At 46.1% G+C, this 72089-nt stretch overlaps 3 protein-coding genes across 5 annotated transcripts; all 3 read left to right on the top strand.

Moving 5' to 3' along the window:
• Positions 1–19961: 19961 nt before the first annotated feature.
• On the top strand, positions 19962–69505 carry LOC119436910 (uncharacterized). Of its 3 annotated transcripts, none has more exons than XM_037703951.2 (3): positions 19962–20157; positions 68362–68826; positions 69306–69505. In XM_037703951.2, exons 1-2 carry the CDS (start codon positions 20152–20154, stop codon positions 68821–68823), a joined length of 468 nt encoding a protein of 155 aa, XP_037559879.1. In that variant the 5' UTR covers positions 19962–20151; the 3' UTR covers positions 68824–68826; positions 69306–69505. The 3 variants fall into 3 exon arrangements, with proteins under 3 accessions (XP_037559879.1, XP_049516056.1, XP_037559877.2); XM_049660099.1 differs by lacking the exon at positions 19962–20157 and adding an exon at positions 29552–29618; XM_037703949.2 differs by lacking the exon at positions 19962–20157 and adding an exon at positions 67308–67447.
• On the top strand, positions 30656–31707 carry LOC119436914 (uncharacterized). The gene is made up of 2 exons (XM_037703956.2): positions 30656–31042; positions 31497–31707. Exons 1-2 carry the CDS (start codon positions 30738–30740, stop codon positions 31534–31536), a joined length of 345 nt encoding a protein of 114 aa, XP_037559884.2. The 5' UTR covers positions 30656–30737; the 3' UTR covers positions 31537–31707.
• Positions 54093–56275, top strand: LOC125939686 (uncharacterized). The gene is made up of 3 exons (XM_037703952.2): positions 54093–54212; positions 55149–55595; positions 56073–56275. The coding sequence occupies exons 1-2, from the start codon at positions 54207–54209 to the stop codon at positions 55581–55583; spliced, it is 441 nt and encodes a 146-aa protein (XP_037559880.1). The 5' UTR covers positions 54093–54206; the 3' UTR covers positions 55584–55595; positions 56073–56275.
• Positions 69506–72089: the final 2584 nt, after the last annotated feature.

The raw sequence follows: 72089 nt of genomic DNA, 5'->3' as shown, positions 1-72089 counted from the left end.
CGGACACAGCACTTGTGTGGTTTGACAACCATGAGGACGCCCTCACGACCTGGGATCGGTTCGTGTCGGAAATGAAGGAGTGTTTTGGGTACTCAGTCACGAAGAGGAAGCCGGCTTAACAAACGCTGCTGCAAAGAGCCCGTGTACCAGGCGAGACGCGCACGACGTATATTGGCGCTATATTGAAGCTCTGCAAGACGGTCAACCCTCGCATGTCAGAGGAGGACAATGTCGGCCACCTCTAAAAAGGAATTGCCGAGGATGTATATCACTTCCTCATCGGCAAAGAGAACCTTGGTACAGTAGCTGACGTCATCGGCATTATCGTACATTCGGCGTATCACGCCTAAATTCGGTCGGTTACCGAATGTGACTACCGTAGCGAGCGTTGACGACTACACGTCGCTTGATCTCGCGACTACAATACGTGAGATAGTACGGGAAGAGCTCACCCGACACGTGCGCTCGACACCTTGTGATGCTGCCCCAATCCCAGCCCCCGCTCATCATGTTTCTATCGCTGCAACGGGCGTAGAGGACTACAACTACAGTTCTCGCTCGCCACCGAGGCCGCAGCGCAATCACTACCAAGAGTCGCGGTACGAACGCCGCTTCAGCTATCCTCGTCAGCCGGCCGATACACGCCAGGAGCCGCGTGAAGAGGCATTTGTCCCACAGCGTCGCGACAAAGCTTTTCGGGAGTACAGTGCATATTGCGAACCTCCTGTGTGTTATTGTTGTGGTGCTACCTGGCACATAGCTTGGTTCTGTCGTCGGCGCAGGGAAACATCACGATACGATCCACCATCAACGTTTCTTCACGCCGGCAATGGTCCCAACAACGATCCCTAATCTGCCTATCCCAGGAGCACCTCACGACAGGAGAATCGGCGCAATAGTTCTCCCGCTTCTGACCGTAGTTTGACACCTCCGTCCGCCCGACTGCGCCGTTCGCCTTCACCGCGACGGCGGCTATCACCACCGCCACCGCCGGGAAACTAGCCGGCGCGACCGATGGAAGTGAGGTCGCACAAAATGACTTACCTCAGATGCCTCCACCAGTTACGATGCTTAAGAACAAGACACAGGTGTTAATAGATGGAGTATGTACAACGGCTTTAGTTGATGCTGGTGCAACCATTTCTGTTATGAGTCGTTCCTGCAAAGATCGCATTGGCCGCAAAGTTTTGTTTTCTTGGCACGAATCTACAAGATTTCGTGGTGTCGGCGGAGAAATACTTCATCCTCTGGGAGTTTGCGTCGTTAACGTCTTGTTGGCCGGAAAGGTGTTCCCAACTGAGTTCCTGGTTCTGCAGCGGTGTACACACGAAGTTATTCTCGGTATTGACTTTCTCCAAGACTGTGGCGCTTTTGTCGACTGTGGAACCGGTGGACTTTCAGTCAGCAGAGAAGTTGTTCCTGCCCTCTGTGACGAGCTGCCACCCGCGGAAGACACACTGGCTGTTTCCGACGAACTGACAGTGCCACCATGGTCCATGCGGTCAGTTGCCATGTTCGCTTCCGTCTCTGCCGTACCTCCCTATGATGCCATCGTTCAACCTTTCACCCGTCAGTGTGTTAAAAAAGACATCTTAGTGCATCACTGTATTGTGTCGATTATCGAACGAGCCAGGTTTTTGTGGGCACTTAACTATTCGCCAGTGCCTGTTATACTTTCTCGAGGAATGAAGCTCGCCATCTTTGATGGTGCCAACGGTAATTCTATCGCTGCCATTGACGACGAAGAAGATCAAAAACGCTTAGCCGTTGGAGAATGCAGTTGCTCCTACGAGTCGCAGATTCTGAGCATGGTTAGTAAGAACCTACGGTCACACGAGCGACAAAGATTGGTTGAGCTATTCGAAAGACATGCTTGTGTGTTTGACTTCTGTGAAAAGGAGAAGTGACCATCTTTACCCTGTTCTCGATCTCAGCACAGGATCGATACAAGTTCTGCTCATCCGGTCCGGCAAAAACCTTACCGAATGTCGTCATCAGAGCGGAAAGTTATTGCCAAGCAAGTTCAGGATATGCTGCAGAAGGGCGTTATTGAAGAATCGTGCAGCCCTTGGGCAGCACCTGTCATTTTGGTTAAGAAGAAAGACGGCTCTTGGAGGTTTTGCATTGATTATAGACGATTAAATGCCCTCACCAAAAAATATGTATATCCACTACCTCGGATAGACGATGTCATCGACTTACTGCATTCCACTTCCTACTTTTATTCACTAGATCTACGATCAGGGTATTGGCAGATTCCTATGCACCCTGCTGACAAGGAGAATCCTGCATTCGTGACACCCGATGGACTATATCAATTTAATGTTATGCCGTTTGGGCTTTGCAACGCCCCCGCTACTTTCGAAAGATTTATGGACTCGATTCTGTGTGGTCTAAAATAGGAGGTATGTTTATGCTATCTAGATGACGTTGTCATTTTCGGACGTACTTTTGAAGAGCATAACGCCCGTTTAAACCTCGTTTTAGACTGCGTCGAAAAGGCCAGCATGGTTTTGAATTTTAAGAAGTGCCGGTTTGGCGAACGACAAGCATTAGTCCTTGGTCACCTGGTTGACAAAGATGGTGTCAGGCCAGACCCCCGGAAAATAGAAGTAGTCAGTGCCTTTAAGCCACCTCAGTCACTAAAAGAACTCCGCAGCTTCCTGGGATTATGCTCCTACTTTCGACGGTTCGTGCCCAAATTCGCGGATGTTGTTTATCCATTGACAAGTCTCTTGCGAAAAGACAGCCCGTACGAGTGGACACCTGAATAAGACGCGGCATTCTCTCCACTCAAGTTTTTCCTGACATTAGAACCCATTCTTCGTCACTTCGATCCGTCTGCACCGACTGAAGTGCAGAGTGACGCCAGCGGAATCGGCATCGGAGGAGTGCTTGTTCAGCGCCGTAATAATGAAGAGTATGTGGTGGCTGGCCTATGTGAGCCGTTCTCTCAGCAATGCTGAACTAAACTACACTGTGACAGAGCAAGAATGCTTAGTGGCTGTATTTGCTGTTCAGAAGTTTCGCTGCTACCTCTACGGGCGTCCATTTACAATGGTAACTGACCATCATTCCTTATGTTGGCTTGTTACCCTCCGTGATCCCTCCGGTCGTCTAGCACGCTGGGCTTTACGGCTCCAAGAATTTGACTTCATTGTTGCGTACAAAAGTGGAAGACTTCATGCCGACGCTGATTGCCTTTCTCGCCTTCCTCTGTCCACAACGGAGGATAACACGGACAGTCTTGACACCTGCTTTGCTGCTGTATCTCACTCGTTTCCTGACGCCAACGTCTTCCAGCGTGAACAGCGCAATGATTTATGTTTGGACCGCTTGTTCGCTGATGCCTGCAGTCCCAAGGCCAGTGGTCGCTTTTGTCTTCACGATGGACTGTTATACAAGACGAATTACTCAGCAAGTGGCGAGCGGTATTTACTGGTTGTTCCCGAAAGCCTGCAATGTGACGTTCTCCGTGTCATGCACAATGATCTGACGTCAGGCCATCTTGGATTCATTCGCACCTTACATCGAATACAGGAGCGGTTTTACTGTCCTAAAATGTAACATTCTACTAAGCAATACGTGTCGAGCTCCGACAAGTGCCATGCAGCGTCACAAGCGACCTACAAGCGCTCCACAAGGCCTTCTTCATCCTGTAGCGCCGCCTACTACACCTTTCGAGCAAGTTGCTATCGACCTGTTAGGACCGTTTCCACGGTCTTCGAACAACAACCGTAGGGTCATCGTCTGTGTCGATCACCTAACTAGATACGCGGAAACCGCTGCGTTATCTTCCTCCACAGCTACTTGCGTCACTGCCTTCTTGTTACGCTACGTATTTCTTCGCCACGGTCCACCTCACGTAATCATCGGCAACCGTGGTTGCCAATTCGTGCCGACGCCGTGGAAGAATTGCTTAAACTCTGCACTTCGCAGTTCCGCCACTCAACACCATATCATCCCCAGACGAATGGCCTTGTCGAACGTACCAACCGCACCCTGACCAACATGCTGGCTATGTATGTATCATCCAATCACAAGAACTGGGATGACATCTTACCATTTATTACCTATGCCTACAATACAGCAACGCACGAAACTACGGACTTCACACCTTTCTACCTACTCTATATGCTCGGGCACCGCGCAGCTGTCTCGATACCATTTCCCCCTTTACCCTCCATACAGAGGATTTAGTTGCCTAAACTTTGTGCCGTGCTGAGGAAGCCCGACAAATTGCTCGACTGCGTACACTGGCATCACAAGATCGCTCCAAGGAGCGGTATGACCGCCGCCACGACTCAGTTTCATTCGAAAATGGTGACTTGGTGTGGCTGTGGACCCCTCAGCGCCGACACGGGTTATGCCAAAAGTTCTTGGCTGAGTATACCTGTCCCTTCACCATCATTGGCCGCATTAGTGATTTAACATACGTGGTCGCCCGTTTAAGGTCACGAGGACGTCGCTCTAGCGCTACTCAACTTGCGCACGTTACGCGCCTTATGCGATATCACAATATCACTCAGCCCTAACTCCCGTGGTGGGCTTCGTCTGCGAAACGGGGAATTTAACGCCTTGGTTGAGGCGAAAGAAAGAAGAGGAGGACGACGGATCTTTTTGGGTGCGGAGCGCAGAACGAAACCGAGAAGAAACCGGCGGCGTTATCGACAACATCAAGTTGTTTTTGTTCAGACGCTGTTATCAAAACTTCATATTCGCCTACCGTGCCTGATTTCTCCAAAAACTGATTCGTTAAAGGTGAACTTGATTTTTGATGATATTTTTCCAAAACACGCAAACTTCTTCCATCACGCATATACTTGAAGGTATCCTTCAAGATCATCTTAATCAATTTCAGTCTCACTTGGTTATTTCTACGGACGCTACACAAAATGCAGAGAAGGCCGGAGTGAGCATCTTTTCAAATCAACTTAACTGGTCTTTCGCTCTTCGTCTAGCAGATTACACCACAATATTTCTTGCAGAATTTCTGGCCATCATTCTAGCCATTAGATAATTGGGTACCCAGACATCGAAAGTAATAATTGTTACCGATGCGCTGTCGGTTTGTACAAATTTAACTTCTACAAATCGGTCACACCTACTGAGCATATTTTTGACTCTTGTTCCGGACAATTTGTCTGAAGTCCGCTTTGTATGGGTCCCCGGTCATAGTGGAATTTCTTTAAATGAATCAGCTCACTCGCTCGCATCATTGTCACCAAATGGTCCTGTCTTAAATATCCTTCCTGATTTCGCTGTTATATGACAGGTGCTAGATTTAAACGCTTTTTGTTTCTAAATTGTAATAAATCATCCCTACTTTCCGCAGAGAATTTTCGACATCTAAATTTCCGGTGGAACACGAGCAAATGCCTTTCACGACAATGCGAGGTGACATTATCAAGCTTCCGTTGTAGAATTCCCCGCCTAAATTTTTACCTTCATAGATCTGGTTTGTCTATAACTAACCTTTGTTCTTTTTGTAATCAACCAGAAACTATGGACCATTTCTTTCTTTCTTGCCGCCGCTTCTCCTCCCTCCGCAGAATGTTCCTAGTATTTCCTACAAGTAAGCTGGGTTTAGCGCTTACTACACCAAACATTTTGTCCTTTGGTGCGTGTCAAATAGGCACAAGCCATGGGTTAATGATTTCTGCTATCCACAAGTTTATTGAAGCGTCAGGAAAGCTTCACTGCTAGGGTACCGACCGTGGGACACTTCACTTTATTTTTTTCCCCTAAATTTATGAATATGGCCTCTCAAATTTTCTGTTGGCAATGAGTTGAATATTTTTTTTTGTGTTAAATGTGCCTTTCTCCCATTTTGTTTTGTTAGACGCACATTTCAAACAATATAATGTGGCCAATCCCCCCTGTGGGTACGAGCCATGTTTTGAGGCAACAACAACAACAACAACAACAACCGAGAAGACGTTGCCTCTTATATGGTCGGACTTTCTCGGAGTTCTCGGACGCTTCGGAGCGCGTCCCTCGTTTCTCGTCCTCTCAGTGGGAAGAAGACAAGCAAGCATCTGGTGGTCACGTAAGCTCTGTGGGGTGCTCGGCTAAGTGTTGGGCGGTTTAAGCTGGATTTTTGGCAATAAGCTACAGAAGGCTGTACTGTTTTGGTTGAGACAGTCAGCCCGTCCTCATGACGAATAGCTCGCCTGGCCAGGGGCGCTGCCCCTGGTCAGCTTCTGTCCCTCCTCATCAAATGCCTCTAGAAGCCTTTTTTAGTAGTGGAGTGAGCAGCATTCCGGTGGCGCTGGTACCTTTGAATGGCGGCTCCATTCGAATCAATAACCCGCAAGCAATTCAGGCGGATCTTAAATCTGTGACGCATCACTACCTGCATATCACAGATGTTCGACAATTTGGACGAGGAGGCATCGTCTGCAGGTCGCCAGATGAGGCATGTGTAGCAGATCTACTAAAATGTTCCTCGTTTGAGTCCATTAAGGTGAACGCTTTCATTCCATCTCATCTGGCATGCACGAAGGGAATAGTGCGTGGTGTGGACTCTCGACTGAGTCCGTCAGAAACACTGGAAGAGCTCTCTGCGGCAGGTGTTATTGCCATTTATCGGTGCAACCGCGTGACTGATAACGTACGTGTACCGACAGAATCTGTGATTGCCACATTTGCAGGTACATCACGTCCTTCAGAATTAAAAATCTGGCCACTAATTTTTAAGTGTAGACCCTCTTGCATCGCGCCCGTTACAATGCCGTAGTTGTTGGCGTTTTGGACACAGTGCGGGTGGCTGCAAGTCTAGCCCTCGTTGCTGCGTCTGTGGTGAGGGACATCCGGGCAATGAGTGCGTAACTCAAGCGGAGAAGTGTTGCCTATGTGGTGGTGCGCATCAGGCTAATAATTCTGACTGCCCTTCTCGATCATAAGAAAATTCAAATTCTTGAAGTAATGGAAAAAAGGTGTTGCTCCCGCAGAGAGGCTACTGTAGCCGTAAAGGAAAGATCACATGGTTACGCTGGTGTTGTGGCTGCCGTGGATTTCAGAAGCGATTGCAACCGCGGTAGAAAAGTCAATGGCTAAGGTCATGGAACGCCTCGTTGAAAGTGTGTCTGACGGTATATCGCAAATTGTGTCCGCACAATTAACTCAACTGTTGCAGGCAACTTCTGTACCTCTTCCTAATGTGGTACCTGAGTTCAACATGTCCAATTTGCCAATCGTCAGTACGGACAAGGAATCAAATATGGCTGGTCCCAGTGACTTGGAGTCGGATGATGTATCGACTATGGATGTGGAGTCACGGGCCCCCAAACGTCGCGGGTCCCCCATTAACGTTGGCTCAAATTCACGCCCCCATTCTAAACCTAAGAAAAGCCCTAATGGCGCCGAGTTAACAGACTCTATTTTGGAGAGAGCAATTGCCCCTGCGGTGCTCTCGCCGCCCGAGGGCTGATGAGAGTGCTTCAGTGGAATTGTTCTATACTTGCTGCTTCAACAGATTTACTTCATCTCACACATCAGTTTTGTCCGGATATCATACTTTTACAAGAAACTTGGTTGTATACATGAAAAAATTTTTTATTGCGAAATTATCGATGTTTTCGTTTGGACCGTCCTACTAGAGGCGGAGGTATTGTAATATTTATTTCAACTAAATTTTGCCACATAACAAAGTTAGCATTCACGTTAATGGCCCCAGACAGCGAAATACTTGCGGTAGAAATAAATTTGCCCGGATGTACCCTTTCACAGTCGTAAATTCTTACTTTCCTGTTGGGGTCCAGAACAATAGTTCCTTAGATTCAATTATAGCAAATTGCGGAAAAGATATAATCTTAGCTGGTGATTTCAATTCGCGGCATGTATCATGGGGATACAAAACGGATCAGTGTGGTAAACGACTGTGGGAATGGGCAGTAGATAATGGGCTTTCCTGCATGAACACTGGAGCCGTTACGTTTCTCCGAGGACAGTCTCGCTCTGTTTTAGACCTGACGTTCTCTGGAACAAACATTGTTGCATCTTCATGGTCAACGATTGACTGCGCTACAAACAATGACCACCTGCCTTTTGTTTTTGAAGTGGTGGGCCCGCTAACCTCTCCGGAGCTTCATAAGAGAAGTTTTATTAATTATACTCGTTTTAATACTTGTTTGAAAACAGCGTTTAATTCAATGACACATATGAGTTGTATTCAAAAGGCTCATAGTTTATGTTCGATATTGGAGGATTCTAAAAACGATCTGAATTTGTAATTTGTTCGAGTAAAAGCAATAGCCCTAGTAAATGGTGGAATGACGACTGCACTAGAGAATTTAGGCGGAGGAAAGCTGCGTGGAAAAAGCTTCTATACAACCAGTGCCCAAAAAACTGGAATGATTACAAATACATAGCGGCCTCCTTTAAACGTACAGTTTCAAAAGCGAAAGAAGAGTATACCATCAGACATTTTGATTTAATTCTTGTCCCAAACACGCAACACAGGGGCAATGTTCCGCTTTCTACGATCACTGAAGATGATTCAACCATCAATCAATGCAGACTCACTTGTTCTTACACCGAATGAAATTACTGAGTTCTTGGAAAAAATTGGCAAATGGCTTGAGAGCCGCTTTTCATCTTGTCTCCCTTGTCGGCCTTTATTGCTTGGCTCTGTGGACAATTTCGAAGAGGTGTCATTACCGGAATTGGCCTCAGTGGTTGTAAGTTTGCCCGCTGCTGCCCCAGGTCCGGATGGAGTTACCACCGCAATGATAAAAAGTTTGTATAAGGAGTACCCTGATGTCTTATTGGCTCTAGTTAATCATTCTATTGAGAAGGCTTGGATACCATTGCGATGGAAACTCGCTAAAGTAATATTATTACTCAAAAATCAAGGTAGTGGATATACACTGGAGAACATTCGGCCTATTTCATTAACGTCAAACCTAATAATAAGCTAATCGAAAGAATAATAAATGTCCGAATCATGAAGTTCGTGAACACCAGAGAACTGCTCAGCCCTTTACAAATTGGTTTTAGACCAGGCATGTCCATCTGGTGTGCGCACGCAGACATAGAAAGTCGAATTCATATTGCACGGCGCCACGGGCGATGTGCTGCACTGGTCACGCTAGATATCGCCAAAGCTTATGATAGCGTCGAGCATGCAATATTATTGGATATAATGAGTGCACTAGATCTCCCACATTACTTTATAAGATGGACAGCCGAGTTTTTGAGGGGGAGAGAATTTTTCTGTGTTAGGAATGGCATTGCCTCTAAAAAGTTTACACAGACCAGGGGTGTACTCAAGGGGCCGTTTTGTCTCCCCTATTTTTCAATATATTACTAAGTGGTATACCTTGTCAGGCTGATGTAAACACATAAGTTTACGCAGATTATATTGCATTTTTTGCTTCTGCAGACGACATTCAGTCCCTTTACGGAAAATTGCAAGCTTATCTCAACACACTTGAAAAATGGCTGGAAGGAATTCGCCTATCTCTGAACGTTAACAAGAGTGCGGTGCTGGTCTTTCCGCTAAGTAGTCCAGTGTATTTAACTCTCTGTTATCAGAACAAAGTCATCCCCCAAGTTGAACAAACCAAGTACCTTGGGGTGATTTATGACAATAAACTCAATTGGCTACCGCATATTGAGTATATTGCTAAAAAATGGGGCCGTGCTCTCGGAATATTACGACGACTGAGCAACAATAGGTCTGGCATGCGAAGAGATACACTACTAATGATATACACCATTTATGTCAGGCCAGTATTAGAATTTGGGTGTGTTCTGTTCTCTGGAAGTGCCGCGTACAAAATTCGTCCCCTTGTTTTAATAGAACGGGGTGCGCTCCGACTCTGCCTTGGCCTCCCCAAATTCGTATCGAACGCTGTGCTTTACCTGGAAGCGCGAGTGTCATCGTTAATGGCTAGATTCAGACTACTAACAGTCCAAACCTTTCTGCGACTGCACGAATCACCTTTCAGAAGACACCAGACAGTGTTTGTAAGTCAGCCCACTTTATTTTTCAATGTCCACTGGCCCCGTTTTTACACGCCACAGGTGGTTTTTGTGCAGGCAATACTGGAGCCATTGAATGTTAAGCTCTATAATATAACTCCTGCAAAGTCTACTACCCTCTCTATAGAAATAATTTTTGATAAGATCTACCCAAATAATGCAAAACTTTTATCTTCACGAATGATCACTTGTGTCATATTCAGACCAATGCTATAATAGCTACAGATGCATCACAGAACCACGAAAAGGCAGGTGTAGGAATTTTTTCTCAATCGCTAGATTGGTCCTATTCGATTAGACTTCCAGATTTTACTCCTGTCTACACAGCGGAATTCTTAGCTGTGGTTTTAGCATTACGGAAGTTGAGCCCTTCTCATTTATCAGTTGCTATTATCACCGACTCACTCTCTCTATGTTCATCGCTTACAACGCGTAGTGACTCAAAAATTTGGCAAGAGTTGCATCTTTTAGCTCCGTCTCATTTGAGTTTGCTTCGCTTAATTTGGGTGCCCGGGCACAAAGGTTGCCTTTGAATGAGTGTGCAGATTTATTAGCAAAGGCTTCCCTAGGGGGTCTTTTAGTACCTGCCGTTCCCCCAACTTCCTATATCACTGCCGCTAGGTTTAGCAGATTAACAATGATGAATGAGATATATAATTCTAGTATGGCTTCCCATTCTGACTACCACCATCTACCACCCTTGGAATCGTAAATTCTGCCCAACACGAAAATTACAGATTACACTAACCACGATACGTTGCCGCATCCCAACACTACATTTCTATACACACAGGGCTGGTTTGGCGGCATCTCCTTTGTGTATACAGTGCGGCGAACCAGAAACTATTGATCACTTTCTCCTTGCTTGCCGACGATTCTCCTCAGTAAGGAAAAGGGTGCTTGAGGACCCTTTAAACAAATTTGGCCTCAGTATGAACGCTCCCGTCTTGCTTTCGTTTGGAGCTTCCACATTGGGGTACAGCCACCAGAATGTTTGCACTGCGATGCAAAACTTTATTTTTAATTCGAATTGACTGGCTTCCTAAAATAGTCAATTATAATAAGTAATTAGAACACCAAGCAGAATTCATCTTCCTTTTTTCTTTTATCTTTTTCTAATTTTTTTAAAATCCATTTTCTCCAAACCGCCCAATTCTTGGCCGATCCCCTACGGTGGGTATGTGTCATTTGTAATGTGGATCATCATCACCATCATCATCATCATCATCATCATCATCCTCATCATCATCATGGTCGTTCCTTCACTGTGCCCTGACTGTGACTGCCTCCGTAAACGACTGCTGCCCGTGCCCGTGCTGTTCAAGTCATGTTGCGGGCAATTGGTCAAGTATCGGGTGGTTTATTTTTATTTAGCTTTGTTTAGTACTTTCCTCCTATTGTGTAATTAATCTGACGGTGAGTTCCTAACGTCTCTTTCCTCTCCTGGCCAGAGGTCTTTCCTATGGACGGCTTCGCTTCCCACTAATGACATTCCTATAGAGGCTTTCTTGCGCAGTGGAATTCACAGCGTTCCAGTGGCCCTAGCGCCGACGAATGGGGGATTCATCCACGTGAAAAATCCAAAGGTGACTCAAGAAGAGCTGCGGAAAGAAACCCCGCACTTCCAAAGTATAACCGATGTTGGACAGTTTGGCAGAGGGGGCATTCTATGCTCTTCGCCGCACCAGACCTGTGTCTCCGACCTTCTGCAGTGTCAAATGTTCGCGAATCATCCGGTGAGGCCTTTTATTCCTCCTCATCTAGCTTGCGTTAAGGGGCTAGTTCGTGGAGTCGACGCGAGTCTGTTTGCTTCCGATGTCCTGCAGATGTTCTCCCCGGCAGGTGCCGTCTCAGTCTACCGATGTTCACGCGTTTCTGATAATCAAAGAGTCCCCACAGAGTCGGGTATTCTCATCTTTGCAGGCACAACTAGGCCGTCAGAGATCAAGGCGTGGCCCTTATTATACAGGGTGGAAGCACTTTCTCCCCGCCCAGTGCAATGCGTTCAGTGTTGGCGATATGGCCACAGTATTAAGGGATGTAGGTCTGATGTTCGGTGCCGCATTTGCGGAGAAGGCCACGATGGAAAAATGTGTTCCTCTCAGAGCGAACGATGCTGTTTGTGTGAAGGTTCCCACCCTGCGGACTGTACGAAATTTCCTGCGAGAGACCAAGAGCTTGAAATCATACAAACTATAGAAAGGAAACGGTGTTCGCGTAGTGAAGCTCGTGCCCTTGCATTAGAGAATTCATGTGGTTATGACGAGCTGCTGCTCGTCACTCCAAAGCTATGGATGCATCTCTTGGTGATGTTGTAGCTACAGCTGTAGAGAAGGCTATGGCAAAAGCCCTTGACAATTTATTTACGAACCTTTCAGAGACAATTGGGCGATTTTTCACTTCTCAGTTGTCGCAACTTTTGCATGTTACTGCGCGTCCAAGTGTTCCTTCTGGAATCACAGTTTCTGATGAAAATATAAAGAAACACCAATCGGCAGAGGCCTCCCCTCGCAGTACACATGACACCGCAGCTCCCGCAACTACTGTCGAACCTGAGGGCTTTAACAGCCACGAGACCGGTTCAGATATCACTGAGAACATGGATTTGGATGCTTGAACGTGTAAACGTCGAGCTTCTCCAAACTCCTCGAGAGCAACTACCCTCCATAAACTAAACGCTAAAAAGAGTCAAAATGACAGCTTAACAATGGATGATTTCCTAAAGGATAACATTCTACAGACGGCAGTAAATACTGCCGGAATATCGTCAACATAGGAAGCTTGAAAGTGCTGCAGTGGTCGTTCAATTTTTGCTGCTGCCACTGATCTGTTATATCTCTGTGAAGAACGTTCTCCTGATTTGATTATTTTGCAAGAAACTTTGTTATTCACAGAAAGGAGTTTTCATTGAAAGAATTATCGCAGTTTTCGTCTTGATCGCCCTTCTCGTAGAGGGGGATTAGCATTTTTCATATCAACAAAAATTTTTCATAGAGCTCAGAATAGCCACCAGTCATTCTCTGCTGAAAGTGAGATTCTAGCATTGGATTTAACGCTTCCTGGATGCGCCCCATTTTCGGTAGTCAATGTTTATTTTCCTACAGGAGTTATACAGGTTCTCTTGATGCCGTGCAGAAAGGATTTAATCATAGCTGGTGACTTCAATTCTCACAACGCATCATGGGGTTATCGGTCCGACTCTTGTGGTAATAGATTGTTGGATTGGGTTTCGTCAAATAATCCTGTGTAAATTCGAGAACCCCAACTTATGTATCCGGCAAATCGCGTTCGGTGTTAGACCTAACTTTTTCCAGTTCGGGTTGTGTAATTTTCTCCCGGTCAACTATCACCTCGGCCACAAATAGCGACCATCTTCCAATAATTTTTGAAGTCATACGACCAAATAATTTGGTCCGAAAGCATGTCCGCACCTATGTTAACTATAGTAAAATTCAAGATTCACTGCGATCAGCTTTAAATAAACAGGTTGACTTAAATGATGAAGTTAAGGCAGTTAATTTGTGTCAAGTGATAAGTGACAGTTACAAAAAATCCAGCTTCAGTATGCAGTCAACTAAACGGGGTACTTATTCACCATGGTGGAATCCGGACTGTGACCGCGAATATCGAAGAAGAAAGGCAGCCTGGAGAAAGTTACTGTATAATCAATGTCCACGTAATTGGAATGACTATAAATTTGTTGCAGCTACATTCAGGCAAACAGTTGACAAAGCGAAAGAAAATTATAACACTAAGCATTGCAGTTACCTATCGCAGTCTAGTAATAAAAAAGCCCTATTTAGGTTTCTACGGTCTAAAAAGATTGTTTCAGTCTCGATAAATGTAGAGTCTGTTAGCTTAACTTCCACTGAATTGGTATAGTCACTGGAGGAGATTGCAAAAGGCTTAGAGCGTCGATTAACATCACTCCGCCCTATCATATACCAGCGCCTGAAACAGCTAATGATTACATAGCAGTCACATTAGAAGAATTAACGAGAGTGGTAAAGATGCTGCCAGCTTCAGCCCCAGGTCCTGATGGCATAACTACAGCAATGATAAAACTATTATTCGAATTATTTCCCCAGGATTTGCTGAATTTTATAAATTTCTCGATTAAAAATGCATGGATTCATCCAGATTGGAAGGTTGCCAAAATAATTCGGCTACTCAAAAAGCCGGGTGATGAATATACAATTGACAACATTAGACCTATTTCTCTCACCTCAAATCTCGTAAAGTTAATCGAGAGAGCTCTGTATAATCACATCGATAGGTTGATAGGCGAGAACCAAATATTAAGTGATCCTCAAATAGGATTCAGGCCCTGCTGCTCAATTTGGTGTGCTCATGTTGACTTGGAGAGTCGAATTCAACTCGCTCGCCGCAACAACCAGTACGCGGCCTTAGTCACATTAAACATTGCGGAGATGTATGACAGCGTATCACAATACCTTAATCAACCGACTCGAAAGTGTGAGTCTTCCACAGTATATAATTGCACGGATTCAAAATTTTCTAAGCGGACGCACATTTTATTGCTATCAAAACGGTGTTTCTTCTCACAGTTACAAACAGACAAGGGGCGTTCCTCAAGGTGCAGTACTTTCCCCCGTATTATTTAATATTTTACTAAATCACACCCCGACACATCATGACGTACAGATATACGTATACGCTGATGATATCGCATTTTTCTCGGTATCAAATGACATACATAGCTTATATAAAACTTTGCCATCGTATTTGAATCAGATTGAAATTTGGCTAAAACGAATACAAATGTCGCTAAATGTCAGCAAAAGTGCAATCATTGTTTTTCCCTTAACTTTTCCTATCCGAATAACATTGTCATATGGCCAGGAGATTATTCCGCAGGTGCAATCTTTAAAATATCTGGGAATGATTTACACAGAAAAGCTTAATTGGAAGACACACATAGAATACATTGCATCTAAAGGAGCACGCGCTGTTGGTTTATTACGAAGAGTCAGCAGCAATCGTTCTGGAATGCGCAGGGAGACCTTTCTGATGATTTATTGTATGTATGCCCGCCCCATTCTAGAGTTTGGATGCGTGTTATTTTCTGGAGGTCCTACTTATAAATTACGCCCTCTGGTTCTTTTAGAACGCGAATCACTACGTCTATGTCTCGGCCTTCCAAAATATGTAGCGAATAATATTCTTTATCCTGAAACTCATGCCTTCTCTTCAAACTCGTTTTCGTATACTGACAGTCCAAACATTACTGAGCATATATGCTTCTCCCCAGAGACGCCAAAGTTTATTAGAGAACCGACTGCATTCTTTGAGAATCAATGGTCCGGACTGCATTGTCCCCGTTTCTGCACATTCTTTTGTGCAGAAACTATTAGAGCCATTACAAATATCAATCCGTGATGTGGATTTTCAAAATTTTCCTACTGCAACAGTAAGCGTTGAATTCGATTATATATTTCATAATAACGCTAAACTTTTGCCTATTCGATACCTAAAAAGTTTGTTAGATGACCAACTCGAGAACCTCCAAATAAATGTAGTAATAGCCACAGATGCTTCTGTCAGTGAAGAGAAGACAGGAGTGGGTATTTTTTCGGCATCATTAAATTGGTCTTTCTCCCTTCGACTATATGCCCGACTTTACGCCAATATTTTAGGTGGAGTTATTAGTGATCATCCTAGCTCTACGAAAACTTCCCACATCTATTACTTCAGCCGTAATCTTAAATGACACCTTGTCTGTTTGCTCCGCTTTATCAGTGCCCAATTCATCTATCATTCTCCGAGAATTTCATTCATCCATCCCCCAACATTTACGCTTTATCCATCTGGTATGGGTGCCGGGGCACGTGGGGCTCACTTTAAACGAATAAGCAAACGCACTAGCAGCGGCATCTCTTAAATGCCCGGTACTGAGGATCCTAAGACCTTCGGCGTACGTCACTTCTGCGAGATTTAAAATTTTTTCTGTCCAAGAAGAACATGCCAAATCATATGTACTCAATAAAACCGATTTTCAGCACCTTGGATTTTCTTGGCGCAGCAGATAGTGTTCAACAAGAAAATTTGAAGTTTCATTTACTAGAATGCGTTGCCGAATACCAAGACTTAATTTCTATTCCCATAGGTCTGGTTTGGCGCCTTCCCCTCAATGCTTTTATTGCAATGAACCCGAAACTATGGATCATTTCTTTATAGAGTATCGTAGGTTCACCATGCATAGAAAACGACTTCTTGAAGGTCCCCTCCGCCAACTTGGATTGACCATTACGCTACCTATCATTCTATCTCTGGAGACGTCGGCACTAGGACACTGTAATAGGAACGTATGTGATGCCGTATTTAATTTTGTAATGAAAACAAGGCGACTGCCATGCTAATTTTTTTTCACAAGACAACAAAAATATTTCCTTCAAATTTTAAGATGCTTTAGCATGGACTGAGCACCCCCAACGAAGCGGTTCACCGCGTTGCTCGAGGCCTCACTCACCGAGCATCATCGGAGGAAGAGCCCCCGCGGGGTACTGCAAACGTCTGGGCGTGTGAGGATCGTTTGACCAGGTTCCACGACATCACGACACACTACCAGTTACAGAGACGCGTATACCCACTCCCTCACGCTAGGTTAGACAGGGCGCAAGCAGTACGCTACAGGCAATTACAAACTGATTCTTACATAAACCCAAGACTCATGCACGCCATATATCCAGACATGTACCCTATCAAACAGATGCACATCCTGTGGCGAGGTTGCCACACTTAATCACATGTTATAGGAATGTCAGGACATAACAAACAATTCGGGCAGTGCCGACACCTCCGTCTATTCCGCCGCCCGCCTCCGCTCGCGTTGGAAGACCGCACTGCTCAGCTCGAACCTGACAGTACAACTCTGGGCCGTCCAGCGAGCCGAGGAAGCCGCTTCGAGACAAGGTCTCGGAACCGCGTCCACGGCGGGTGCCCAGACCCACTAAAAATACGCCGGACTCAAATCTTATCGATTTGATAATAAAGTTTACGTTCTTCTATAGCATGAAAATTAATATTAACGATTAGAATTCATTTATTATCTGATTATTAGGCAAGAAAATCCCATTTAAGTATCCATCATTTTTCTTCCCGCTGCAGCCCGATTCATGGCCAATCCCCCGTAGTGGGTTGTGCTATTTCTATAGGCACCAAACCAAACCAAAACCAAACTAAACAGGTGCTTGACTGTTTTCCTAGGCTGTCATCCATCACCTCTAAATAAACACGCCTCATCCGTAACAATATTGCTCTTTTCGTGTTATCCCTATCTCTCCTATTTATTAACTTTATTAGCGGCCCTTTATCGGTACCATGAATAAATAGGTATAAATAAATATATTGTCACGTGTCAACGCGAACAAGAGACAACACGTTGAACAAGACGGCGGAACAGCTTTAGAAACACCAGAACAAACGTCTTCTTCGTCTTTGAGTTCCCCCTGTCCCACTACACGGAGCACGTTAAAGCAGATATCGTCATCGTAGTCTAAATGTCTACATAGAGCATGCGTCAATATCCAACAACATGATCGGCTGACACGTGGTCTTTACAAATACTTCTAAACGAATAACTTTTTTTTGTTAATACGGCCCTTGATGCCCTTCCGCAAATCTATGAAATCTCCAAGTTGGAATGTGTCAATCAAAAGCCACCTAGTTTAGATATTCTAGCAGTTCAGATCCTCAAGCAATCCGGAATTCAAACCAACACAGCATCACTTCGACTCCGCACCTGGAGCAAAATAAGTTTACCGTAAACACAATGCGTCACCGTAAACACAATGCACTGCCGACTGAATATTATGACGTCTATATGTTACAAATGTTTCTTTCATTTTAAATTACCTAGTGAAAGTGGCAGGTACGAAAATGAAACTATAAGATTAATTTTACGCTTCTAAAATGCAACCACCGACCATATTTAAAAAAACGTTCTTCCAGTAGAATTGTAGGTAAGAGCAGACGTGCAGCCAATCGTTATGTTGTAGATGTCATTAGTGAATGCAGCTGACCAGCGGCAAAGAGAACTTTCGAAAACCTGAGTGCATTCGGCCCATGTTCATTTATCGAAAGCATGCTTTATATTCGCCACTGGCACATGGCTCACTTCCGTGTACTGGAATTACCGGAAGATGCAGACATTGCTTAAACGGAAAAAAATCAAATGCTTAGTTAGATAATGTTCGGCTGATTACATTCCCAAATATTCTATTCAGGGCGCATCTGGTGGTTGCAGGAACGAAACTTCCTAATTATTATGCCCGAGAAGAACAGGAATCTTGAGGCTAACTACTCCCAGATATCCATTCCAAAACTTCGCTAACCAACGCGCTCGCGTCCTGAATAGCTTGGACGCACAATGCGCAATGGATGCTTTTAGAAAACCAATAACTCGGTCAGCGTAAGCATCCGAATATTTTGGCAAGAATATATCGAATTAAGTGTTCGTTTAACGTTTTCCGATAACAACATATATGACTTCACCGCTGCCAGGTTTCATCACTTTCATAAACTAATCAATTGTGACGGGCGCGCTTAGGTAAATATTTAGAGGTGTCATTAGTAGAAATTTTACATGATCTTTGGAGTATCAATATCTAGGTCAGTGTAGTTCAACGATGCTACTTCCATGCTATTCATTTTCGCGCTTCTTCATTCCTTCGATCGGAGTTCTGCCCACGTTATCAACGAGATTGGCCGGCGGTGAACAGTATGGGATAAGAAAGGAATAGAATCAAGCGGAAGGAATCCTTGCACTGTGACGGCCGTGTAGCGCAAGTAGGGAAGACGTGTTCCATAATCCGCCTGAAGAAGACGAATTCCGCTTTGTTTTCAAGAAATATCTTCAAATTAAACGAACGAAGCGCAATAGCTAGCTATCCTTCTATGATGGAACTTATAACGGAGAGTTCAACAAACGCGGCGCGTCAGAGCAAGAGTAGCTGTGTCACAGTGACCTAATTTATGACCTTTTTTTTCTACTTCCAAGGCACACGTTAGCCTTGTCCGAGGAAACTAAATTTCGAGGCTGACAGAAAAAAAATTGTTTTTCGCACTTTCTTAGGACTTGTAGTAAAAGATAGGATCAAACTCTATTACACATTTTATTTCAGGATTTCTCCCGTCCGACGTGCACTTGATAACAAACAAAAATTTCTCTCACACTCATTCCACGTGCCTTTAGTTGTGGAGTGGCCAAGCATTGAACAATCAGAGGAAACAAAGAAAAAAAAAAGCAGAAGCTACGTCCTGAAGACTTTTTCTCTTTTTTCACCACCATTTAGTGTAACTAAGGTTTCTCCTTCTTAAAGCCTTTTTTTTCGCCTTATATTCCGGATTCTCGTTTTTCCCTTTTAGGCTTAGCTTCGCGCATACCGGTTCCTTCCCTGTAAATGAAAATGATCCAGTGCCGTGAACTCTACAACGGCATGTGCGGATTTCAAACAGTCATCACAGGACAATGCTTCACAACGTAGCACAAATTACGACCGAGAGGCCATCATCTTATAATCGTTTCATCTGTATTCCTCCCATGCTGTATGGTTTTGATGTGCGCTAGGAAAGGAGCACTCGAGATTACCACACCGTGAACGAGTGAATACAAGAGAGGGGGCGAGGAAGAAAGAGAAGAGAAAAGCAGGTAACGAGGAGTAAAGAAACAAAAGTTAACTAACGATCACTCGGACGCAACGAGTCAGAATAGGAAGGAGTACGGGGGAAGGTGAGCAACTTGGTTGGAGGCTGGGAGAGGATGGTAGCCGCCGTTTTCTAGACGATGCTCGTGCCTGTGTACGTGCCACCACGCGCTGCTGACAGTATTTGCAAGGCCAAACGAGCTCTGAACCTCCCCCCCCCCCCCCCCCCCCTTCCTACGCCGGTGAACGAATGGCTGAGAAAGTGGTGCCTTGTAGTTACGGGTCCATCTGTTTTTGTTGCGCGCCTTTTTCTCGCACGGCGACGTCATTCTCCGGGGCTGTATTCTCTGGGTTTATTGAATTTCCCTTTAGAAACTCTCACCACACAGTGTCCGCCTGCCTATAAAACCTTGGGCGCTCTGCAAAAACTTTAGATCAGCGCCGACAGATTGGGACAAACTATTTGGCTGATTGCAGACGACTGGCGCACTGCTTAAACATGAAGGTGAGACTTGCGGTTTACCTGTTTGTACCTTCCGTAACGACTTTCTCATTGAACGAAAGTGCTCGTGATATCGGTTTATCTCAGTGGACACGTGTCTTCGTAAGACAACAATTTGTTTTGAAATGACGATTGACGATGATGGTTTCTGATGGTATCCCCTTTGAAACGGAGTGGTGAAGAATAGTGACCTAGCCTGCTTCAGGTAATCAGGTTTTACTGCATCCATTGCACTTGAGCATTTTGTCTATCTCTACTTTATATTGCAATTTCTTATTGAAGTTATCATATTTATCTATTCACCGCAAGTGCCATTATATTTTATTCATTTGCCGTGGAGCTGTCGTTTATTGCACAGCAGCCAGTTGTACACGCAAAAGGGCTCAATGTGAAGTTACAGAAAGCTGAATAGAATGTTTCTGATTCCTATTTCTTTCGTTTCGAGATTCGCGAACACACACAAACGTTGAAGTTAGGTCGTGGTCGTAATTGTTCATTTAGACATTTCGTTTTCGCCCTCGTGCGCCACCTATTGCAATTGAGAGCCCCTGTCGACTAATGGTACTCTTAGTTGCGTTATCCGCCATTTATACTCTTTTCTTTTCAAGTTACCGCTACGTTATCAAGCTTTGTTCCTCTGGACTGACTTTATGTTCGTGTCGTCTTTCAACACGAGCAGGATCTAATTTTACCATGCTGCGACATCTACATTTGTAAAAGTGCACCCTCGAAGAGAAAAATGTATTAACAAATGCACAAATCATCAACAAGGCTCATTAAGCGATGAAAAAACGAACAATCTCACCATCCTATGAATGACTAGAATGGACGAAACATAGCTTGAGTTTACAGGGCCACTTTGATGAGTCAAATGAGGCACTTATATGAAGTCTTTTCCCACTGTCCACCCGCAGCTCCTGTGTCTTGCTGTGTTCGCCGGCGTAGCATGCCTTGCCCTCGCCGGTAAACTGCACGGTGGAAGCATCGGGGGCGGGTTTGCGCAAAGTGCCGGAGGCTCCCAGGGTAGCTTCAAGCAAGGAGCCGTCGGACACAACCAGGGCTCAGCAGGCTTCTCTGGAGGCACCTCGTCTAGTAATGTTCAGGGCTACAACAACAAGGAGGGGTATAGCTCCAGCTCAGGCTTCTCTAAGACCGATACGAAGAGCCACGGTAGCGGTTTTGGCCAGCAGTCGGCTGGCTTCGCAGGCGGCTCCGCGGGTCAAACGTCTAGCTTCGGAAGCCAGCACCACGGTCACGTTGGCGGAGGCTAGGAGAAGGTAAGGAAATCATCATTACCGGCATTGCCTACTTTTGTTTAGCTTCTGTCGGCGACAAACCGAAAATTTGCGCTAGGCATGCAAAGCACGAGCATGTGCTTTGTCAGCGTTATTGGTATAGGCGTGTTATCCAGCATTCTTATGCGTTCGTTCATTTTGAGCTTAGTTCTAAGTTGTGCGCTGGCTTAACCTAACATCTTACTATATTGAATTTCTTCCCGGATTGCTACAATGGGTAAAAACGTAGCCATCGGGGGACCTATTCATACCCTTGTTTACGTTTCGTTAAGGAAAAAGTAAACAATGCTTGTATCAGGAAGTAATTTGTTGTTATAACGTCAGAGCCTTCCATCGTATTGGGGAATCAGGTATCTTAGATATAGTGTAAGCAGTCTTCTGCTCTTTGTACTCATGTTATAGACAGAACATTCCAAGGCCTGTCTTGTACTGATTTGTATTTACCTTTCCAACTGTTTTCAGGTCTGTCGCATCACCTCTAGTCGTCCTTGAAACATCACCTCTACTTTCGCGCTATTCTATACTCCACCACAAAACAGAAGAAAACCATCAAAACAATCCAAAAATGAATATGTAACGCCATAGAACGCAAAACTGTTCTTTTTTTGCAAAAAGAGGGCGGATTTTGTAATAAAAGTATGCATTTGCATTATATTTTGCGTGGCTCAGTTTCCTTGCATAAATGCAGAATCGGCACGACGCTCATCGCAACATGGCTGAAGGAGTTCTTGTGAATTGCGTACCACGTACACCTACACTGATACTTCAGTGCCATAAAAGTATTTTCACCTAACAAAGACTTTTGGAAGTAAAGTCACGATATGAAGAATCAGTTTAACGTGAAGGTCATCAATTTAAGGCGAAGAAAAGAATCTGTAGTACCGGAATGCATCTATGGTGACCGTAAGGTACGCTGAAGAGTGGAATTTGCTGTTGCTTTTAATAAAAATTTTCGTGCTGCCTAAAGGAGCTGCGCACACGTGAGAAGTCGCTAAGAAGGCTAGTGAAATATGAAGAGCATTGCGATGTGATTCGTAGCACGAGGAGTAACTTTCAGAACATTGAGTCATCGTCCATGGGCTGTTTTGCTCGTTCGTTCTCGATAAACCTCGGTTTTGGGTTTCACTCAGAACGACCTGGTTTAGGCAAACGATGATCAGCGAAAACACGGCGCGGTCCTTTATAGAGTCTTTTGTGTCTTGGCTGAGACAGACCAATTACTGGCGCTACTTCCACTGTCGTAGCAAAAAGAAAGAGGTAAGTACGAACGCATAATATCGTACATGGAGTCCTTTAAGGCGAATACCACTTTTTGGGAGGCTCACCCAATTTTTATTATGCAGGTTTCGCACGTTTCCTTGAAATCTTTGAAAACCATCGAATTAGGAGGGAGGACTTCGAGCGCCCTTAAACCTACTTGAAAGTAAATGATCTTCCTCATTTCCTTGGGAACTGGGGTTGGAGTGGGGGGGGGGGGGGGGGTCTTCTGAACATTCAAAGTAGCAAACGCTGCATCCGCGCCATTCCATGGACATTCTTTAGTGGGAAATAGTAGATATATTCTGGTCTCGGAGTTTTTTGGAGCGATTGCAGTCTGGCATGTCCACGGACAATGACGACCGGCTTGTTTAAATTGCCATTGCCACTGCTGTACTCGACAAAGCCACATCAAGCGACCAATCCGTACCAACATTTTGTTTTGTTTGGTTATTTGGTTTACATTGCACCGTCATAGCTCATTATTGAGGCCTGGGCTTAGAAATGTCTGGAGGAGTACGTTTCAGCCATGTGGTCTTAACGTGACGAGTATCTTCGGGTGAATACGGACACTAGTAACACTCATCGAGCGAAGTGTGGGATGTGCCATAAGGCGATGGACATCGTTACAATGGAAAAGTCCAATTTGACACGTCACCTGACGTTCCTAAAGCCTGTGTGCAATTCAGTGGCTGCTTCGCTGTAAACAATTTCAGCTAAGGAGAAGGAGCGCTGAATATTTTTTTAAATTTATTAATCTGACTGAAGTTTGTTGCGACATCTTTATTATTTGGCCTTTAGCAACCTTCAAATCCTTCATTTGACCTTGAATATTGTGTCGGATGTTCTGTACGAACCCTGAGTATGTAAAGGATATTCTAGATACTTGCACGCCAATTTAACACACTGGAGAGGAATGAAACCCATTGTATGCATGTCCGATTATACACGCCGGATCATGGTGTAAAAAGGAAGGTCATCTGACGGCGGCGCGAGGCGCGGCCACTTAGTGTGACTCTACGCACGCCGCTGCCGCAAGGGATAGCACCTGTTCAGGGGGCCACTTTTTCGCTCGCTTTGCTGGCGCTTTTATGGGCACGCGCGGCAGAAGTGCTTTATTTCGATGAATATATGTCGTTCGCCTGCTTAAAACGACTCTATTTGATTGGAGGAACGTCCCTTTATATTTCTGCCGACATTCCGATTGACTCTGACGCCGCGAGCAGCGGTAAGCGCAGCGCGCCGTCTGCTCGCGAGCAGACGAAGCGTCTCTCTTGTGTTCGAAATGACGGTATTTTGACTGTAAGTGGCATGAAACCTTCTACCTGCTCAGGATTTGGTGTCTAAATAATGACAAATTGCATATCTTTGGGTATGGGGGTTTAAATGCTGACGGAGGTCGTAAATTATCCACTGTTGAGCCGCTTCTCCAAGGCCTCCTGAACACGTGCTGCCCCTAGCGGCGGCGCTCACTTCCGGTCACACGAAGTGGCCGCTCTCTCGCCCCAGGACGGGCGCGCCGTCGGAACACCTATCTTCTTACACCGTGCGCTGGATCTAATTTTAAGCTTTCGACTTCCACCATGATTTACCCGAAGAGATGGGAACCTTTTTTGTAGGCTATATGGTATCGCGTTTACTAATGCCTACGCGTTCCGCATAGGGATGGCCGACACCGCAGCATGTGGTGACGGCGGTGATGAGTAACCAATTGATCATGTTCAATGCCTGTTCCCGTAGTACAGTGTGCAGAGACAATCGCTTTCCGTTGTGCTCATCCATTTGGACGACCAGCCTCTGTCGCAGAAAGGATTTAACAACATCGACGGGACTAAACATCGCATCAGAAGGCCGTGCAAGCGCCGGCCTGTGTGAACGCCTGTTATTGGAATGCCTTTTCTATTACCTGTTCCTGTTCTTCTTTTTTGATTGGTCTCTCTGTTTGCGCTCTTTCAATCCCTATATCCCCCACCCCAAAATAGAGTTGCAAACAGGAAACTCGCCTCTGGTTAATTTTCCTGCGTTTCCTCTCTCCCTCTCTCTCTCTCTCTGAGTATTTAACTAAACTCACTTCATACCTAGTGATTCAAGTTGTATACTATACCTTGAGCCCCTCCGTATGTGCTTGTTATGCCACACTCAAGATGTGATTGTCGTGTCCGCCCGGGGGATCTGCTTTGAAATTGCCGAAAACGTTCTCCTGCGCAGCCTTCGTCCCACCACCACTAAGGGATCCGCCGTGGTTGCTCAGTGGCTATGGTGTTGAGCTGCTGAGCATGAGGTCGCGGGATCGAATCCCGGCCACGGCGGCCGCATTTCGACGGGGGCAAAATACAAAAACACCCGTGTACTTAGATTTAGGTGCATGTTAAAGAACCCCAGGTGAACCAAATTTCCGGAGTCCGCCACTACGGAGTGCCTCCTAATCAGATCGTGATTTTGGCACGTAAAACCCCATAATTCAATTCCCAACAAAGGGAGCTATGCTCTCCCACCCCATGTAGGCGAGAATGCCTCACCGTCTGAGGAAACACAAAAATAAATAATAAATAAAAATAAAAAAACATTGAACCAATTCAATCGAAAGCACCGGAATACTCTACTGCACAGTCAGTCGGAAGACACAAACTACTGTCCGGGTTAATTCTGACCACCTGGGGTTCTTTAACGTGCACCCAATGCACGGTACACTGGCGTTTTTTTTTAATTTCACCCCCATCTAAATGCGGCCGCACGGCCGGCATTTGATCCCGCAACCTCGGGCTTTGCAGCGCATCATTAACATGACCACGTCACCACGGTGTCTTGCAAACAAACTGCAGTTGTCGGACGTGGCGCTTAGCCGCAGCAGAACTGCAGGTGCTCTAATACTACCATATTTACTGACTTAGACAGCTAAACAAAGGGCAGAGCAAACAAATTTTTCTACAAAAACTATTAGAGGTGTTTAAGGGTATAGAAGCTCTTGTGCACGTGTGAGTAAGACTCTCAGTAGTAAAGAAACCAGGAGTAGCGTTTTTCACCCGTCCACATACCATTATTATCGAGTAAATTAAAACAAAATGGTGCATGAACTGATCGTTCAAAAAGGGCATGCAAATCAGAACTACTGCTGAGCATTAGCCTCTCTACAATATTTTTAAAAGAGTAGTCCCGGCGCATCTCACATCATCATCAGCCTATATTTCTGTCCACTGCAGGACGAAGGCCTCTCTCTCCGATCTCCAATTACCCCTGTTTTGCGCTAGTTGATTCCAACTTGCGCCTGCAATTTCCTAACTTCATCACCCCACCTAGTTTTCTGCCTCCTCGTCTGCGCTTACCTTCTCTTGGCATCCATTCGATAACTCCAATTGTCCACCGGTTATCCATCCTACGCATTACATGGCCTTCCCCGCACCATTTTTTTTCTTTTAATGTCAACTAGACTTCGTGTCCGGCAGGATTACGATCAAGTCCCTCAAATGGTTCCCCGCGCACGTCGGGGAGCTTGGTACTAAAAAAGACAACAGCCGCAACAACAACAATACTAACGGCGGAAAACACACCGGCATCCCGCCCAACCACAACGAGCGTGCACATCTAGTCGCGAGGCAACTTACCCGCCGCGACGCGATCACCCAGAGGGCAGCCGCCGTTGTTGTGCGGGACCCCACCGGAGGAATTATCAACACAACCCAAATCGCGGCGGTCAGAGCTGGGGGCCACGGGGACGCCGACTGTGATATCGAGGAGTTTCCGGCCTCGTACCGAGAGGTTCTTGCACACTATAGGAAAGAACGTATGACATATCCACAACCCCACGGGCGGCTGGACAGGTCCCAGGCAGTCGACCTGAGGCGGTTGCAGACGGGCACTTTCACCAACCCCTATCACCTGCACCGCCTGTGGCCCGCGCTGCACCCGTCGCCCGGCTGCCCGTGGTGCGAGCACGAACGGGCTGATATGGCCCATATACTTTGGGAATGTCAACGCCCTGAAGAAGAAGGACCAAGAGGAAGGGGGAAGATAACAGCAGGACCTTCTGAAGCGGGGCGCCTCGCTGAGAGATGGCAAGCAGCCTCCTCAGCGAGGCACCCGAGGACCAGGAGTGGGCCGTCCAGCGGGCCAGGGCCATTGCCGAGGATCTCGAAAGACTTTTCTCCGGCGATGGACCCCTGGCAGCCTAGCCCCGGGCACCAACAGCCTTAACCGCTGGACAAATAAAGTTTATTCCTATCCTATCCTAGAATATCGGCTCACATATATGATGTTTGTTAGCGCAACCGTGGAGTGTTGCAATGTTGGTTCGGGGCAGTAGCACATGGGACATACAGTAGTGGTCCTGGGAGAAATTATACAGTGAAGTAACTCACGAGGCGTAGAAACGAAGTGCTCTAATGGTATGAACCCACAGTTACGTTCTGTTCTATTGCGATAGCAATTATATGGACACTCAAGCGCATTTCTGCTTTCGCCATCGCCGTCATCGCTGCCGCTGTGAGGTTCCGTATAAAGTTCTGTTTTTTCATTCTGAAATAAGACTACATTGGTGAGAGGACAGTGAAAACTAAGATTGAGGGGAAGGAAGAAAGAGATCGCCCAAAAGAACATCCTCATTGTGCCATCAAAGATTATAAAGCTAATGATGTAAAGAACGAACTAGTAAAAAAATGAGGCGAATGGGCATAAACTAATAGAAAAGAGGCCATACCAAATAAAAACGGTTACGCCTCCAGTCCACACTGTGAAAGTGGATGAACAACGAAGGTGTTGCCGACGTTAGACAAGCACCCCCATAACAAGCGACGTACGTCACCCGGTCACGCCTGTGTGCGGAAGTGCAACATGCATCCTCAATCTTCAAGGCCTTCCACCAAGCGCAAGTGCCTTATTAAACAGAGTGAATGTTTAAAAGTAAATTGCGTCATAAAAATGCGTAAATTACGGCTTACACGCAAGCTGCAGAATGATAGCTTCGGATTGTTGTTCGAATGTACGAGAAAACATAAATATGTTCCGCGGAAACTAAACGACAAACCCCCTTTCCTTCTGCCGTTTGAAGTTCATCTCAGTGGCCGCGGTCGCTATGTGGTGGCACCGTTTTTGGATAGTGCTTCCCATAATGTCCATTACGGTCGCAGACCACGCTGTGCGACAGACGCAACGGGCCCACGCATCGAGGACGGATACTTTGTGCACACGCAATCGTCACGCGTGCGCCCACGTGTGCGGAAGGGTGGCATACATCTTCCTTATTGGAGGACTTCAGCCTAGCACAAGTGCATTATTGAAATAACTGTATTTCTCAATGTAAAATGCGTCAAAAAATTCATAAAGTACGATATACACAAAGCCTGCATACATGATAGCATTGGATTGTAATTCGAATATAGGAGAAAACATATTTCTTTTACGTGGAAATTCACACCCAAAGCACTCTAGCTGCCGTTTGTTTTTGGGAGAGCACAGAGCAAAAAATCCTGACCAAATGGAGACTAAAATCTGCGCAGTTATATATAGCCACATGTATGGCTACCATGCAGGTTTCATCACTTTCATCAATTTATCAATTGTGACGGGTTTGCTTAGGTAAATATTTGTAAGTGTTATTAGTGCAAATTTTAAATGATCTATTTGAGTATCACTATCTAGGTCATTGTAATGCAACGATTCTGTTTCAATGCTATTTATTTTCGCACTTCGTCACTGCTTCGATCGGAGTTCCACCCACGTTATCAACGAGATTAGCCGGCGGTGAACAATATGGTATAAGAAAGGAATAGAATGAAGCGGAAGGGATCCTTGCATTGTGACGGCCCTGAAGCCAAATAGGGAAGGCGTGTTCCATAGTCCTCGGGAAAAAGACGAATTTCGCTTTGTTTTTAAGAAATGGTTTCAAGAAATATCTTCAAATTAGACGAACGAAATGCTATAGCTAGCTATCCTTCCGCGATGGAACTTATACCGTAAAGTTCAACAAACGCGGTGCGTCAGAGCAAGAAGAGTCCTCACATCGTGAACTATTTTCTGACCTTTTTTTTTCTCCCAAGGAATACGTTAGCCATGTCTGAGGAAAATAAATTTCGAGGCCATCATTGAAAAAAAAAAATTGTTTTTCGCACTTTCTTAGGACTTGTAGTAAAAGATATGAGCCAATTCAATTGCGCATTTTATTTCAGCATTTATCTCTTCCATGTAATGCTGAGTGCCGTGAACTCTGCAACGGCTTGTGAGGATTGCACAGAGTCATCACAGGACACTGTATCATAATGCAGTACAAATAATGATCGTGAGGCTATCACCTAATCGTTTATTTTTATTGCTCCCATACCCTCTGGTTTTGATGTTGCAAGGAAATGCCCACGCAAGATTACCACACCGTGAAGGATTGAATGCAAACGAGGGGGCGAAGGAGAAAAAGAAGGGAGAAACAGGTAAAAAAGAGAAAAGAAAGAAAAGTTAACTAATCATCACTCAGACGCAACCAGCCAGAAAAGGAGGATGGAGGAAGGGCATCCGCTAGGTTATGTGTGGAGAGAGGATAGTACCCACCATTGTCGAGCCAATGCTCGTGCCCGTGTCCGTGCCACCACGTGCTGCTGGCAGCATTTGCAAGGCCAAACGAGATCTCAACTCCCCCCCCCTGCCTTCCTCAAAGCTGTGTGCGCTTGCCACGCTGATGAACGAGTGCTAGAAAAAGTAGTCGCTTGTTGTTACGGGTCCATGTTTGTGTGTTTCGCGCCTTTTTCTTGCATCGCAACGTCCTCCTCTGACTCGGTTCCCAGATTTTCTTTGTTTTTCCTTTGGAACCTCTCTCCACAAAATGTCCGCCGGTCTATAAAAGCTCGGCGAACACTTTAGATCAGCTCCGAAAGATACAGTTCATACTAGTTCGCTGATCGCAGACTGGCGCACTGCATAAACATGAAGGTGAGATTTGCGGCTTTTCTTTTGTCTTTCCTCCCAAATTTCTCCTTGAACGAAAGCTCTGGTGACATTGGTTTATCTCAGTAAAAAGCAACGTGCATGTAAGACACCTATAGTTTTGATCTTACCATTGATGATGACTGTTTCTAATAGTGACCTTTGAAACGATGCGGCGACAAATAGTCACCTACGCTGCTTGAGCTAATCAGATTTTACTGCGTCCATTACACTTGACCATTATGCCTATCTCTACTTTATATTGCTTCTCTTCATTAAAACCGCTATCTTTATCGTCCGCAACTGTCACCAAATATTGTTCATTTGCTATGGAGCTCTCTTGAATTGCTCCGCGAATAGTTGCACTCGCAGACGGGTTCAATGTTAACTCAGAAATCACTGACTATAATGTTTCTGAATTCTTTCTTTTTTTTCGTTTCGAGATTTGTGTGCAAACACAAGAACGTTGAAGGTAAATCGTGGCCGCAAATGTGCATTGTATACTTTGGAATGGGAGCACCACGTGTCAATCGGGTACACTTATCAGTCTACCTGAGAGATTACTGTTAAAGCATTTGATCTCTTCCTTATGTAAGGTAATCAAAGGCTGACTCACACACGCACTTCAAGCATTATGGATATGCCAAGCCTCGACCAATAGACACGTATCTTTATTCTTATGCCTGTACAATATCGCGCGCTCATCTAACGTGGGCGTGCAGGTGCAATCTTGGCAGTCTTGGCTATCGGCGTTCGTGTTGTATATTTTGTTTTCACCCTCATGCGCCACCTATTGCAATTGAGAGCCCTGGTCGACCTCCTGGTACTCTTAGTTGCATTATCCACCATTTACATTCCATTCTTTTGAAGTTAGCTCTGCGTTATCAAGCTTTCTTCCTCTGGACTGACTTATGTTCGTGTCGTCTCTCGCGCAGCTTCACACGAGCAGTATGATCTAATCTTACCGTGCTACGACCTTCACACTCGCAGAATTGCACCCACGATGAGTCAAATGATGAGTCAAATGAGGCACTGATATGAGGTCCTTTCCCACTGTCCACCCGCAGCTCCTGTGTATTGCTGTGTTCGCCGGCGTAGCATGCCTTGCCCTCGCCGGCGGCGGCCATGGTGGCGGTTTCGGAGGCGGGTTTGGGCAAAGTTCCGGAGGCTCCCAGAGCGGCTTCAAGCAAGGAGGCGCAGGATACAACCAGGGCTCATCAGGCTCCTCTGGAGGCGGCTCGACTAGTAACGTTCAAGGCTACAACAACAAGGAGGGGTTCAGCTCCAACTCAGGCTTCTCGAAGACCGACTCTAACCACCAAGGAAGCGGGTCTGCCCAGCATTCGGGTGGCTTCGCGGGTGGCTCCTCGGGTCACCAGTCTGGCCATGGAAGCCAGCACCACGGCCACTCTGGCTGAGGCTAGTAGAAGGTAAGGAAACCATACTTGCCAACTTTCATTTAGCTTCTATCTGCGACAAAGAAAAATTGGCGCTAGGCATGGAAAACACTTGCACGCGCTGCGTCAACGTTATTGTTATCGCGTATTATCCAGCGCTTTTATGCGTCTATTTAGCTTGATCTTAGTTATAAGCTGTGCGCTGGCTGAACCCAACACCCAAACGTATTGACTTTCTTCAAGATTTATATAATGGGCAAAAAGGGAGCTATTGGGGGACCTATTCAAAGGCTTGTTTTTCGTTGAGCAATAATTAAACAATGCGTGTATGAGGAAGGTGTGGATTTTTATAACATTACAGTCTGCCATGGTACTGGAGAATGAGGTATCTTAGATACAGTTGAGCAATCTACTATTCCTTGTTCTATTGTGACAAACGGAAAATTACAAGGCCTGTCTTTTGCTCATTTGTATATTTCTTTGCCAGTCTTTTCAGGTGTGAAGCGTCACCTCCAGCCGTCCTTTAAACATCATCTACTATAACGTTCTACTCGTGCTCTTCCTTACTCCACCACAAAACAGAAGAGAACCGTAAAAACCATCCAAAAATGAACATGTAACACCACAGAACACAAAACTGTTCTTTCCTTTTAAAAAGAGTACGTATTTTTGTAATAAAATTATGCATTTGTATTATACGTCTGCGTGAGTTGTTTTTCTTGCATCAATGCAGGCTCTAGCACACAGCTAACCGTACTTACGACCGATGGAAATTCTTCTGGATTGCGTATTTTCGGTCCACTGCCAACGTACGAATGGTAATTATATAGCGTGTAGTTTCAGATCCCATTACATCGATTGTCATTTGTTGGTGCTAAGTTTTTTTTGTCTGCTCAATTTGCCAGAAAAACATCCGTAACAGACTTTACGCGATAGGCTCACACGTTACCTTCGTGATATGAGCGTCCATTTGTTTGGGTGATCCGTCGACTTGATTGACTTGCTATACTGCATGGGTACTGTCCCAGATGTTGGTTTGTATTGTTACGTGCTAAGGCAAGCGCAAGCAACAGTACCAGCAGCCAGACACGAAGAATGCCAGACAAGAAGGGACGGTTCTCCAGCTGGCGTGGGATCTCTGACTTCGTCGTCTTCTTCGCCGTTCTTGCTGGGCACGCAATGTTGATCGTTTGCTGGCTCAAAACACCAGGTGGCATTATTCCTCCTCCCAATGAAGCATCGACTTGATGCTCACACACATGATGTACACGGAAAGTACACAAATTAGGTTAAGACACACAAAAAAATGTAAACAAGCTAGTCCACATACGGACACGCACAGGAGGCAAAAAAAAATGCGTTCTGTGGTCGGGAACAAAAAAGAAAAAAAATCGCTTCGCAGTTCTTCGGAGGACGACGCGACTACACTAAAAAAAAGTTTGTTCTCCAGTACACTATATCAACATCACCGTGCAAAATACGGCTTGAGGCGGACGACATGTACAATCTCTGCAGGTGGTAATCGGCGCTTGGACGATGGCAGGTCTCCGTCAGGAATCACTTCATAGTTCACGTCGCTGACACGCCCTAGTACGGCGTACGGTCCGAAGTACTTGCTCAGGAGTTTCTCGCTGAGGCCTCGCCGTCTAATGGGGGTCCAAACCCAAACTAGGTCACCGGGCTCATAGGTAACTTGTCAATGGTGGAGATTGTACCTTATTGCATCTGTACACTGCTGCTGTCTTATGTGCACACGGGCCAGTTGACGTGCTTCCTCGGCGCGCTTAATGTACTCCTCGACGTCAGGAGCTAACTGGTCGAGCTGATCATTGTCGTCATACGGAATCATGGCGTCGAGCATAGTTTGAACATCTCAACCATCAACGAGACGAAACGGCGTGAATCGTGTAGTTTCCTGCGTGGCAGTGTTGTACGCAAACGTTACGTACGGCAGGATTTCGTACCATGTTTTGTACTGCACATCCGCGTACATAGATATCATGTCTTCCAGTGTTTTGTTTAGTCTTTCTGTCAAGTCGTTAGTCTGAGGCTGGTATGCAGTGGCCTTTCGATGACTCGTGTAACTCAACTTGAAGATGTCGTCCAAGAGCTTCGCCGTAAATGCCGTCCCTCGGTCAGTGATGACGGTGCGCCATGCCGAAGCACAATGTGATGCATAAAAAACTGGGCAACCTCAGATGCTGTCCCGCGTGATAGTGCTTTCGTCTCAGCGTAACGCGTCAAGTAATCGGTTGCGACAATGATCCACCTATTGCCGGAGAAAGACAAGGGAAATGTTCCAAGAAGGTCCATTCCAACTTGATCAAACGGCGTACGCAGAGGGTCGATAGGTTGTAGAAGGCCTGCAGGCTTGAAGGGGGGTGACTTGCGGCGCTGGCATTAACGACATCCTTTCACGTAGCGTTTGACGCAAGCAGTCAGTCTAGGCCAGTAGTACAGTTGTCGTACCCTGTCCAGAGTCCTTGAGTAGCCCAAGTGATCAGATGTCGGCTCGTCGTGGCAGGCTAATAGGATGTCGTCGCGAAGGGCTTGAGGCACTCCTAGAAGATGTGGTTTGTGGTCTGTGGTCCTAGAACCTGTGTTTCTTTTGTATAAGATGCCGTCTCGTAGGCAAAATGACGACAACCGTCGCGAAATAGAGCGAGGAATGGACGCGATGCCGCCTTCTAAGTGGTCGATGATGGGCCTTAACTCAGTGTCCGATCGCTGTTTAGCGAGCAGATCCGGCCCGCTGAGGGCTCCCAAGAAGGCGCTGTCATCTTCCTCGTCAGGATTCTGAGATTCAACAGGTGCTCGTGATAGCGTGTCAGCATCTTCATGTTTTCTGCCTTACTTGTACACGGTGGTGATGTTAAATTCTTGAAGTCGCAGACTCCAACGTGCTAATCGTCCAGAAGGGTCTCGGAGGTTGGCCAACCAGCACAAAGCGTGATGATCGGTCACAACTTTAAATGGCCGCCCGTAGAGATACGGCCTAAACTTTGTAGTAGCCCAAATGACCGTGAGGCACTCCTTCTCTGTGGTGGAATAATTGGACTCGGCGCGTGACAGAGTGCGGCTCGCGTAGGCTATAACTCGTTCAGTCCCATCTTTCCTTTGCACCAGGATAGCTCCGAGACCGATATTGCTGGCGCCAGTGCGTACTTCTGTGTCAGTGTCCTCATCGAAATGACCGAGCACGGGAGGAGAAGACAATCGACGTTGTAGATCGGCAAAGGTGGTCTGTTGTTCAACAGTCCAGAGGAATGGCGCGTCGTCACGCGTAAGTCGAAATAGCGGCTCTGCAATCTTCGAAAAATTTTCAATGAAGCGTCGATAATATGCGCACAAGCCCAAAAATCATCTGACACTTTTCTTGTCGGTTGGAGCTGGAAAAGCAGCTACGGCAGCAGTCTTCTCGGGATCGGGCCGAACACCTGCCGCGCTCACGACGTGACCGAGAAACTTCAGTTCCTCGTAACCAAAATGGCATTTCTCTGGCTTGAGGGTAAGGTCAGCCGATCGAATGGCTTCGAGTACATTCCGAAGCCGTCGAAGGTGCTCGTCTAAAGTTCCCGAAAAGACAACATCATCGAGATAGACGAGGCAGCTTTTCCATTTGAGGTCAGCGAGAACGGTGTCCATCATTCGCTTGAATGTGGCTGGAGCGGAACAGAGGCCGAAAGGGAAAACTCTAAATTCGTAAATGCCGTCCGGAGTCACAAATGCAGTTTGCTCGTGGTCCCGCTCATCTACTTCAATTTGCCCGTAGCCACTTTTCAGATCGATAGAGGAGAAATACTTCGCGCTCCTCAGCCTGTCCAGAGATCGTCGACACGAGGCAACGGGTACACGTCTTTTTTGTGACGTTGTTTAGCTTCCGGTAGTCAACACAAAACCGAAGCGTGCCATCTTTCTTTTTAACAAGCATGACTGGCGATGACCAGGGACTGCTTGAAGGCTGTATTGCGCCGTCTTGAAGCATTTCCTTCAATTACGTTTGAATGGCATGTCGTTCGGTCGGGGAAACACGATAAGGCTGTTGCCGTATGGGGTGCACGTCGTCCTAGGTAATGATACGGTGTTTCGTAAACGACGTTTCACGTATCTTCGACGACCGTGCAAAGCAAGATTGAAACTCGAGCAACAGCTCGCGCAGGGGTTGTTTGCTGTCTCCAGGAAGCGTTGGACTAATTGCCTCGGAAACAAAACATTCAGTCACATCGGCGATCGGGTCGACGTAGGCGATGACAGCACCGGGGAAAAGGTGGCGGTGTTCGTAGCTGAAGTTCGTGAAAAGAGCGTCACAGTGGCCATCATGGAAATAAATAAGGCTTTTCTTGCTACGCAAACACCTTGAGAAAGCAGAAGAGAGTGATTGCTTTCTGCGACCGCTTCACCGTGTAAGAGTCTGTCACATGCCACTTGAACCACGACACTTGCACGCGGTGGTAACGTGACAGCGTCGTCGATGACACGAAGAGGTGCTCGAGGGTGAATGGTGTTGGTCGTCGCTGCGGCGCTCTTTGTCGAGAAAGTGACGAGGCTTTGTCGAATGTCGATGATAGCTCCGTGCTCGCTAAGAAAGTCCATGCCAATGATTAGGTCTCGAGAACACTGAGGGAGAATGCTCAAGCTGGCAGGAAACGTAGAGCCGCGAATCTCTATTCGTGCCCTGCACATGCCGAGTGGTGTGACGATGTGCCCGCCAGCTGTACGAACTGGCGTTTCATTCCAAGGCGTCGTCACTGTCTTTAGAAGGGTGGCCAGTTTTTCGCTTATTATTGAATAATCCGCTCCAGTGTCCACTAAAGCAGTCAATTCACGACCGTCGAGCAATACGGGAATGTCCAAGGAGATTTTTCTTCCGTAATCAGCAGGTACTGTCGTCGTCGATGTATCGTTGGTCCGTGTACGCGTCAGCAGGGGTCCTTGAGCACATCCAGACTGCGCGGCCTCGCCCTCGAAGGCCGCTGTGGTTAGTTTCCCGGCGCGGGCTAGGCGACCGACCCTGCACCACGCTCGAACACGTACGGCGAGTCGGAGAAAACCGCCGCGGCGAAGGGAAGCGTGACTGGTGTCGAGCTGATGAGGATCCGCGCTGCTGGGCAACGTATTCTTCAATTGCAGGAGGACGCTGGCCGAACCTCGGTCGCGGCGAGTTTGCTGAGAATCCACGTAGTCCAAGCTCTCGATATGAGCACTGTCAGTAGACATGCCCAGCTTCGCCACAGTGAAAGCGAAGGGGACGGCGATCAGGTGCCCGCCACACGTCTGATTTCCTTGGGGCCTGTCGGTTGTCGTGGTAATACGATGCCGCTTGCACAGGCTGCAGTATGGCCGGGGACGCGGTACGAAACGGGGATGAAGGTGGGGCAGCTTGCCGCAAAGCTTGCGAATACGACATACGGGGGCTGTCAGTTCTTAGCGGTTGAGCTTCTGTGTTGAAAGGTTGTTCTCTTAGCGCATACTGGACTTCGTCACGGACAACGATGGACAAAGAGCTGAGCGTCTTCTGTGAAGGTACAGACAGTTTCTGGAGTTCTTAACGGATTACGGAACGGATGAGCTCTCGGAAGAAATCGACGTGACCCCCGAGAGCTCCGGAGAAATCCGTAGGTGAGGCTGAGTTCACTTGGCGTTCGTATGATGGTGCCCGCTGCCGAAGAGTCTGTTCCATGGTGATGGCCTCGGTAAGAAATTCTGACAGTCTTGGGAGGACTGCGCACGAGACCGCCGAACAGCTGCTCTTTCACTCCGCGCATCAGGTACCGCACCTTCTTTTCTTCCGACATGCTGGGGTCGGCTCGTCGAAAGAGACGCGTCATGTCCTCGACATGCATTGCGACACCTTCGTTCGGCATTTGTATACGAGACTGGAGATCACGCTCAGCTCGTTCTCGGCGATCAGAGCTCGCATACGTCTCAATAAGACGGCGTTTGAATTCTTCCCATGAAGTTAGCGCATCTGCACGGTTCTCATACCAAACACGTGCGCCATCGTTAAGGCTGAAATATACGTTTTTCAGTTTGTCTGCATCGTCCCACTTGTTGAACGCGGCAACACGTTCATAGTGCACCAGCCAATCTTCAACATCCTCATGCACGGCACCGTGGAAGGGATTGGGCGTTCGCGGATTGAGTAGCGTACAATGAATCGGCGTAGTGCCTTCCATACCGGTTGGGGTGCTCGGAGCTGCCATTGTCTCTGGGAGGAGTCCAAACTCAAGGGCTTGTCCACGGATCCTTCTGCTGGCGCGGTGTACAGGCGTAACCACCGGTACGGGACTGGAGCTCCTGCTGCTCGGAGGGGTTTGGTGCATAGCTTAGATTACCCAGCACCTCCACCAGTTTGTCACGTGCTAAGGCAAGCGCAAGCAACAGTACCAGCTGCCAAACACGAAGAATGCCAGACAAGAAGGGACGGTTCTCTAGCTGGCGCGGGATCTCTGACTTCGTCGTCTTCTTCGCCGTTCTTGCTGGGTACGCAATGTTGATCGTTTGCTGGCTCAAAACGCCAGGTGGCAATATTTATCTGTCTGTATTCAAACGGGATTTCGAATAAGCTTGATTTTTAACGTAACAGAACATTGGACGCAATATTGCTCGTGTATATTTCGGCAAGTTTGACGCGATAAGGATCGGAGCGGCTTTACCACAGCAGTCTCTAGAACTAGCGAGTATACTTATATATTCTTACAGCGATGCGTACAATACCATTTAATTTCACGATATAACAAAGCTACCTGACAAACCTTTTTATTTGCAGACGCTTCAGAGTAGTCTAATCACCATGCCTTTTGACAAGGTAGACCAGAAGAAGAAGAGGAGAGAGGATGTGCCCTGCATCGGCTCCATCTCATTTTTGAATTATTCTGCAGGCAATTTTGGCAGGACCACGGTGTCAAGCACATCATCGGATTGGTGAAGTTAACGCGAATTGGCGGATGCCTTTGGAGAAAGTGCGCCAGCATTTTTCGGATCTTTATCACCTTTTTCTGTGCATCGAACGTGGGAGCCCCGCTAGGCCTAACACCACATAAGTTGCCCTAGCAGGCCCGCCAAATCGGCGTGGCTCATATACGTATGGACGACGACGTATCCTCGGAGACGGAAGACGGCGAGGAAGGTATGGGTTCCCAGGTTGTCACCAACGGATGATCATGATCTGCGGGACAGACCTGTTGAGCTGGTGAAACCGCGAATTTTACCCAATAATTACAAGGAAAGGAGATCGTCAACAAAGGTGCCGCCGTGGCCGACAAGCTCAAGCGCTGGATTGTGAAGGCGTCAAGGATGCCGCAACTGCCGGAGGAGCCCAGGAAAATGATCGCTAGGCTTCGGGGAGGCCTCAAGCTGAACAAGGTCCGCACTACATCTATTGGAGAAGCGATCGTCGAGGCGGCCGGACTTATAGCAGACCAAGCGAAGGGAGACATCGTCGGCTCCAATTTCACACAGAAGATCGTGGTGGTTAGTACACCGTACTCCGATGATGCCAAAACGTATGTGAGAATGAAGTCTATTACTGTCATGGAGGCGGAATATCAATTCAGCGCTTATGAAACGGCCCCCACTATACGTGCAAGGGGATCATTAGAAGACTGAACCTCAACAACAGTCAAAGTGTGATCACGAAAAGTTTTGTGCATGAATACAACCCACCGGCATTTGCTGCACAGTGTATCAAAGCTACAGGCTCGGTTATTGTGCTCTTCGACGGATTCAAGGTGCCCAATTTCATTAAATATGTGTAAAACCCTAGTGAGGTGCAATGTGTATAGGAAGCAATTCGACCTATGTTACGCATGTGGAAGAATTGGACACAGGTCAGACGTTTGTCCCAGACCTGATGTGGTGCAGTGCAGGATATGTGGTGTACAAGACCCAGGGGAGAAATATATATATTCTCCCAAATGCAAGTTATGCGGTGAGGATCACCCCTCAGGTGACAAGGCTTGCAAGCAGTGGTACCAAATACCTTATGTAGTGTGAGTAAGAAGAGAACGCTTCAAAGTGGACACCGAGATGGAATCGGCTCAACCGACGAAGGAGACCCCTGCGGGCGCCGGGGGGCGCTCACGCTCAAGGAGCAGTTCAAGATCAAGACAGCGCTCACGCTGAAGAATCAGTTGAAGATCAACACAGCGTTCAACATCGAGGGGAAGAAATCGTTCGAGGTCTCCGGAGGCGCAGGTGCGCTTCGAGGAGCAGGAGCGGAAGACAAACAAGAAAAAGGATCCAGGAGTGACTTGGGCAGAGAAAGTCACAGGTACTGTGAAAGCCACACGTAATGGGGCAATGGCCTCGCAGGTACAAAGCAACGATGCCAGAGTAGAACAATTGATCAGAGAGGTTATGTCACTAAAGAAACAAAGGAAGAACTTAAGAAGCAGATGCAGGAAATGAACAAAGGGTTGAGGGCAGAAAGCAGCAATGTGGCAAAAGCTAAGCCAGTGAGTAGAAGTAACAGCCAGGAGGAATAAGGCACACCGGCGCCCAAAAAGAGAGCTGAAAGTTTCGCTTCCTCTCACACTTTCACGTTGAATAAGTGTTCATAGCTTATCTATCGCTTCTACTGAGCTGATAAAACAGGATGGTGATTCGCAACAAGTCAAGAATTCCTTTTAAGCTTGAGTTGGCCAGATTCCGACTGAGGCAAAATGCACAAAGGTGCGGACACTGCAACTTTAGAGCCTGGTAATAACTCATAGGTTGGTGAAGTCAGGCCTGGAGCCCCAAACTATGGTATCAGTCATAGCCCAAGTGGCATCTCATAGAAGTCAAGACTAATCAGTCCGCAACACCACAATGACGAGCGCCAACGTTTCCATAAACGTTGCCAACTTCATTAAAACACACGCTCAAGGGCACGTCAGAATACTACGCAGCACCGCACGGACAGAACATAATTGTTCTACATTCCAGCGGGTTTCGTATCGAATCAGTTGACCTGGGCGATCTTGCTATAAAAATGCACTTTTATTGAATCCGTCACTGCATATTTAATACGAGGCCATGGTGCAGGTGGTGGCATCCGATCGGCGCCAGACGCCATTCTGTAGACATGAGAATGCTGCCTCGCAGTACGAAGCCAACTGCGGCTCAAGAGCAACAGTGCGTTAAAATGCCAGACGAGCTTTGCGGGTTTTAAATCGTCATCAGCCTATTTTTGACCACTGCAGAGTAAAGGCCTTTCCCATGGATATTCAATTACCCCAACCTGCGTTAGTCGAGTTCCAGTTGTGCCTGCAAATTTTCTTATTTCATCACCACACCTAATTTCCGGCCGTACTCGATAGCGCTTGCTTTCCCTTATCAGCTACCCTATAACTCTAATGGACCACCGATTATCTGCCCTACGAGTTACGTTACGTGCACTGCTCCACTTTTCCATTTTAATGTCAACGAGAATATCGGCAACGCCCGTGTGCTCTCCGATACACACCGCTCTCTTAGTGTCTCTTTACGTTACGCCTAATATATGCCGTTCCACGGCTCGTTGCATGGCCCTTGAGTTGTTCGCTAGCTTCTTCCTTGACCTCCAAGTTTCTGCCCTATATGTTTATACCGGTAGAATGCAATGATTGTGCACTATTCTTTTCACCACAGCTGTAAGCTACGGGTAATGATTAGGTAATGCCTGCCGTATGCACTCCAAGCCATTTAAATTTTTCTGTGATTTCCTTCTCATGATCAGGGTCCCCTGTTAGTAATTCACATGGATAAAAGAACTGCGCATATTCGAGAGGCTGATTGCCGATCATGAATTCTTGTTGGCTTGACAGGCTATTCAACATTACATTTGTCTTCTGCATAATAATTTTCCCCATATACTCTTACACTATCTCGGTTAAGGTAGTAAATAATTTATTCCAATGTGTCCCCAGCATTGCTGAAGGCGATAATGTAAGCTGCAAGCTGAAGGTTGTTGACATTTTCGCCATGGATTGTCGCTCCTAATCCTTCCCAGTCTAACAGCTTGAATATTTCTTCCAAGCATGCAGTGAATATCATTATAGAGATTGTGCCTCCTTGCCTAACGTCATTCTTTGTTTATATTTTTCCACTTTTCTTGAGGAGATATAAAAATGTGAAGCCGGAGCTGTCACTGAGGCAGAATCAAAGCGAATCTGAGGAGTTGCGGAATTGAGCGCTGGGGCTAAACGTTGAAAAGGCAGTTCCACAGAAAGGAAACATTTTTGAGTGTCAGCCGAATGCTGCAAGCACCGTGGCCTTGATACAAAGTTTGTTCAGTTTTTCAGTACAATCCATACGATTTGCACTTAGCCCGCTAAACACACGCAAATGTCGTAGCTACGTCCAAATGTACTGAATAAAGTGATTGAATTGTACGCCGCCGGGAGAGCACACAAGACAGCATAATTCGAGTGACACAAGTGCTGACCTTGCTGATAGGACGCGTTTTACGACCACGCTCAGTGTCATGAACGCTTCACATAGTTCTCTTCGCGATATTAGGCCCTTGTGGCCTGCTTTTTTTACGCCGTCATCTTGATTTTACTGCGTAGCAGGCGCGCCGCACCGTAAGACGGTCACTGACTGGGAGAAAATTCTTCCTCCGAATTCATAAATGCCTATGAAGGCTTTTAGTCGGCGTCCCTCGGCGTAACCGAGCGAACAAGCACAGCGAAGGAGGAAAGAGAGAAGGCGGAGCAGTGCAGCGGGGGATGAAAGACGGCGATAGCGAAGAGAGCGCGAGGAGGAAAGCGGGGAGGAGGGTGCAGTGAAACCATGAGGCGGAAAGCGGAAGAGCAGGGTATGGCGAAAGCGTGAGAAAAAAAGTGTTCTGCGACGACTATCTTGGCGAAATGGCTCCAAAGTAGCGCGCGTGGTGTGTTCACCTATGATGCCATCGATGCTACATATGGAAAGAAAGCACTGCATGTGTGGAGGTCTGTCTACGGCGGCTGCTGTGAATTGCGCCCACGCGTCACCCACTCACTGCCTCTCGCGATCTCCGATTATCGAGGCAGTCGCGCCACACTTCGCTCCGTTTGCAACGTGCCGCACGAGACAGATTGTCCGCGCCAGCCATTATATCGCGAAATGAAAACACATATAGAACTGCGCTCAAATTTTGCATTAGGGAGTATCGTAATCGTCGGTGAGTTTTTTTTAAGGGAGAGGAGGGAAAGATAGAAAGAACATCGCATGAAGCGACTGAAAGACGTGAGTGATGTTATTTCGCCCAGGACGGGTGTTAGTCCGGGGTTTAGAATAAGCATCCCCAGCCAATCATAAGACGACGATGATTGCGTCTGCTGTTGCTTTTCTTCTTTTTTTCTTTTGCCCTTCGCTTGGCCTGCTGCCCTGTTATTTTCTTTGCGCATGTGAAACAAAAACGTAGTGGCATCTGTGTGAGCGTTATGCTGAGCAATTGTTTTACGGAAAACGACGTTGCAGTGACACGCTTTGCCTTGGTTATATATATATATATATATATATATATATATATATATATATATATTTAACGTTACTGGAAACCATTTAACGTTACTGGAATTATCGAATGGCTACCGCGGTCACGTTGTTACCATGCCAATCACTCTCAGGAGCAGCGGAAGTTCTAACGACAGAGAAGTTTTCTGTATACAGTCCATATAGGCCAAGGGGGAGGGGGCGAGGGTGAATTCACAAGGTTTTTCATTCGTAAGGGCTTCATGAAATTAGCCGGCTTCTATCGCTAATATGATAAACGTGCTTCTGTGTGTGTATTTGTGCGTGTTTGGATGTGTGTGCGTGTGAGATGAAGTTCGCAGCACACCATTAGTGTTATTAACTTCCACAGCAGCGTATGTGCAGTACAAATTACGCACTAAAACTGTTCAATGCACTTTTAATGACAAATCAGAGCGTGCCACAAAGATGAAAACATGCGCCATCCTCAGCTATCAGTTGTGGCCTCAGCAAATCAGTCGCAACAGCACGTTGCAACGCTTACCCTGGTCAGCTCGAGTGGCGCTGATGGCATAATTACGTTCGTAAGACTGTACCCCCCCCCCCCCCCTCCTCCCCTATCGCAAAGATTCCTTTTACGTCGGCAGCTGCGATGGCTGCTTAGGTTATGTGAATAGACTTACGCTTACTTTTGGCGCAAGTACTAAAGTTCGCAACTGTGGTACGCTTATATACACGCCTTTTGCCGACCACAGCGCTTGTCTCTGCAGCCACGGGCATCGCAAGCTAGCTGATCTTACGAACAGTTTTAGCTTTGGGAATACGTTTTTTTTAAAGATTTTTTCTTAAGACAAAATTTGTACGTAAGTTGCTTAGGGAATTCCGCCCCTGCTTCGCAGATCCCGAATAATGCCGGGTAGATATGCTTAGATTACGTTCGTGTTCTTAAATTTGAACGTATTTCACAGCCAACATGATTTATTGCAGATTATGCAGGACTCTCTTGTTTAGTTAACGCCATCATCTTCATTATTAACTTGTTTCCTGACTTGCCGTTAAAGAAAGGCATCGGCGACGAACACATGCCAGTACCTCAGCCAAATGCGAAACAATTCGGCCCCACAAAGCTTCATACGGGCAAACACGCTAAAGAACCGGTAGTTCGATTCCCTTCTAGTATTGGCCCGTATACAAAGAAACCATTTAACGTTACTGGAATTATCGAATGGCTACCGCGGTCACGTTGTTACCATGCCAATCACTCTCAGGAGCAGCGGAAGTTCTAACGACAGAGAAGTTTTCTGTATACAGTCCATATAGGCCTAGGGGGAGGGGGCGAGTGTGAATTCACAAGGTTTTTCATTCGTAAGGGCTTCATGCAATTAGCCGGCTTCTATCGCTAATATGATAAATTATAATAATAATTTTTAGTAATAATAACATTGTTCTTTTCGTGTTATCCCCATGTATCTTATTTAATAACTTTAATAACGGCCCTTTATCGGTACCATGTATAAATAAATAGAAATAAATGTATCTAACAACACGATCGACTGGCACGTGCTCTTATACGAACCTTTCTAACGGAATAATGTTTTTCTGAATACGGCCCTTGATGCCCTTCCTCAAATCTATCGCAATTCTAGCAGTTTATATCCTCTAGCAATCCGGAAATAAGCCCATTACAGCGTCACTTGGACACCGTATCTGGAGCAAAATAAAAGTTTACCATAAACACAATGCGTCACCTAAACACAGTGCACTGCCGACTGAATATTATGACTTCTATATATGTTACAAATGCTTCCTTCATTTTAAATTACGTAGTAATAGTGCCAGGTGGGAAAATGAAATTATAAGATCAATTTTACGCTTCTAAAATGCAACCACCGACCATATTCAAAAAACGTTCTTACATTAGAATTGTTGGTAAGAGCAGACGCGCAGCCAATCGTTATGTTAGAGATGTCATTGGCGAAGGCAGACGACAAGCGGCAAGGAGAACTTTCGAAAACCTGAGCGCATTGGGCCCATCTTCATTTATCGAATAGATGATTTAAAATCGTCACTGGCAAATGCCTCACTTCCGTATTCTTGAATTACCGGAAGATGCAGACATTGCTTAAACGGGAAAATGAAATGCTTAGTTAGTTAATGTTCGGCTGATTACATTCCCAAATATTCTCTTCAGGCCACATCTGGTGGTTGCAGGAACGAAGCTTCCTAATTATTATGCCCGAGAAGAACAGGAATCTTGAGGCTAACTACTGCCAGATATCCATTCCAAAACTTTGCTAACCAACGCGCTCGCGTCCTGAGTAGCTTGGACGCACAATGCGCAAGGGATGCTTTTAGAAAACCATTAACTCGGTCAGCGTAAGCGTTCGAATATTTTGGCAAGCATATATCGAATTAAGTGTTCAGTGCAGTAATACAGTGTTACGGTAATACAAGACAGTAATACAATTTGATAGTACAAAGAAATGCTCCTGTTTATACAATGTTATTTAATACTGCCATGAAATGCTGATGGTCGACAATAGTAGGGGTTGAGGCGGGTAGGTGATTCCACTCAGCAGATGTGCGCGGAAGGATGAATGAGACGTGACATTGGTATGGCATACTGAAATTCGAACTTTGTTATTGTGATCTAACCTTGATGAAATGTATTGAGGTGGGGAGATTAGTTCGTCGCGAAGGGAAGGATGATGAAATATCTTATGAAAAAGTGAAAGCTATAAGGCCTTTACGGCGAGAGGCTAAAGATCGCAAACCAAGGTTTAATTTCTGATAACAAACAAATTTGATAACAAACAAAAATTCGTCTCACATTCGTACCACGTACGTTTAGTAGAAGATAGGTCGAGCATTATACAATCAGAAAAAAAAAAGAAGAAGCTACGTCCTGACGACTTTTTTCACTTTTTCACCACCGTTTAGAATCATGCCGCAATAGTGTAATTCAGGTTTCTCGTTCTTAAAGTTTTTTTTTTTTCGCCTCATATTCCATATCCTCCTTTTCCCCATTTATTCTTAGTGTCGCGCGTATGGGTTCCTTCCCTGTATAATGAAAATGATCTTCGCCGTAAACTCACCAACGGCTTGTGCGGTTCGCACACAGTCATCACAGGACAATGCTTCATAATGTAGCACAAATTATGATCGAGCGGCCATCAACCTAATCGGTGATCTGTATACCTCCCACGCTGTATGGTTTTGATGTGCGCTAGGAAAGGAGCACTCGAGATTACCACACCGTGAACGAGTGAATACAAGAGAGGGGGCGAGGAAGAAAGAGAAGAGAAAAGCAGGTAACGAGGAGTAAAGCAACAAAAGTTAACTAACGATCACTCGGGCGCAACGAGTCAGAAAAAGAGTACGGGGGAAGGTGAGCCACTTGGTTGGAGGCTGCGAGAGGATGGTAGCCGCCGTTTTCTGCCTGTCACTATATGTCCCTCACCCCCTTCCCTGTACAGCGCTGTTGAGGTGCCCTCCCCCGAGAGGCAGTTACGGCGCTGTACTTTTCTCTTCTCTTCCTTTTAAAATCACTCACACAGCCGATGCTCGTGCCTGTGTACGTGCCACCACGCGCTGCTGACAGTATTTGCAAGGCCAAACGAGCTCTGAACCCCCCCTCCTCCCCCGTTCCTACGCCGGTGAACGAGTGGCTGAGTAAGTGGTGCCTTGTAGTTACGGGTCCATCTGTCTTTGTTGCGCGCCTTTTTCTCGCACGGCGACGTCATTCTCCGGGGCTGTATTCGCTGGGTTTATTGAATTTCCCTTTAGAAACTCTCACCACACAGGGTCCGCCTGCCTATAAAACCTTGCGCGCTCTGCAATAGCTTTAGACCAGCGCCGACAGATTGAGTCAAACTATTTGGCTGTTCGCTGACAACTGGCGCCCGGCTTAAACATGAAGGTGAGACTTGTGGTTTACCTGTTTGTACCTTCCGTAACGACTTTCTCATTGAACGAAAGTGCTCGTGATATCGGTTTATCTCAGTGGACACGTGTCTTCGTAAGACAACAATTTGTTTTGAAATGACGATTGACGATGATGGTTTCTGATGGTATCCCCTTTGAAACGGGGTGGTGAAGAATAGTGACCTAGCCTGCTTGAGGTAATCAGGTTTTACTGCATCCATTGCACTTGAGCTATCTCTACTTTATATTGCAATTTCTTATTGAAGTTATCATATTTATCTATTCACCGCAAGTGCCATTATATTTTATTCATTTGCCGTGGAGCTGTCGTTTATTTCACAGCAGCCAGTTGTAGACGCAAAAGGGCTCAATGTGAAGTCACAGAAAACCGAATACAAGGTTTCTGATTTCCTTCTTTTTTTTTCGTTTCGAGATTCGCGTACACACACAAACGTTGAAGTTATATCGCGGTCGTAATTGCTCATTTATGCATTTCGTTTTTGCCCTCATGCGCCACCTATTGCAATTGAGAGCCCCGGTCGACTCCTCGTACTCTCAGTTGCGTTATCAGCAATTTATATTCTTTTCTTTTGAAGTTACCTCTACGTTATCAAGCTTTGTTCTGCCGGACTCACTTCATGTTCGTGTCCTCTTTCGAGACGAGCAGGATCTAATTTTACCATGCTGCGACATCTACACTCGTAAAAGTGCACCCTCAAAGAGAAAGAATGTATTCACAAATGCACAAATAATCAACAAGGCTCATTAAGCGATTAAAAAAAGAACAATCTCGCCATGATATGAACGACTAGAATGGACGAAAGAAAGCTTTAGTGTACAGGGCAGCTTGATGAGTCAAATGAGGCACTTATATGAAGTCTTTTCCCACTGTCCACCCGCAGCTCCTGTGTCTTGCTGTGTTCGCCGGCGTAGCAAGCCTTGCCCTCGCCGGTAAACTGCACGGTGGAAGCATCGGGGGCGGGTTTGGGCAAAGTGCCGGAGGCTCCCAGGGTAGCTTCACGCAAGGAGCCGTAGGACACAACCAGGGCTCCGCAGGTTTCTCCGGAGGCACCTCGTCTAGTAATGTTCAGGGCTACAACAACAAGCAGGGGTACAGCTCCAGCTCAGGCTTCTCTAAGACCGATACGAAGAGCCACGGTAGTGGTTTTGGTCAGCAGTCGGGTGGCTTCGCCGGCGGCTCCGCGGGTCAAACGTCTGGCTTCGGAAGCCAGCACCATGGCCATGTTGGCGGAGGCTAGAAGAAGGTAAGGAAATCACCATTACCGGCATTGCCTACTTTCGTTTAGCTTCTGTCGGCGACAAACCGAAAATTTGCGCTAGGCATGCAAAACACTAGCATGTGCTCTGTCATCGTTATTGGTATAGGCGTGTTATCCAGCAATTTTATGCGTTCGTTCAACTTGAGCTTAGTTCTAAGTTGTGCGCTGGCTTAACCCAACATCTTACTATATTGAATTTCTTCCCAGATTGCTACAATGGGCAAAATATAGCTATCGGGGGACCTATTCATATCCTCGTTTACGTTTGGTTAAGCAAAAAGTAAACAATGCGTGTATCAGGAAGTCATTAATTTTTATAACGTTAGAACCTTCCATGGTATTGGGGAATAAGGTACCTTAGATACAGTGAAAGCAATCTTGTGCTCTTTGTACTCATGTGATAGACCGAAAGTTGTAAGGCCTGTCTTATGCTGATTTGTATTTTTCTTTGCCACTCTTTTCAGGTCTGTCGCATCACCTCTAGTCGTCCTTTAAACATCACCTCAACTCTCGCGCTTTTCTAAGCTCCACCACAAATAAGAAGAAATCCATGAAAACCATCCATAAATGAAAATGTAACGCCATAGAACATAAAAATGTTCTTTTATCAAAACGAGGGCGGATTTTGTAATAAAAGTATGAAGATGTATGTCTGCGTGGCTCGGTTTCTTTGCATAAATGCTGACTCTGGCACAATGCTGATCCCAATATGGCCGAAGGAGTTTTTGGGATAGCGTACTCACCTACACCCACGCTGAAACTTCAGTGCCATAAAGTATTTTGACTTTTCTTATAATTCTGCCCAATATATTGGGGAAGTAAAGTTACGATATAAAGAATGAGTTTAGTGTGAAGGTCATAACTTTAAGGTCAAGAAAAGAAACTGTGGTACCGCATTGCATCTGTGGTGACCGTAAGGTATACTGAAGAGCGGAATTGGGTGTCTATTTTAATAAAAATTTGCGTGCTGCCTAAAGTAGCTGCGCAGATGTGAGAAGTCACTAAGAAGGCCAGTGAAATATGAGGAACTTTGCGGTGTGCTTTCTAGCAGAAGGGGTAACTTTCAGAACAGGGATCCGTCGTTCATGCACTGTTTTGATCGTTCGCTCTCAATATACATTGGCATTGGGTTTTGCTCTGTACAACCTGGTTTAGACAACCGATGACCAGCGAAAACACGGCGCTGTCTTTTAGAGAAACGTTTGAGTCTTGGCCGAGACAGACCAATTACTTGCGCTACTTCCACTGTCATAGCAATAAGAGAAAGGTGGCAGGTAAGTAAGAATTTGTAATATCGAACATGCAGTCATTTAAGGCGTTTAGCACATTTTGGGACACTTACGCAATTCGCATTATACAGTGTTTACACGTCTCCTTGAAATCTTTGAAAACCGTCTTATTAGGAGGAAGGAATTCGAGTGCCCTTAAACATCTTTGATAATAAATGTGCTGCCTCATTTCCTTGAGAACTGGGGTTGGCGGGAAGGGGGGGGGGGTACTTCTGAACATTCAAATCAACAAACTCTGCTTCCGCGCAATTCCATGGACATTATTGGGAAATGCTAGGCATATTCTGTTCTCAGAGTTTTCCAGAGTCTGGCATGTCCACGGTCAGTGACGACAGGCTTGTTTAAACGGCCATTGCTACTGCTGTGCTCGACGAAACCTCATCAATCACCAAGCCGCACCAACATTTTGTTTTGTTTGGTTATTTGGTTTACATTGCACCGTCATATTTCGCTTGGTGAGACCTGGGCTTTAGAAATGCCATGAGGAATAAGTTTCAGCCATGCGGTCTTAACGTGACGAGTATCTTTGGGTGAATCCGCACACTAGTAACACTCATCGAGCAAAGTGTGTGATGTGCCATAAGACGATGGACATCGTTACAATGGGAAAGTCGAATTTGAAACGTCCCCTGAAGTTCCTAAAGCCTGTGTGCAATTCAGTGGCTGCTTCGCTGTAAACAATTTCAGCTAAGGAGAAGGAGCGTTGAATATTTTATGTGCATCAATCTGACAGAAGTTGGTTGCGACATCCTTAATATTTGGCCTTTAGCAACCTTCAAATTATTCATTTGTCCTTGAATATTGCGTTGGATATTCTGTACGAATCCTGAGTATGGAAATGATACTCCACGAACGCGCACGTGAATTCTACACATTGGAGAGGAATGAACCCCATTTTATGCATGTCCGATTATACACTATGGATCCAATTTTAATCCTTCGACTTTCACCGTGACTTCCCCGAAGACACGCGACCCTTTGTGTAGGCTATGGGTGGGCGCCACGTTTACTAACACCTACGCGTTTCGGCGTACGGATGGCCGACACCGCAGCATGTGGCGATTGCGGCGACGAGAAATTTGTCATGTTCTATGCCAGTACCCGCAGTACAGTGTGCAGAGACAATCGCTTTCCGTTGTGCTGAAACAGTTGGACGACCACCCTCTGTCGAAGAAAGGATTTAACAACATCGACGGGACTAAAAATCGCATCAGAAGGCCGTGCAAATGCCGGCTTGTGTGAACGCCTGTAATTGGAACGCCTTTTCTATTACCTGTTCCTGTTCTTTTTTTCTCTTTCTGTTGGTCCTCTTTCAACTGCGATAGCCCCCACCCCAGTGCAGGGTAGCAAACCGGAAACTCGCCTATGGTTAACTTCCATGTGTTTCCTGTCTCTCTCTCTCTCTCTGAGTATGTATCTAAACTCACTTCATACCCAGTGTTTAAAGTTGTGACCACTACATATGTGCTTGTTACGCCACCTGCCAGATGTTATTGTCGCGTCCGCCCGGGGATCTGCTTTGACATTGCCGAAAACGTTCTGCTGCGCAGCCTTCGTCCCACCACCACAAAGGGAGGTGTGCTTTATATGCGAGAATGCCTCACCATCTGATGAAAGAGATGCAGAAATAAAAAATAAAATTAAAACAACATTGAACCAATTCAATCGAAAGTTGGTAACCTCGCGCCGGAGTACTGTATTGCACAGTTATTCGAAAGGCACAAACTACAGATTTTTTTTTTAATTCGGGGGTTTTACGTGCCAAAACCACCATATGATTGTGAGGCATGGTGTACTGGGAGACTGCCGGTTAATTTTGACCACCTTCTTCCTCATCGAAATGCAGCCGCATGGCCGGGATTCGATCCCGCAAACACGGGTTTGCAGTGCATCACCAACGTGACCACGCCACCGCTGCTGCTTGCAAACAAACTACAGTTGTCGGACATGGCGCTTAGGCGCAGCAGTACTGCAGGTGCGCTATTACTACCAAATTTATTGATTTAGTAGACAGCTAAACAAAGGGCTCAGCAAACTAGTTTTCCTTCAAAAACTATTATAGGTGCATAAGGGTATAGAAGCTCATGTATACGTGACTGTAACACTGTCGATAGTAAAGAAACCAGGAGTAGCGTTATTCACTCGTCCACATATCATAATCGAGTCAATTAAAACAAAATGGTGCATGAAGTGATCGTTGAAACAGGGCATGTAAATCAGAACTACTGCTGAGCATTAGCTTCCCTACAATATTTTTGAAAGAGTTGTCGCCTAGTATCTCACATAATCATCAGCCTATATTTTGTCCACTCTAGGATGAAGGCCTCTCCTTGCGATCTACAAAGCTTGCACTAGTGGATTGCAACTTGCGCAAATATCCCAACTTCATCACCCCGCCTAGTTTTCTGCCGTCCTCGACTGCGCTTCCCTTGTCTTGGTATCCATTCTGTAACACTAATGGTCCACCCTTTATCCGTCCTACGCATTACCTGGCCTGCCCAGCTCCATTTTTTTCCTCGTAATGTCAACTAGAATATCAGCTCACATATATGATGTTTATTAACGCACCGTGCAGTGTTGCAATGTTGGTTCGGGGCGGCATAACATGGGGCATATACAGTAGTGGTCATGGGAGACATTATACAGTCAAGTACATCATGAGGCGTAGAAACGAAGCGCTCTAATGGTATGAACCTACAGATCAGTTCTATTTTACTGCGATAGCAATTATATGGACAGTCAAGCACATTTCTGCCCTCGCCATCGCCGTCGTCGCCGCCGTGAGGTTCCGTAAAAAGTTCTGTTTTTCATTCTCTAATAAGACTACATTGGTGAGATGACAGTGAGAACTAACATTGAGGGAAAATAAGAAAGAGATCACCCAAAAGAAGATCACGTCACGCAGTCACGCCTGTGTGCGGAAGTGCAGTATGCATCCTCATTCTTCTAGGCCTTCCACCAAGGGCAAGCGCCTTATTAAACAGAATGAATGTTTAAAAGTAAATTGCGTCAGAAGAATGCGCAAAGTACGACTTACACACAAGCTGCAGACATGATAGCTTCGGATTGTTGTTCGAATGTAAGAGAAAACATGAATATGTTCCGCGGAAACTAAACGACAAACCCCCTTTCCGGCTGCCGTTTGAAGTCCATCTCAGTGCCCGCGGGCGCTATGTGGTGGCACCGTTTTTAGATAGTGCTTCCCATAATGTCGATTGCGGTCGCAGCATACGCAGTGCGACAGACGCAACGGGCCCACGCATCGAGGGCAGATACATAGCGTGCACGCATTCATCAAAAGCGTGCGCACGTGTGTGGAAGTGCAGCATACATCTTCCTCATTGTAGGGCCTCCACATAGCGCAAATGCATTCTTGAAATAATTGTATTTCTCAATGTAAAATGGGTCAGAAAATTCGTAAATTATGATATACACACAACCTGCAGACATGATAGCATGGGATTGTAATTCGAATATAGGAGAAAACATACTTCTGTTACGCGGAAAATCCTTCTAACTGCCGTTTGTTTTTCGGGGAGCACAGAGCGAAAAGTCCCGACCAAATGGAGGCTAAAAGCTGCGCTATTATTATAACCACATGTATGGTTTCAACCCTACTAGGTTTCATCACTTTCATCAATTCATCAATTGTGACGGGTGTGCATAGGTAAATAATTGGACTTGTCATAAGTGTAAATTCTAAATGATCTATTTGAGTATCAATATCTAGTTCAGTATACTGCAACGATTCTATTTCAACGCCATTCCTTTTCGCACTTCGTCATTGCTTCGATCGGAGCTCCGTCCACGTTATCAACGAGATTGGCCGACGGTGAACAGCAGGGGACAATAAAGGGATAGAATCAAGCGAAAGCAAACGTTGCACTGTGATGGCCCTGTAGCGCAAATAGGGAAGGCGTGTTCCATAATCAGTCTGAAAAAGGGGGAATTTCGCTTTGTTTTCAAGAAATGTTTTCAAGAAATATCTTCAAATTAGATGAACGAAACGCTATAGCTAGCTATCCTTCCGCGGGGGAACTTATAACGAAGAGTTCAGTAAACGAGGCGCGTCAGAGCAAGAGGAGTTCTCACAACGTGAACAAATTTCTGACCATTTCTTTCTTCCGAGGCACATGTTCTCCTCCATGTCAGAGGAAAATAAATTTCGGGGCTGACACTGAAAATAAAATTGTTTTTCACACTTTCTTTGGACTTCTAGTAAAAGATATGATCCAATTAAATTACGCATTTTATTTAAGGATTTCTTCAGTCCGATATGTACTTGAAAACGAACAGAATTTGTCTAACATTCGCTCCACGTACGTTTAGTATGTGGACTGGTCGAGCATTCAGCAAATCAGAAAAAAAAGCAAAAAGGAAAAGCTACTTCCTGAACACTTTTTCTCGTTTTCTACCACCGTTTAGACCCGTGCCCCAATAGTGTAACTGAGGTTTCTTGTCCTTCAAGCCATTTTCTTCCGCATGATATTCCGCGAATCTCGCTTTCCCCCCTTACTTCATAGCGTTGCGCATATCGGTCCCTTCCCTGTTAATAAAAATTATCCAGCGCCATCAACTCTGGAACGGCTTGTGTGGATCGCTCACAGTCATCACAGGACACTGTATCATAATGTAGCATAAATTATGATCTTAACGTTATCACCTAATCGTTCATGTGTATTACTCCCATACTCTCTGGTTTGGTGTCGCAAGGAAATGACCACGCAAGATTACCACACCGTGAAGGATAGAATGAAAACGAAGGAGCGAGCGGGAAAAAGAAGGGAGAAACAGGTAACAAAGAGCAAAGAAAGAAAAGTTAACTAATCATCACTCAGACGCAACGAGCCAAAAAGGAGGAGGGGGGAAGGGCATCCACTAGGTTAGGGGGCGTAGGGGGAGAAAGAATAGTACCAACCGTTTTCGAGCCTATGCACGTGCCCGTATCCGTGCCACCACGTGCTGCTGACAGCATTTGCAAGGCCAAACAAGATCGCAATCCCCCGCTTCTTTACAGCTGTGTGCGATTGCCGCGCCGATGAACGAGTGGCCGAGAAAGTGGTCGCTGGTTGTTACGGGTCCATGTTTGTGTGTTGCGCGCCTTTTTCTCGCATCGCGACGTCATCCTCTGACTCGATTCCCAGACTTTCTTTCTTTTTCCTTTGGAACCTCTCTCCACCTGTCTATAAAAGCTAGTGCGCTGTTCAACAACTTCAGATCCGCTCCTCAAGATCCAGTCCATACTATTTCATTGATCGCAGACGACTGACGCACTGCTTAAACATGAAGGTGAGATTTGTGGTTCATCTTCTTGTAACTTTCGTCAGAAGTTTCCCTTTGAACGAAAGCGTTGGTGAAAACAATTTGTCTCGATAAACAGCGACGTGCGTGGAGGACAACTGTTGTTTTGATCTTATCATTGATGATGATGGTTTCTAATGGCATCACGTTTGAAACGAGGCGGCGACAAATAGTCACCTAGGCTGCTTGAGCTAACGTGATTTTACTGCCTCCATTAACGTTACACTGGACCATTATGTCTATCTCTACTTTATATTGCTTCTCTTCATTATAACGCTTATCATCATCTAACGTCCGCCACTGTAGGCAAATTTTGTTCATTTGCTATGGAGCTCTCTTGAATAGCACCGCAGCCAGTTGTACACGCAGACGGGTTCAACATTCATTCAAAAATCACAGACTAGAATGTTTCTGATTTCATTCTCTTTTTTTTCGTTTCGAAATTCGTGTGCAGGCACAACAACGTTTAAGTTAAGTCGTGGCCGTAAATGTGCATTGCATATTTTGTTTTCGCCCTCATGCGCCTCCTATTGCAATTGAGAGTCCTGGTCGACCTCCTGGTACTCTCAGTTGCATTATCCGTTATTTATATTTTTTTCTTGTGAAGTTAGCTCTGCGCTATCAAGCTTTATTCCTCTGGACAAACTTTATGCTCATGTTGTCTTTCGCGCAGCTATACACGAGCAGCAGGATCTAATTTCACTATGCTACAACCTCCACTATCGTAAAGGTGTTATCAAAAAAAGAATAATGTATTAACACATTCACAAATAGTCAACAACGCTCTTAAGGCGAGTAAAAAAAAACAATCTTTCCATGCTATGAATGACTGGAATGGACGAGGCAAAACTTGACTTTACAGGGTAGCTTTGATGTGTCAAAATCGGCACAGATATAAAATCTTTTCCCGCTGTCCACTCGCAGGTCCTGGTTGTCGCTGTGTTCGCCTGCGTAGCATGCGTTGCCCTCGCCGGTGAGGTCAAAAAAGAAGAGAAGGCTGCTGACAAGACTGAGGAGGTCGAAGGCCGCGGACGTTTCTTCGGAGGCGGCGTCCACGGCGGCGGCCATGGTGGCGGTTTCGGAGGCGGGTTCGGGCAAAGTTCCGGAGGCTCCCAGAGCGGCTTTCAGCAAGGAGGCGCAGGGCACCACCAGGGCTCTTCAGGCTTCTCTGGAGGCGGCTCGACAAGTAACGTTCAAGGCTACAACAACAAGGAGGGGTACCGCTCAAACTCGGGCTTCTCTAAGACCAACTCGAAGAGCCACGGAAGCGGGTCTGCCCAGCATTCGGGTGGCTTCGCGGGTGGCTCCTCGGGTCACCAGTCTGGCCATGGAAGCCAGCACCACGGCTACTCTGGCTGAGGCTAGTAGAAGGTAAGGAAACCACCCTCATTGACATTGCCTACTTTCATTTAGCTTCTATCAGCGACAAAAAAAAAAAAAATTGGCGCTAGACATGCAAAACACTTGGACGCGCTTCGTTATCGTTATCGTTATCGCGTGCTGTCCCGTGCTTTTATGCGTTCGTTTAGCTTGAGCTTAGTTCTAAGCTGTGTGCTGGCTGAACCCAACATCTTACTACATTGACTTTCTTCCGGGATTAGTACAATGGGCAAAAGGTAGTCATCAGGGGACATATTCAAAACCTTGTTTTTCGTTAAGCAATAAGTAAACAATGTATGTATGAGAAAGTTATGGATTTTTATAACATTACAGCCTGTCATAGTACTGGAGAATCAGGTATCTTATAGATATAGTGTGAGAAATCTGCTCCTCTTTGTTCTCATGTGATAGGCGGAATATTGAAGGATGTCTTTTGCTGATTTGTGTTTTTTTTGCCACTCTTTTCAGGTGTGAAGCTTCACCTCTAGTCGTCCTTTAAACAACATCTACTATAACGGTCTATTCTCGTGCTCTTCCATATTCCCCCACAAAACAGAAGAAAACCGTAAAAACCACCCAAAAATTAAACGTAACACCACAGAACGTAAAACTGTTGTGTTCTTTAAAAAAGCACAGGTATTTTTGTAATAAAATTATGCAGTTGTATTATACGTCTGCGTGAATCGTTTTCTTTTTTAAAGCGAAGCTTTGTACCTCTACCAGCCAAGGGTTCTGTCGTGTCCATCGTTGTAAGCAAAAAACGATCCCGACGAACGGCTAACAATTGCAGGTATAGCAGTATAGCTTACTTGAATTCAGGCATTCAGCGTACAACTAAGCACTCGTTTTCGCAATAAAAACCACAAAAACAAGCTTCAAAGTGATGAGCCAACATGATTGATGATAAGGGCTGCGGGCAAACAACGGAAACAGGCTCGGCGCGGTCCGTAAGATTAGATTGCAGCTGTTGCAAAGCTTATGCAGCTGCTTGAAAGAGGGTTGACGTCATTCGAAACCCTTCCAGCCTAGTAACTGCTTCGGTTCATTTTCTAGACTACCCCACTATGGGGTAGTCTAGTAGTGTATATCCCACCGATCATAAAGCAGTAGTGAACATTGTTGTGAAGTAAATAATAATAAAGGCCGTGGTTAAAGTTACGTTGTAGTGTGTGAAATATCAAGTGCGCCGCAGTCACCGTGAGGGTGGCGTAAAAAGTTTCGCTTTCCAACCACCTTCACAAGGTGGATTGGCGGGCAATTTTTTTTTTGCATAAATGCAGGCTCTATCACACCGCTTGTGGATTGTGTATTTCTTGTGGGTTGCGTATTTTCGGTCCACTGCCAACGCACGAATGTTAAATATGTAGCTTATAGTTTCATATACCATTCTATAGATTGTAATTTGTTGGTGCTAAGGCTTTTTTACCGGCTCAAAGTGCCCGAAAAAAACTTTTGTAACAGACTATGCGATGTGAAAGTTAACTTTCGGATTTCAGCGTCCAATAGTTTAGGTAATTGGTCTACTTGATTGACTTGATATACTGTATGGGCACTGTCCCGGATGTTAGTTTATATTTATCTGTCGGTATTCAAACGGGGTTTTGAATAAGCTTGCTCTTTAACGTAACAGAAGAATGGATGCAATATTGCTCGTGGATGGCTGCTGCAAGTTTGACGCGATAAGGATCGGGGCGGCTTCACCACAGCAGTCTCTAGCACGAGCGTGTATACTTATCTATTCTTATAGCAGTGCGTGCAATTCTATATAATTTCATGATATAACAGAGCTACCTGACAAACCTATTCTATTGCAGGCGCTTCAGAGTAGTCTAATCACCAAATCTTTGACAAGGCTGGTAACGGGCCTATGTTTTGTTGCAATGTGACACTGTTATGGATATTATGTGATGAACTGAATTGAACGCTTTGTATTCCTAAGCGGGTCACATATGCAAACAGAAATTTGTGAACATCTAAAAAAATACTACGCGCTGACTGAAGCAGGCACCCGGGTTCACACGTACGCAGATGGACACAAGCAAGCACGTACATAAGTACTGCCTCGCACAACCTTCAGTGTCATAGAACTTTTTTCACTTTTCCTATAGTTCTGCACAAAGGCTTTTAGAAGTAAAGTTACGACATAAAGAATCAGTTTAGTGTGAAGGTCGTGACTTTAAGGCCTAGAAAACAAACTGTGGTACGGGAATCCATCTTTGGTGACCGTAAGGTACCCTAAAGAGCGTAATTTGATGTCACTATTATTGAAATTTTGCATGCTGCCTAAAGGAACTGCTCACACGTGAGAAGTCGCGACGAAGGCAAGTGAAATATTGCGATGTGCTTTGTAGCACGAGGAGTACCTTTCAGAACATCTAGTCAACGTTAATGCGCTGTTTTGCTCGTTCATTCTCCATAAATCTCAGTGTTGGGTTTTACTTAGAACGACCTGGTTTAGGCGACCGATGATGAGCGAAACACGGCGCTGTCTTTTAGAGAGACGTTTGACGCTTGGCCGAGACAGGCCAATTACTGGCGCTCCTTCTACAGTCGTAGCAGCAAGGCAAAGGTGGCAGGTAAGCAAGAATTCGTATATCAAACATGGAGACTCTTAATGCGATTAGCAGTCTTTGGGAGGCTCACCCAATTTGCAGTATGCAGGGTTCACACATCTCCTTGAAATCATTGAAAACTGTCGAAGTAGGAGAAATAAATTCAAGGACCCTTAAAGATCTTTGAAAATAAATGCTCTTCCAAATTTATTTGAGAACTCTGGTTAGGGTGACTTCTGAGCATTCAAAGTAACAAACTCTGCTTGCGCCTAATTCCATGGGCATTCTTTGTTGGGATATACTAGATACGTTCGGTTCTGAGAGTTTTGCTGAACAATTGCAGTCTGGCATGACAACGGCCGCTGGCGACAGGCTTGTTTAAATCACCATTGCCGCTACTGTACTAGACGAATCCAGATCAAGCGACCAAGCCGTACCAACATTTTTGTTTTGTATTGTTTGGCTAGTTGGTTTACCTACCACTGTCATAGCTCACCTGTTGAGGCCGGGGCTTTAGAAATGGCTGGAGGAGTAAGTTTCAGCCATGCGGCCTTAACCTGACCAGCATCTTTGGGTGAAGTCGGACTCTACTAATCCCCATCAAACGAAGTGTGTGATATGCCATAAGGTGATGGACCTCGTTACAATGGGAAAGTCGACTTTCACAAGTGACCTTAAGAGCTTGAAGCCTGTGTGCAATTCAGTGGCTGTTTCGCTGTAAACAATATCAGCTAAGGAGAAGGAGCGTTGAATGTTTTGTTTCAGTTTATGAGTCTGACTGGTTTGTTGCAACGTCCTTAAAATGGGACTTTAATAACTTGGAAATCCTTGAACGTTCCTGTTCTATGCGAACCCTGATTATGTAAAGGATATTACTACTTGCACGCCAATTCACCACAATGGAGTGGAATGAACCAAATTTCATGCATGTCCGATTTTACACCCTGGATCCAATGTTAGAACTTCGACTTCCACCATGACTTCCCCGAAGAGACGCGACCAATTTGTATAGGGTATGGTTCGGCGTCGCATTTACTAATGCCTACGCGTTCCGCATGGTGGTGGCTGACACCGCAGCAGGTGGTGACTGCGGCGACAAGGAAACATTCCATCGCATTCTATGCCAGCGCCCGCAGTACAGTGTGCAGAGAAAATTGCTTTCCGTTGTGCAGAACCAGTTGGACAACTAGCCTTTGTCAGAAGAAAAGACTTTACAACATCGATTGGACATCGCATCAGACGGCCGTGCAAGCGCTATTGTGCTTCTTGAGATCTACCGGCCTGTGTGAACGCCTGGAATTGGAACGCCTTTTTTGTTACCTGTTCCTGTTCTACTTTCTTCTCTTTTTTATTTTCTCGCTCAGTTTGCCCTCTTTCCAGCCCCTATATCCCCTACCCCAGTGCAGGGTAGCATACCGGAAACTCGCGTCTGGTTAACCTCCCTGTCTTTCCTCTCTCTCTCTCTCTCTCGCGCTCTCTGAGTATGTATCTAAGCAGGAGGAGCTAATAGAGAGAGAAGGCGGGGATGTTAACCAGAAATGCGCCTGGTTGGCTACCCTACTCGATGGGACGGGAAAAAGGAAAAATAAAGTTGAGCTTGACAGAGGAGGGGGAGGGTAGAAGAAAGACGCGTAACTCACTCAGATACCCAGTGAGCCAAGTTGTACACTAGCTTGTTCAACTAGGTATGTACTGGGTGCTGTCTGGCCTAGTAGACCACTTGGGTGACTCTGTCTGTGCCACTGGGTATGTGCCTAAACGGAAAAATTCAGCACAGCATGTGCGGTATTGGAATGTGCCCATTCTTGGCGGATCTCGCTGGAAGGATATGTGCTAAGGTGACACAAGGGCTACGCTTCTGGCACATTAGATTTAAATATATTGTGTCACCTTAGCCTTAAATATATTAAAGCGATAGCGCCCCATTTCCAACAGACACTTCCGCGTCGAGCGCGGCCATTTGATGGATAGCCATTGCAACAAAGTTGCTGCCAGGATTCAAGAGATATTGGGCGTTGCTACGGAGTCTCAAATCGGGCATAGTTATTACAACAAAATATTCTGGATCGTGGGATTATTCGGCATTGTGGCTGGCAGCAATAACTATCATATTATTAATCATAACGTGTAAAACATATCATCAACTACACACACATAATAAGAAGGATTGCTAATCACACTAACCTAGCGAATCATCTGCAAAGGAAGAATGGGTCACCATTTTTTTTTTCATGTGGGCATTCAGGAGCTACCCCAACGCTTCTTACGTCCACCTGCCTGATGTGTCAGCCCGCGGATCTGCCATGCAATTGCCCAAACCGTTCTCCTGCGCAACCTTCGTGCCACCACCACAAGGGGACGTGTGCTCCCCTACCCAATATTTGCGAGAATGCCTCAACATATGAGAAGACACATAGAGAAATTAAAAATATATGTTTGATCCCTCTTTCATAGGAATCGGTAGAACACGAAAGTGAAACATGAATTCACCGAAACTGTTGCACGTTTGCTTCGTGAACTCACGGGGCACTGCAGCGAACGGCGCACGATTTGCGTGTCGGTGACCGTGTTGCAGGCTTGCTTGGCGCGCGGCGCTCTGTTGGCCTTCGGCGCCCTGCTGCTGAGTCGCTTCGGCGAAGGCACGAGCATTTTCGTCCGGCTCCGTATAGTTTCTTGGACAGCCAGTAGAGTTGCGAGGCGCTCAGCTTCGGGAATGCGAGTGGCAGAGTTAGCAGCGTGCGCCGAGAACGAGCGAAGGCGTTCTGCTTCACGTTGACGTGTCTCGCCGGACCAAAGTGAGATTCGCCCATCGACGTCGTTGCCTTTATGCGCCGCTTAACGCAGCGGTTTTTTTTTTAGTTGGTGCCATCGCAAGCCAAGCAGTAGGTGACTTGTAAGCACTGCTGATGCATTTTGAAGCTGTACTCTGTAGTCGACGAGTCGTCACATGCTAATCAGGCGCGAAAGACAAACCATGTGCGGAAGCTGCGTCGTCAAGACAGCAGAAAGCCTGCACCGCCTACACCAGGCTACACCGCGTTTGAGGCTCCACTGCGCTGAGGCTACCGAAGCGCTCACTTTCGGCGCTCGATAGTGTCACGATGCAGTACTTTGCTTCACCGCTCCTATAGATGACGGCGCCATCCCTGTATAGAGAGCAAATTTCACCATTCGCGCCGACGTAACATCCGTTACAGGAAGGTCATGCTGGACCCCGGCATAAAACACTTTCGAGTTAAGATAAAAATAAAAAACATTGAACAAATTCAATCAAAATTTGGTTGGATCGCACGAGAGTACTGGATTGCACAGTTATTCGGAAGGCACAAACTACGGTTGTCGGATTTGGAGCTTAGGCGCAGCATTACTGCAGATGCACTAATACTGCTATATTTAATGACTTAGTAGACAGCTAAAGAAAGGGCACAGCAAATTAGTTTTCCTACAAAAACTATAATAGGTGTATCAGGGTATAGAAGCTCATGTGTGCGTGAGTGTAACACTGTCGCTAGTAATAAAACCAGGAGTAGAGATATTCACCCGTCCACGTCTCATTATTATCGAGTCAATTAACTGTCAAATTAGCAAACTGTCTGGGTCTCTGCTAAACACGGTCACGTCATCGGCATACGCTGAAACCGTTATCACCGATTTTCACGGGAGTGGAAGGCCGCGCACTTTCGGATCAGCGCATATAGATCTAATAAAGCGGTCAATGCACAAGACGAAAAGCATCGGGCTTAATACGCATCCCTGTCGGACGCCCCTACTTAGTCTTATCGTTCCCTTTGCCACTCCGTTTAAGACCAAGATACTCGACATGTCCCGGTATGTTTCCCAGAATAAATCGATAACTTCTGGTTCAAAGGCATACATGCGCAGTACCCCAAAAAGGTACTCGTGCCTGACTCTGTCAAAGGCGTGCTCTTGGTCCAATGACACGCACGAACCTGGCGCATCCGTATGTTAAGTATAAGCTAAAAGATCACGGGTTAGCGACAATGCACTGAAGACGTTCATGCCGACAACCGAACCGGTTTGCTCACCGCAAATTACATTGTGCCAGTATTGCTACAGCCTCTTCACTAAACTGCGGCGAATATCTTGTAAACCGAGTTCAACACCGTGATCGGACGCAAAGAAGCAGGGTCGTGGCGATCTTTGTCGTCTTTGGGAAGTAGAATGAGCCTGCCCTGAGCAAAGGACTTCGGGAGCACTTTAGCATTCAAAATGTTGTTGAGTGTTGCTACCAAACCTGGGCCTAACTCGAGCCAAAATTCTTTGTAGAATTAGGTTGGTAGACCGGCCATCGGGACTGGGAGCCGACCCTTCTTTTATCGCTCCTAGCACAGAACACACTTCTGCAAGTGTAGTGGGCATTAGGAGGTCTTTGCTAACAGAAATTGGTAACTGCGGACCCTTAGGACAGAAAGTCTCTAACGTCCTTCCTAGTAATTAAGCCTGGGTCAGGTGTGTGGCTTCCTGAAAAGAGGTTTGAAAAGTAATCGAAGAATGCTCTCTCGATCTCAGAGGCATTTTCAGAGACGGCACCATCCAGTAGGAACACGGATGTCACGAATCCACCTGTTTCGTCATGTGCGTGCCGCGAACTCAACAATCGTGTCACTTCTGGTCCGTCTCGAAGTATGTTGTTCTGCTCGTACGAATTTCCTTTCTCAGTTGATCTCAGCAACAGACGATCATACCTAGCCCGCAGTGTTTGGCGAAATTCTCTTGTGGTTGAGGTCAAGGGGACACCAGCGTTTACTATCAGAGTATTCTAAGCGTTTAATTTAGCTAGCATGCCAGCCTTACTTTGACATTCCTGCCTGCTTCTCTAGCCCATTGTGGCCACACTGATTTTAAATCGTCCCACTCCAGAGCGGCGTCGTTACTGTTTGCCATTTACTAGAATTATTTGCTCGAAGGATGACCTTGGCTTCTAAGTCCATCAAAACTGCAGGATCTAACTTCCAGTGACGCTTGCCTTTAAAACGGGGTCTGGCAGGCTCATCGAAACCATTATAGGGTAAATGATCCGAAATGTGACCCGCGTCTGCGGGAAAGGAAACAGCTGTGACCGTTGCTACGGCATGTATTAAATCCTCATTCACGTAAAATCTATCTAGTCTCGTTGCGGATCTTCCTCGCTTCCAAGTTGCAGCAAAGGTTACCCCATTCTTAAGCACCCAAGCGTCATATGGTTTAATGTCATGAAGTATATAGGACAGCTGACGCGCCTTGTCCACCGGCCTGCCTCGACTTGGGCCCTGTACGTCTCTTACACTATATATAACGCAGTTGAAATCGCCGCAGCGAATCGAAGCACAATCATCCAACAGACGCAGCCTCAGCGCGCGAAAGAAAGTTTTCGTATATCTTTACGCGTAGGGGCGTACAGGCACACCACGCGCATGCGCAAACTCCCAACTGCGCACCTTAAGACTAGGACACTAGGACACAACCGTCACAGTCAAACGTGTTCAACACCACAGAAAAGAGGGTGGGATGCAGAATGACTACACCGACCCCGCAGTTACGCGAAGATGCCAAGGGAAAAAAAACTAGGGAAATTAAAGCGCTTCTGAAAATCCGTGTCATCAGACGGCGAGAAAAAATTCACTTCCTGAACGAACAACAAATCAACAAACTTTTCTCTAGCACAGTGAATCACCTCTCTCTGTTTGTCGGGTTGTCTAAAACCTTTCACAGTTAAAGTAAGTATATTAGCCATGTCTAAACATGAAAAAAAGCTGGCTGAAAGCCAAAGCAAAGTTTACAACCCCGTCGGCAAACGACGGGACAGAAAACGTCCGCTATACGGGGCCGAGGTATCGCACCCAGAGGGGCCCGGGGCACGCGACTGCTTAGTCACCGGCTGCTTACTTGAAATCGCCGAGTCATCAGCACTCAAAGACGTTGAAAGAAGAGGTCGTTTTAGTCCGGTTTATCAACCAACTTGTCGTCGCTCAGTCCCAGAAGTTCGGAAACCTGACTCACGGGGTTGCATAGACTGGGGTCCCGGCATTGCGCAACGAGGATCATGGGGCTTAGTGCCGTCGGGCCCGCCTGCGCGCCAGGCGATTCGGCGGGGGGCTGTCTTTTCCTAGTATCCAGGGTCTGCATCCGGTGTCCGCGTCCAGCGGGCCCGCGGGTTTGTTTCGGGTCCGGGCCTTCGCGTGACATAGCAGCTGCTTCCGAGTAGGAAGGCGCCCGCGGCCTGCTCTCGTACTTAGTCGCTGGGACGTCTGTACTCTCCGCATCATCTGAAGAATCCTGGCTCACGCTGGACTGCGACGCTGAATCCGTGGTTGAAACGTCCTCCCCTGCTGTGAAACTTGGTGCTCGACCGTCGGGACCAGTACTGCCTTCTTCGGTGGGCGTTGTCGCTTGTTGGCAATTGGAGTTTTCCGGTTCTGTCTACTCTGTCTCCTTCAACGGGGGCGTAAAAGCAGCACGTGGTTCGTCAACAGCCACGCTGGCCTGCGCCCGCTCTGCCGGCGCCATTCCAGCAGCAAAATAATATGACCTGGGCCGCAGACAATCTGCTGTCGCGTGTTCCTCTGCGCAGCGACGGCAAGGGGCAGAGCAATCAGTTGTTTCATGGCCGAACACTTCACAGCTGGCGCAGTGGGGCGTGTTGCATTCCTTTCCGACGTGGCCTTCCTGGGCGCACCGGGAGCAAACCTTGGTGACGCCCCGGTAGTCGGACATTATTCGGTGACGTGTGCTCTCATAAAGTTCGGTACAGGCTTGAGCATTTCAATGCGAACCATCCGCAGGCTGTTACCAACAAGCTGTCTTCCTTTAAAGGACTGCTCATAAACTTCCAAAACCTTGCCGTACGGGCAAAACGCTGTGGCTAAAGAAGCGTCGTCGACAAATGGGGGACATATGAAGACTGTCACCGCTACAACTTGAGGGGCTGCTTGGACTGCTGGTACTGATTTTCCATAAAGGACAAAGCTACCGCGTGCTAAGAGCTGGGCTGCAGCAGCCGCTGAGGCGACCGCTATGCGGAACTTGGTTCCCCCTTGATGCTGCAAGGACTTCAAGCTTTTAGGTCCTGTGGTCTCTTCAATGGCGTCAATAAGGGCATCGGCTGTAGCATTCGGGGGAGCACTGAAGTAAAGCAGTGCGCCTATGGAGGGGGGGGGGGGGGGGGGGTACGGAACGCCATCCTCACGATGCAGACGACCGGCTAGGCCGGTCACGGGTTCCGTATAATGGCGCTGGCCGGGCGAACCGTACACGACGAGAGAACATACACCAACTGATCGTGTGCACACGTTCCTCACGCACGCACGCACGTGTGCGGAAGTGCAGCATACAACCTCATTATAGCAGGGCCTTCTCCTAGCGCAAGTGTTTTATGGAATAATTGAATTTCTCAAAGTAATATGCGTCAGAAAATTCGTAAAGTACGACTTACACACAACATGTGGACATGATAGCATCGGATTGTAATTAGAATATACGAGAAAATACAATGCTGTTACGCGGAAACTCATATACAAGCCCTCAAGCTTCCGTTTGTTTTTGAGTGAGCATAGACCAAGAAATCACGACCAACTAGGGGCTAACAGCTTCGCTGTTATACACACGCACATATATGGCTTAACCACTGCCAGATTTCATCACTTTCACGAATTCATCAATTGCGACGGGGGCACTTTGGTAAATAATTGGAAGTGTCATTAGTGGAAATTTTAAATGATCTATTGAGCTTTAATATTTAGGTCAATATAACCCAACGATTCTATTTCGATGCTTTTCATTTTCGTACTTAGTCATTGCTTCGATAGGAGCTCCGCCCATGTTATCGACGAGACTGGCTGGCGCTGAACATTAGGGGACGCGAAAGGAATGGAATCAAGCGAAAGGAATCCTCGCACCATGACGGCCCAGTAGCGCAAGTGTTGAAGGCGTGTTCCATAGTCCGCCTGACAAAGATGAATTTCGCTTTGTTTTCAAGAAAGGATTTGAAAAAAAAAGGTCTTCGAATTACACGAACGAAACACTATAGCTAGCTGTGCTTCTGCAGTGGGACGTGTAACGAAGAGTTCTGCAAACGTGGTGCCTCAGAGCAAGGCGCGTTCTCCAAACGCGAACAGATTTTTTACCGTTTTTTTTTTCTTCCAAGGCACACGTTAGCCTTGTCAAGGAAACTGAATTTCACGGCTGACATTGGACAAAAATCGTTTTACAAAAGTTTTTAGGACTTTTAGTGAAAATATGAGCCAATTCAATTACGCATTTTATTTCAGGATTTCTGTCGTCCGATGTGCAATTGATAACAAACCGAATTCGTCGGACGTATGTTTGTCGTACCATTAGTATGTGGACTCTTCAAGCAATGAGAGAGCAAAAAGAGAACAAGCTACGTATTGAAGAATGTTTTATCTTTTGTTAACTACCATTTAAACTCGTGGCCCAATAGTGTAACTTAGGTTTCTCGCTCTTAAAGCTATTACTTCCCTGCGTTATATTCCAGGATTCTCGATTTTTTCCATTTATTCTTAGCTTCGTGCATATCGGTTGATTCCGTATAAAAGAGAATGATCTAGTGTCGTGAACTCTGCAACGGCTTGTGCGGATCGCACACAGTCATCAGAGGACACTGTGTCATAACGTATCATAAATAACGATCGAAACGCCATCACCTAATCGTTCATCTGTAGGCCTCCCATACTCTTTGGTTTTGAGGTCGCAAGGAATTAACCATTCGAGGTTACCACACCGGGAACGAGTGAATGCAAATGAGGGGGCGAAGGAAAAGAGAAGGGAAAAGCAGGTAACAAGGATAAAAAAAGTTTACTAATCATCACTCAGACGCAACCAGACACTAAAGGAGTACGGTGGAAGGTAAGCAGCTTGGTTAGAGACGGCGATAGGAGGATGCCCAACATTTTCTAGCCAATGTTTGCGCCTGTGTCTGTGCCAACACGTGCTGCTGACGGCATTTGCAAGGCCAAACGAGCTCGCCACCCCGCTCCCCCCCTAAAGCTGTGTGCGCTTGCCGCAGCGATGAGCGAGTGGCAGAGAAAGTGGTGGCTTGTTTTATTACGGGTTCATCTTTGTGTGTTGCGCGTCTTTTTCTCGGATCACGACGTCATCTTCTGACTAGATTCCCAGATTTTCTTTCTTTTTCGTTTAACACCTCTCTCCACACAATGTCCGCCGGTCTATAAAAGTTAGCGCGCTCGGCCAAAACTTTAGATCAGCTCGGAAAGATCTAGTCCGTACTAGTTCGCTCATCGCAGTCAACTGGCGCACTGCATAAACATGAAGGTGAGATTTGTGGTTTTTCTTGTACCTTTCCTCACAAATTTCTCTTTGAACGAAATGGCTCGTGAAATCAGTTTATCTCAGTAAACAGCAACGTGCATGTATTACATCTATAACTTTGATCTTACCAATGTTGATGATGCTTTCTAATGACATCAACTTTAAAACGGGGCTGCAACAAGTAGTCACCTATTCTGCTTGAGCTAAACAGGTTTTACTGCATCCAATGCATTTGCGCGTTATGGCTATCTCTACTTTAAATTCCTTCTCTTTATTGAAACTACTACATTTATCAAGCGTCCGCAACTGTCGCCAAATTATTGTTCATTTGCCATAGAGCTCTCTTGAATTACACATCAGCCAGTGGTACACGCAAAAATCTCCATGTGAAATCAGAGATCACTGATTAGAATGTTTCTGATTTCTTCCTCTATTTTCGTTTCGAGATTCGCGTGCACACCAACAAGCTTGAAGTTTGGTGATGGTCGTAAATGTGCACTGGGCATGCGCTCATGCGCCGTCTATTGCAAATGAGAGCCCCAGTCGACTCCTGGTACTCTCAGTTGCATTATCCACCATTTATATTTTTCAAGTGAAGTGAGCTCAGTGTTATCAAGCTTTAATCCTATGGACTGACATTATGCTCGCGTGGTCTTTCGCCCTGCTCCACACGAGCAGCAGGATCTAATTTCACCACGCTGCGACCTCTACTCTCGTAAAGGTGCACCCTCGAAAAGAAAAAATGTATCAACACATGCACCAATAGTCTACCACGCTCATCAATCGAGTGAAAAAAAGAACAATCTTTCTGTGCTATGAATGACTGGAATGAACTAAGCAAGACTTGAGTTCACAGGGAAGCATTGATGAGCAAATGAGGCACTGGTATGAACACTTCTGCCGCTATCCGCCCGCAGGTCCTGTATCTTGCTGTGATCGCCGGCGTAGCGTGCCTTGCCCTCGCCGGTGAAGTCAAAAAAGAAGAGAAGCCTGCCGGCAAGGATGAGAAGGTTGAAGGCCGCGGTGGTTTCTTCGGAGGAGGTGGAGGTCACTACGGTGGAGGCTACGGCGGCGGCCACGGTGGAGGTTTCGGAGGCGGGTATGGACAAAGTGCCGGAGGCTTCCAGGGTGGCTTCAAGCAAGGAGGCGCAGGATACAGCCAGGGCTCATCAGGCTTCTCTGGAGGCGGCTCGTCTAGTAACGTTCAGGGCTACAACAACCGGGAGGGGTACAGCTCCAACTCAGGCTTCTCTAAGGCCGGCTCAAGCAGCCACGGAAGCGGTTTTGGTCAACAGTCGGGTGGATTCGCGGGTGGCTCCTCGGGTCACAAGTCTGGCCATGGAAGCCAGCACCACGGCCACATTGGCGGAGGCTATTAGAAGGTAAGGAAACCATCCTTATCGGCATTGGCTACTTTCATTTGCCTTCTACCGGCGACAAAGAGAAAATTGGCCCTAGGCATGCAGAACAATTGGACGCGCTTCAACATCGTTATTGGTATCGCGTGTTATCTAGCGCTTTTATGCGTTCGTTTATCTTGAGCTTAGTTGTAAGTTGTGCACTGGCTTAACCCAACGTCTTGCTATATTGATTTTCCTCCCACATTGATATAGGCCTAATAGGCAAAAACGTAGCCATCGGGGGACTTATAATATCCTCGTTTACGTTTCGTTAAGCAAAAAGAGTGCGGGTGTCAGGAAGTAATGTATTTTCGTAACATTAGAGCCAGCCATGCTACTGGACAATGAGGTATCTTAGGTATAGTGTAAGCATTCTGCTGCTCTTTTTATTCATGTGATAGACAGAAAATTCCAAGGCGTGTCTTTTGCTGATTTGTATATTTCTTGGTCACTGTTTTCAGGTCTGAATCATCACATCTAGTCGTCTCTTTAACATCACCTACTATCATGCTCTATTCTCGTGCTTTTCCATACATCCCCACAAAACAGACGAGAACCCTGAAAACCATCCAAAATTAAAACGTAAGGCCACAGAACGTAAAAGTGTTCCTCTCCTTTTAAAAGAGTACGTATTTTTGTAATAAAATTATTCATTTGTATTGTGCTTCTGCGTGACTCGTTTTTCTTGCAAAAATGCAGGCTCTAGCATACCGCTCACTGTGCCTACTATGACCGATTGAATTCTTGTGGATTGCGTATTTTCGGTCCACGGCCAGCGTACGAATGTCTATTATTTAGCGCATAGTTTACAACTCACTACCAGCAGCGAGCGTCTCATGCAACTAGGCATGCACAACACCCTGTCAGAGGTGATCGAGGCCCAACGAGTGGCCCAAATAATACGACTGTTCCATCGATTGTCATTTGTTGCTGCTAAGGCTTCTTTGGTGGCTCAAAGTGCCCGAAAAAACCTGTGTAACAGACTTTACGTGATGTGAAAGTTAATTTCCTGATTTGAGCTTCCAATAGTTTAGGTTATCGATGTACTTGATTGACTTGATATGCTGCATGCGCACTGTCCCGGGTGTTAGTTTTATTGATCTGTCGTTATTCAAACAGGGTTTTGGATAAGTTTGCTTTCTTACGTAACAGAACATTGGACGCAATATTGCTCGTGGCTGCAAGTTTGACGCGATAAGGATCGCCCGGGGCGGCTTTACCATAGCAGCCTGTAGCACTAGAGCGTATACATATATTCTTATAGCATGGCATGCAATGCCATATAATTTCATTTATTGACAGGGCTACCTGACAAACCTATTCAATTGCAGAAGCCTCAGCGCAGTCTAATCACCGGACGTACAGCATAGCGGCACGTAGGTAGTAAGTTAAGCAAAAGCATGCACGCATCAAGGTGTACAGTAACTGAACGCACAGGCTTCCTTATCCAGCACGCAGTCTTACTTTATGAGTACTCTCTGTACAAATCAAGCATCTAGGTTTCGAGCAATAAGCACACGTGCCTGGCAGTTTCGAAGAACTGGTAATGGTAAACACCCTCTATAGCTGGTGTTCACCGACACACCCTATACGTCTGCAGGAGAAAGGAAGCGGCACTTAACGCCCGTTCTGCATGATTAAGTCTGACGTTGTATACCACGTGCACACTTAGAACTCCGCTAGATTTAACCAAACCGGATGCTCAATCAAAACAAAGGATGGTTCTGGTTTCGTCACCTTTTTAGCACCACACCATTTGACGAGGTTGCTAACGGGTCTATGTTTTGTAGCAATGTCACGCATTTATGGGTACTTTGTGAGCAACTGAATGTCCTAAGCATTGACTGCTTCGTATATTTGTCCGGCTCACTTATGCACACGCAAATTTGTGAACCTAAAAAGTACACACAGACTGATGCACGCACCCACATTCACACGTATGCAGATGGGCGGAAGCAAGCATGTGCACACATACTCCCACGCACAACCTTCGGTGCCATAAAAGTATTTGCACTTTTATTATACCTCTTCAGAAAAGGTTTTTGAAGTAAAGTTACAATATGAAGAATCAGTTTAGTGCGCAGGTCATGACATTAAGGCGAAAAAAAGAAACTGGTCACACACTACATCTATGGTGACCGTACGGCACCCTGATGGGCGGAATTTGGTGTCGTGCTTTATGAAAATTTACGGGCTGCCTCAAGAAATTGCACACACGTGAGAAGCCACTAGGAAGGCCAGTGAAATATGAAGAACTTTGCGATGTGCATTGTCGCACGAGGAGTACCTTTCAGAACATCGAGTCATCTTTCATGCGCTGTTTTGATATTTCATTCTCGATAAACCTCGGTGCTGTGTTTTACAATGTCCGACCTGGTTTAGGTAAATGATGATGAGCGACCACACGGCACTCTCTTTTAGAGACACGTGTGACTCTTAGCCGTGACAGGCCAATTAATGGCGCTACGTCCGCTTTCGCAGCAGCAAGAGAAAGGTGGCAGGTAAATAAGAAGTCGTTATGTAAAATATCATGTCTTTTAATGCGATTAGCCCTCTTTGGAAGACTCACCCAATTTGCAGTATGCAGGGTTCACATACCTCATTGAAATCATAGAAAACCATCGAATGAGCAGAAAGAAAAGAAATTTAAGGGACCCTTAAAGCTCCTTCAAAATAAATTCTGTTCCTCATTTCCTTGAGAACTCGGGTTGGGGATGACTTCTGAACGTTCAAAGTAACAAACTCTACATCGGCTCAATTCCATGGGCATCCTTTATTGGGAAATGATCCTAGATATTTTCTCTTCTCAGAGTTTTGCTGAGCGATTGTAGTCTGGCGTATCCACGGCTACTGACAACAGGTTTGTTTAAATCGACATAGGCACTACTGTACTAGACCAAGCCAGATCAAGCGACCAAGCCGTACCAACATTTCTGTTTTGTTTTGTTTGGCTGGTTGGTTTACAAAGCACTGTCATGGCTCACTTGTTGAGGCCGGGGCTTTAGAAATGCCTGGAGGAGTAAGTTTCAGCCATGCGGCCTTAATCTGACGAGTATCTTTGGGTGAAGCCGAGCTCTACTAATCCTCATCGAGCAAGTGTGTGGTGTGCCACAAGGCGATGGACATCGTTACAATGGGAAGGTCGACTTTCACAAGTCACCTGAAGAGCTTGAAGCCCGGGTGCAATTCAATGGCTGCTTCGCTGTAAGCAATTTCAGCTAAGGAGAAGGAGTGTTGAATATTTT

Source organism: Dermacentor silvarum, chromosome 1 (assembly GCF_013339745.2).
Source record: "Dermacentor silvarum isolate Dsil-2018 chromosome 1, BIME_Dsil_1.4, whole genome shotgun sequence".
NCBI classification, from domain to species: domain Eukaryota; kingdom Metazoa; phylum Arthropoda; class Arachnida; order Ixodida; family Ixodidae; genus Dermacentor; species Dermacentor silvarum.
Note: the sequence above shows the minus strand (reverse complement) of the source record. Positions and strands in the feature narration are given on the sequence as shown.

Coding starts and splice junctions, on each gene's coding strand:
- LOC119436910 (XM_049660099.1), top strand. CDS start 68,447: ATGAGAAGGTTGAAGGCCGCGGTGGTTTCTTCGGAGGAGGTGGAGGTC. Junction 68,827..69,305: donor TTGGCGGAGGCTATTAGAAG/GTAAGGAAACCA, acceptor CACTGTTTTCAG/GTCTGAATCATCACATCTAG.
- LOC119436914 (XM_037703956.2), top strand. CDS start 30,738: ATGGTGGCGGTTTCGGAGGCGGGTTTGGGCAAAGTTCCGGAGGCTCCC. Junction 31,043..31,496: donor CTGGCTGAGGCTAGTAGAAG/GTAAGGAAACCA, acceptor TTTCTTTGCCAG/TCTTTTCAGGTGTGAAGCGT.